Genomic DNA, 72,089 nt, shown 5'->3' on the forward strand with positions numbered 1-72,089 from the left:
CATGATAAATGTTTATTATTCATGCTAGAATTGTATTAACCGAAAACTTAGTACATGTGTGAATATATAGACAAACAAAGTGTCACTAGTATGCCTCTACTTGACTAGCTCGTTGAATCAAAGATGGTTAAGTTTCCTAGCCATAGATATGAGTTGTCATTTGATTAACGGGATCACATCATTAGAGAATGATGTGATTGACTTGACCCATTCCGTTAGCTTAGCACTTGATCATTTAGTTTATTGCTATTGCTTTCTTCATGACTTATACATGTTCCTATGACTATGAGATCATGCAACTCCCGTTTACCGGAGGAACACTTTGTGTGCTACCAAACGTCACAACGTAACTGGGTGATTATAAAGGAGCTCTATGGGTGTATCCGAAGGTACATGTTGAGTTGGCGTATTTCGAGATTAGGATTTGTCACTTCGATTGTCGGAGAGGTATCTCTGGTCCCTCTCGATAATGCACATCACTATAAGCCTTGCAAGCAATGTGACTAATGAGTTAGTTGCGAGATGATGCATTACATAACGAGTAAAGAGACTTGCTGGTAACGAGATTGAAATAGGTACTGAGATACTGACGATCGAATCTCGGGCAAGTAACATACCGATGACAAAGAGAACAACGTATGTAGTTATGCAGTTTGACCGATAAAGATCTTCGTAGAATATTGACGGGAACATAGTAATTTCAAAAAAATTCCTATGCACACGCAAGATCATGGTGATGCATAGCAACGAGAGGGGAGAGTGTTGTCCACGTACCCTTGTAGACCGAACGCAGAAGCGTTATGACAACGCGGTTGATGTAGTCGTACGTCTTCACGATCCGACCGATCCAAGTACCGAACGCACGGCACCTCCGAGTTCTGCACACGTTCAGCTTGATGACATCCCTTGAACTCCGATCCAGTCGAGCTTTGAGGGAGAGTTCCATCAACATGACGGTGTGGTGACGATGATGATGTTCTACCGACACAGGGCTTCGCCTAAGCACCGCTACGATATTATTGAGGTGGATTATCATGGAGGGGGGGGGGCACCGCACACGGCTAAGAGATCAAGAGATCAATTGTTGTGTCTAGAGGTGCCCCCCTACCCCCGTATATAAAGGATGGAGGAGGGGAGGCCGGCCAGCCCCTAGGGCGCGCCAGAAGTGTGGAGTCCTACTAGGACTCCCTAGTCCTAGTAGGATTCCTCCTCCCACATGGAATAGGAAAAAGGGAAGGGAAAAGGAGAAGGAAGGAAGGGGGTGCCCCCCACCCTAGTCCAATTCGGACCAGACCATGGGGAGGGGTGCGGCCACCTTTTGAGGCCTTTCTCTCCTTTCCCGTATGGCCCATTCAGTCCCAATATGAATTCCCGTAACTCTCCGGTACTCCGAAAAATACATGAATCACTCGGAACCCTTCCGATGTCCGAATATAGTCGTCCAATATATTGATCTTTACGTCTCGACCATTTCGAGACTCCTCGTCATGTCCCCAATCTCATCCGGGACTCCGAACTCCTTCGGTACATCAAAACACATAAACTCATAATATAACTGTCATCGAACTTTAAGCGTGCGGACCCTACGGGTTCGAGAACTATGTATACATGACCAAGATACGTCTTCGGTCAATAACCAATAGCGGAACCTGGATGCTCATATTGGCTCCCACATATTCTACGAAGATCTTTATCGGTCAAACCGCATAACAACATACGTTGTTCCCTTTGTCATCGGTATGTTACTTGCCCGAGAGTCGATCGTCGGTATCTCAATACCTAGTTCAATCTCGTTACCGGCAAGTCTCTTTACTCGTTATGTAATGCATCATCCCGTAACTAACTCATTAATCACATTGCTTGCAAGGCTTATAGTGATGTGCATTACCGAGAGGGCCCAGAGATACTTCTCCGACAATCGGAGTGACAAATCCTAATCTCGAAATACGCCAACTCAACATGTACCTTCGAAGACACCTATAGAGCTCCTTTATAATCACCCAGTTATGTTGTGACTTTTGGTAGCACACAAAGTGTTCCTCCGGTAAATGAGAGTTGCATAATCTCATAGTCATAAGAACATGTATAAGTCATGAAGAAAGCAATAGGAACGTACTAAACGATCAAGTGCTAAGCTAACGTTATGGGTCAAGTCAATCACATCATTCTCCTAATGATGTGCTCCCGTTAATCAAATGACAACTCATGTCTATGGCTAGGAAACACAACCATCTTTGATTCAACGAGCTAGTCAAGTAGAGGCATACTAGTGACACTATGTTTGTCTATGTATTCACACATGTATTATGTTTCCGGTTAATACAATTCTAGCATGAATAATAAACATTTATCATGAAATAAGGAAATAAATAATAACTTTATTATTGCCTCTAGGGCATATTTCCTCAAATATGTGGGAACCAATATGAGCATCCAGGTTCCGCTATTGGTTATTGGACAGAAACGAGTCTCGGTCATGTCTACATAGTTCTCGAACCCGTAGGGTCTGCACGCTTAAAGTTTGGTGACGATCGGTATTATGATTTTTTGTATTTTGATGTACCAAAGGTAGTTCTGAGTCCCCGATAAGATCACGTACATGACGTGGAGTCTCAAAATGGTCGAGACGTAAAGATCGATATATTGGATGACTATGTTCGGACACCGGAATGGTTTCGGAAGGTTACAGGCATATACCAAAGTAACGCGGGGTTACCGGAACCCCCCGGGGGGTTTATTGGGCCTCATGGGCCCTAGTGGAGAAGAGGAGGGGCGGCCAGGGTAGGCTGCACGCCCCCTCACCCTCTAGTCCGAATAGGACAAGGAGGGGGGCGGCGCCCCCCCTTTCCTTCCTCTCCTCTCTCCCTTCCTTTCCCCCTCCTACTCCAACTAGGAAAAGAGGGAGTCCTACTCCCGGTGGGAGTAGGACTCCTCCCTGGAACGCCTCCTCCTGGCCGGCCACCCCCTCCCCCTTGATCCTTTATATACGGGGGCAGGGGGCCACCTCTAGACACAACAATTGATCTCTTGATCTCTTAGCCGTGTGTGGTTCCCCCCTCCACCATATTCCACCTCGGTAATATTGTAGCGGTGCTTAGGCGAAGCCCTGCGTCGGTAGCATCATCAACACCATCAACACATCGCCGTGCTGACGGAACTCTCCCACAAAGCTCTATTGGATCGGAGTTCGTGGGACGTCATCGAGCTGAATGTGTGCTGAACTCGGAGGTGTCGTACGTTCGGTATTTGATCAATCGGATCGTGAAGACGTACGACTACATCAACCGCGTTGTGCTAACGCTTCCGCTTTCAGTCTACGAGGGTACGTGGACAACACTCTCCCCTCTTGTTGCTATGCATCACCATGATCTTGCGTGTGCATAGGAATTTTTTTGAAATCACTATGTTCCCCAACAGTGGCATCCGAGCCTGGTTTTACGCGTAGATGCTATATGCACGAGTAGAACACAAGTGAGTTATCAGCGATACAAGTCATAGTGCTTACTAGCGTGTCATACTTTGGTTTGATGGTATTGTTGGATGAAGCGGCCCGGACCGACATTATGCGTACGCTTACGCGAGACTGGTTCTACCGACGTGCTTTGCACATACGTGGCTGGCGGGTGTCAGTTTCTCCAACTTTAGTTGACCCGAGTGTGGCTACGCCCGGTCCTTGAGAAGGTTAAAATAGCACTAACTTGACGAACTATCGTTGTGGTTTTGATGCGTAGGTAAGAACGGTTCTTGCTCAGCCCATAGCAGCCACGTAAAACTTGCAACGACAAAGTAGAGGACGTCTAACTTGTTTTTGCAGGGCATGTTGTGATGTGATATGGTCAAGACATGATGCTAAATTTTATTGTATGAGATGATCATGTTTTGTAACAAAGTTATCGGCAACTGGCAGGAGCCATATGGTTGTCGCTTTTTTGTATGCAATGCAATCACCCTGTAATTGCTTTACTTTATCACTAAGCGGTAGCAATAGTCGTAGAAGCAATAGTTGGCGAGACGATAACGATGCTACGATGGAGATCAAGGTGTCACGCCGGTGACGATAGTGGTCATGATGGTGCTTCGGAGATGGAGATCACAAGCACAAGATGATGATGGCCATATCATATGACTTATATTGATTGTATGTGATGTTTATCCTTTATGCATCTTATTTTGCTTGATTGTTGGTAGCATTATAAGATGATCTCTCACTAAATTTCAAGGTATAAGTGTTCTCCCTGAGTATGCACCATTACAAAAGTTCTTCGTGCTGAGACACCACGTGATGATCGGGTGTGATAAGCTCTACGTTCAAATACAATGGTTGTAAGATAGTTTTACACACGCAGAATACTCAGGTTAAACTTGACGAGCCTAGCATATACAGATATGGCCTCGGAACACTAAGACCGAAAGGTCGAGCATGAATCATATAGTAGATATGATCAACATAGTGATGTTCACCATTGAAAACTACTCCATCTCACGTGATGATCGGACATGGTTTAGTTGATTTGGATCACGTGATCACTTAGATGATTAGAGGGATGACTATCTAAGTGGGAGTTCTTAAGTAATATGATTAATTGAACTTCAATTTATCATGAACTTAGTCCTGATAGTATTTTGCAAATAATGTTGTAGATCAATAGCTCGCGTTGTTGCTTCCCTATGTTTCATATGTGTTCCTAGAGAAAACTAAGTTGAAAGATGATGGTAGCAATTACACAGACTGGGTCCATAACTTGAGGTTTATCTGCACAGAAGAATTATGTCCTTGATGCACCGTTGGGTGACAGACCTGTTGCAGGAGCAGATGCAGACGTTATGAACGTTTGGCTAGCTCAATATGATGACTACTTGATAGTTTAGTGCACCATGCTTAACGGCTTAGAATCGGGACTTCAAAGATGTTTTGAACGTCATGGACCATATGAGATGTTCCAGGAATTGAAGTTAATATTTCAAGCAAATACTCGAGTTGAGAGATATGAAGTCTCCAACAAGTTCTATAGCTAAAAGATGGAGGAGAATAGCTCAAGCAGTGAGCATGTGCTCAGATTGTCTGGGTACTACAATCGCTTGAATCAAGTGGGAGTTAATCTTCCAGATAAGATAGTGATTGACAGAGTTCTCTAGTCACCATCACCAAGTTGCTAGAACTTCATGATAAACTAAGTATGCAAGGGATGACGAAAACGATTCCCGAGCTCTTCGTGATGTTGAAATCAACGAAGGTATAAATCAAGAAAGAGCATCAAGTGTTGATGATTGACAAGACCACTAGTTTCAAGAAAAGGGCAAAGGGAAAGAAAGGGAACTTCAAGTAGAATGACAAGCAAGTTGTCACTCCCGCGAGGAAGCCCAAATCTGGACCAAAGCCTGAAATTGAGTGCTTCTACTGCAAAGGAAATGGTCACTGGAAGCGGAAATACCCTGAATATTTGGTGGATAAGAAGGATGGCAAAGTGAACAAGGGTATATTTGATATACAGGTTATTTATGTGTACCTTACTTGTGTTTATAGTAGCCCCTGGGTATTTGATACTTGTTCGGTTGCTAAGATTAGTAACTCGAAACAGGAGTTACAGAATAAACAGAGACTAGTTGAGGGTGAAGTGATGATGAGTGTTGGAAGTAGTTCCAAGATTGATATGATCATCATCGCACACTCCCTATACTTTTGGGATTAGTGTTGAACCTAAATAAATGTTATTTGGCGTTTACGTTGAGCATGAATATGATTTGATCATGTTTATTGCAATACGGTTATTCATTTAAAGTCGGAGAATAATTGTTGTTCTGTTTACATGAATAAAACCTTCAATGGTCATACACCCAATGAAAATAGTTTGTTGGATCTCGATCGTAGTGATACACATATTCATAATATTGATGCCAAAAGATGCAAAGTTAATAATGATAGTGCAACTTATTTGTGGCACTGCCATTTGGGTCATATCGGTGTAAAGCGCATGAAGAAACTCCATAAAGATGGATTTTCGGAATCACTTGGTTATGAATCATTTGATGCTTGCGAACCGTGGCTTTTGGGCAAGATGACTAAAACTCCATTCTCCGGAACAATGGAATGAGCTACTGACTTGTTGGAAATAATACATACCGATGTATGCGGTCCAATGAGTGTTGATGCTCGTGGCGAGTATCGTTATTTTCTGCCCTTCACAAATGATTTGAGCAGATATGAGTATATCTACTTAATGAAGCACAAGTCTGAAACATTTGAAAAGTTCAAAGAATTTCAGAAGTGAATTGGAGAATCATCATAACAAGAAAATAAAGTTTCTACAATCTAATCGTAGAGGAGAATATTTGAGTTACGAGTTTGGCCTTCATTTAAAACAATGTGGAATAGTTTCACAGCTCACGCCACATGGAACACCACAGCGTAATGGTGTGTCCGAACGTCATAACTGCACTTTATTGGATATGGTGTGATCTATGATGTATCTTACCGATTTACCACAATCGTTTTGGAGTTATACATTAGAGACAGCTGCATTCACTTTAAATAGGGCACCACCAAAATCCGTTGAGACGACGCCTTATTAACTGTGGTTTGGCAAGAAACCAAAGTTGTCGTTTCTTAAAATTTGGGGTTGCGATGCTTATGTGAAAAAGTTTCAACCTGATAAGCTCGAACCCAAATCAGAGAAGTGCGTCTTCATAGAGTACCCAAAGGAAACTGTTGGGTACACCTTCTATCACATATCCGAAAGGCAAGATATTTGTTGCTAAAAATGGATCCTTTCTAGAGAAGGAGTTTCTCTCAAAAGAAGTGAGTGGGAGGAAAGTAGAACTTGATGAGGTAATTGTACCTTCTCCCAAATTGGAAAGTAGTTCATCACAGAAATCAGTTCCAGTGATTCCTACACCAATTAGTGAGGAAGTTAATGATGATGATCATGAAACTTCAGATCAAGTTATTACAGAAACTCGTAGGTCTTCCAGAGTACGGTTCGCACCAGAGTGGTACGGTAATCCTGTTCTGGAAGTCATGTTACTAGACCATGATAAACCTACGAACTACGAGGAAGCGATGATGAGCCCAGATTCCGCGAAATGGCTTGAAGGCCATGGAATCTGAGGTGGGGTCCATGTATGAGAACAAAGTGTGGACTTTGGTGGACTTGCCCGATGATCGGCAAGCCATAGAAAATAAATGGATCTTCAAGAGGAAGACAGACGCTGATAGTAGTGTTACTATCTACAAAGCTCGACTTGTCGCAAAAAGTTTTTTGACCAGTTCAAGGTGTTGAATACAATGAGATTTTCTCACTCGTATCGATGCTTAAGTCTGTCTGAATCATGTTAGCAATTGCCACATTTTATGAAATCTGGCAAATGGATGTCAAAACTGCATTCCTTAATGGATTTATTAAAGAAGAGTTCTATATGATGCAACCAGAAGGTTTTGTCAATCCTAAAGGTGCTAACAAAATGTGCAAGCTCCAGCGATCCACCTATGGATTGGTGCAAGCATCTCGGAGTTGGAATATACACTTTGATGAGTTGATCAAAGCATATGGTTTTATCCATACTTTTGGAGAGGCATGTATTTACAAGAAAGTGAGTGGGATCTCTGTAGCATTTCTAAAACTATATGTAGATGACATATTGTTGATTGGAAATGATATAGAAATTCTGGATAGCATAAAAGGATACTTGAATAAGAGTTTTTCAATGAATGACCTCGGTGAAGCTGCTTACACATTGAGCATCAAGATCTATAGAGATAGATCAAGACGCTTGATAAGATTTTTCAATGAGTACATACCTTGATAAGATTTTGAAGTAATTCAAAATGGAACAGTCAAAGAAGGAGTTCTTGACTGTGTAGCAAGGTGTGAAGTTGAGTAAGACTCAAAACCCGACTATGGCAAAAAATAGAAAGAGAATGAAAAGTCATTCCCTATGCCTCAGACATAGGTTCTATAAAGTATGCTATGCTGTGTACCAGACCTATTGTATACCTTGCTCTGAGTTTGGCAAGGGAGTACAATTTTGATCTAGGAGTAGATCATTGGACAGCGGTCAAGAATATCCTTAGTGAGGACTAAGGAAATGTTTCTCGATTATGGAGATGATAAAAGAGTTCGTCGTAAAGAGTTACATCGGTGCAAGCTTTTACACCAATCCAGATGACTCTAAGTCTCAATCTGGATATATATTGAAAAGTGGGAGCAATTAGCTAGAGTAGCTCCGTGTAGAGCATTGTAGACATAGAATATTTTGCAAAATACATACGGCTCTGAATGTGACAGACCCATTAACTAAACTTCTCTCACGAGCAAAACATGATCATACTTTAGTACTCTTTGGGTGTTAATCACATAGCAATGTGAACTAGATTATTGACTCTAGTAAACCCTTTGGGTGTTGATCACATGACGATGTGAACTATGGGTATTAATCACATACAAATGTGAATATTGGTGTTAAATCACATGGTGATGTGAACTAGATTATTGACTCTAGTGCAAGTAGGAGACTGAAGGAAATATGCCCTAGAGGCAATAATAAAGTTATTATTTATTTCCTTATTTCATGATAAATGTTTATTATTCATGCTAGAATTGTATTAACCGGAAACTTAGTACATGTGTGAATATATAGACAAACAAAGTGTCACTAGTATGCCTCTACTTGACTAGCTCGTTGAATCAAAGATGGTTAAGTTTCCTAGCCATAGACATGAGTTGTCATTTGATTAACAGGATCACATCAATAGAGAATGATGTGATTGACTTGACCCATTCTGTTAGCTTAGCACTTGATCGTTTAGTATGTTGCTATTGCTTTCTTCATGACTAATACATGTTCCTATGACTATGAGATTATGCAACTCCCGTTTACCGGAGGAACACTTTGTGTTCTACCAAATGTCACAACGTAACTGGGTGATTATAAAGGAGCTCTACAGGTGTATCCGAAGGTACATGTTGAGTTGGCGTATTTCGAGATTAGGATTTGTCACTCCGGTTATCGGAGAGGTATCTCTGGGCCCTCTCGGTAATGCACATCACTATAAGCCTTGGAAGCAATGTGACTAATGAGTTAATTGCGGGATGATGCATTACATAACGAGTAAAGAGACTTGCCGGTAACGAGATTGAACTAGGTATTGAGATACCGATGATTGAATCTCGGGCAAGTAACAAACCGATGACAAAGAGAACAACGTATGTAGTTATGCAGTTGGACCGATAAAGATCTTCGTAGAATATGTGGGAACCAATATGAGCATCCAGGTTCTGCTATTGGTTATTTACCAGAAACGAGTCTCGGTCATGTCTACATAGTTCTCGAACCCGTAGGGTCCGCACGCTTAAAGTTTGGTGACGATCGGTATTATGAGTTTTTGTATTTTGATGTACCGAAGGTAGTTCGGAGTCCCGGATAAGATCACGGACATGACGAGGAGTCTCGAAATGGTCGAGACGTAAAGATCGATATATTGTATGACTATGTTCGGACACCGGAATGGTTTCGGAAGGTTTCGGGCATATACCGAAGTAACGGGGGGGTTACCAGAACCCCCCGGGGGGTTTATTGGGCCTCATGGGCCCTGGTGGAGAAGAGGAGGGGCGGCCAGGGCAGGCCGCGCCCCCCTCCCCCTCTAGTCCGAATAGGACAAGGATGGGGGCGTCCTTCCTCTCCTCTCTCCCTTCCTTTCCCCCTCCTACTCCAACTAGGAAAAGAGGGAGTCCTACACCCGGTGGGAGTAGGACTCCTCCCTGGCGCGCCTCCTCCTGGCCGGCCGCCCCATCCCCCTTGATCCTTTATATACGGGGGCAGGGGGCACCTCTAGACACAACAATTGATCTCTTGATCTCTTAGCCGTGTGCGGTGCCCCCCTCCACCATATTCCACCTCGGTAATATCGTAGCGGTGCTTAGGCGAAGCCCTACGTCGGTAGCATCATAAACACCGTCAACATGCCGTCGTGCTGTCGGAACTCTCCTGCAAAGCTCTGCTGGATCGGAGTTCGTGGGACGCCATTGAGATGAACGTGTGCTGAACTCGGAGGTGTCGTACGTTCGGTACTTGATCGGTCGGATCGTGAAGACGTATGACTACATCAACCGCGTTGTGCTAACACTTCCGCTTTCGGTCTAGGAGGGTACATGGACAACACTCTCCCCTCTTGTTGCTATGCATCACCATGATCTTGCGTGTGCGTAATTTTTATTTGAAATTACTATGTTCCGCAACAGGTTCTTGCTGTGTCCATCAAAGTCTGGTTCTTCCTCTCCGCAACACCATTTTGTTGAGGGATATAGGGTGCGGCATATTGATGCTTGATCCCCTCATCAATAAGGAACTCATCCAAGGTTTAGTTCTTGAACTTGGTGCCGTTGCCACTTCTAATCATCAATATCTTTGCTTCATGTGGACGTTGAGCTTCATTAGCAAAGTCGATGACGGTTTGTTGGGTCTCACTCTTCCTCTTGAAGAAGTACACCCAAGAGTATCTTGAGTGATCATCCACAATCACCAAGCAATACTTTCTTCCCCCAAGGCTATCAAAGGATGGAGGACCAAAGAGATCCATGTGGAGGAGCTCCAAGGGCCTCTTCGAGTAGATGATAGTTGTGGGTCGGTGAGCCGTTTCATGAAGCTTTCCTTCGATACAAGCACTGCAAGCACGGTATTTAGCAAAACTCACATTTGTTAGTCCATGAACGTGGTCACCCTTGAGGAGACTTTGCAAAGATCTCATATTGACATGGGCTAGTCGGCGATGCCAAAGCCATCCCACATCAACTTTAGCCATTAGGCAAATCGCGGTCTTTGTGGGTCGCTCCGAAAAGTTCACCACATAGAGACCGTTCTCGACATGCCCAACAAAGGCTACTTTAAGAGTCTTGGTCCACAAAAGGGCCACGGTATCAAGATCAAAGAATGTTGTAAAGCCCATAAGTGCAAGTTGACGAACGAAAAGCAAATTGTATGCAACGGACTCAACAAGCATGACCTTCTCAATAGATAAATCTTGAGAGATGATCACCTTGCCAAGTCCCACTACCTTAGATGTTGAAGCATCACCGAATTGGACATGGGTGGGCATAGATGGAATTGGATGCACATCCACCACCAAGTCCTTGCTCCCGATCATATGATTTGTTGCTCCACTATCGAGTAACCATGACACCCCACCGGAAGTAAACTCCTACAAGAGATCAATGCTTGGATTTAGGTACCCATTTTTGAATGGGTACTTTGAGGTTAGAAACAAGGATCTTATGGACCCAAATAGACCATTCAATGTACTCATAAGAAGAACCAACAAATTTGGAATAAACATGCCCATCACTAGCATGACATAGAACATATGAAGGATTAAGGCCGCTAGATTGGTTAGACGGGGTGGTCTTTCCCTTCTTGGCATTACCACCCATACTCATGTTCTTCTTCTCCTCATGAGCACCCTCTCCCGCTTTTATGAAGACTTCTTTGATTGGGACATGTTGCTTCTTCTTCTTCTTTGACTTGGTTACATACCCAAGTCCTTCCTTTGCCACAACTTCCTTTTGATTTCTCAAAAGGTCCTTGAGACTCTTCTCGCCTTGTATACAAGCCACAAGGCCTTTCTCTAGTTGATCTTTCAACTTGGCATTTTCCTTCACAAGGTGCACATGCTCACAACAAGGGTTAGTAGCATTTGCATTATCAAATTAGAATGAAAGGAGGACATGTAGCAATCTCCTTGGTTAGCTTCACTTGGATTTGATCATGAGACTCTTTGAGGGAAGTGTGAACGCCCTTCAAGACTTTGTGAGCCTTGTCGAGTATATCCAACTCCTTTTCGATTTTCCCATGATCAATCCCAAGTGCACCCTTCTCAGATTTAAGCACACGAGAAAGAACATTAGCATGATCAATATCTTTTTGCAATTTAGCAAGAACAACGTTGTGTGACTCCTCAAGAGTCAAATGAAGTCCTCGCTCTTCCTAAGAGCATGGAAAGATCAGCAATCTCATCGGCATAATCACGACTATGCCCCTCCAACTTGGAGATGGTGTTCTCATGAGACTCAATGATATCATTGGCCTCACCAAGTTGTTCAAAGAGAGCAACAAAGTGCTTCTTGGTATCACCCTTGAGCTTGCTAAAGAATTTGTCAAACTCATTATCATCGAATTTCACCACCTTAGTATCATCTACACAATTTAACAAGGAGGGAGTAGTAGTGATGGTGGTTTTGATGTTGGGGGTTACCTTGTTGATACCTTTGGCCATAAGGCACTTGATGATGAGGTTCTCGTTAGGGCACCGAAGAGGGACACCTTGGTTGGGGAAGAGGTGGCAATGGCCACGGTTGCCATTGCCATTCCCTCACCACTAGTACCTTCATCATCATCATCGGAGGCATACTCTTCATGTGCCACCAAGCCCTTTTGAGGTATCTTATTGGTGAAGTTGTTCTTGCTTGGGAAGGACTTGGCTTTGTCTTTGCGAATGAGCTTGCCACCGTTGTCTTCCCTTTTTTCATAAGGACAATCCACCTTTATAGTGAGGAACAATGGAGTTTTAGAGCAACAATGAGAGATCGGGCGAAAATGAGCTTTGGAGCAACAATGGAGTTTTGGGGAAGGAAGAGGTAAGTCTTCTTGAGGAAGAAGACCCCCTTTTATAGTGAGGAACAAATCCAACCGTCATGCTCTTCTCAGCCCACACACAAGCGGTACTACCGCTCTGGGAGCGGTACTACCGCTTCCTTCGGTATGCTGAGGAGAAAGAAGAAAACAGGGGAGAACCTGGCGCCGAGCGGTAGTAGTACAGTGGTAGGGTCGGTACTGCCGCTCCTACTTCCGCTCGTCCTGCTAAGTCTAATAAGCTTGCACGGTAGAGACACAGAGGTACTACCGTAGAACCCGACACGAAAAGTCGAGACATCAGCAGTGAGCGGTAGTACAAGCGGGTCTAGCAGCGGTACTACCGTGCCGCCCGCGGTACTGCCGCTTGCTGCTCTCCACCACTTCTTCAGCAAAACAGATGGACTACTCCAAAGAAGCGGAAAGATTAGATGGGTGCAATAAGAGTGTGTACGTGATGATTCCACCCAAACCTTTTCGAAGCAAACCCCCTCTTGATAGTACGGTTTTCTCTACGACTCAAATCCACCGAAAAAGAAATGCAGGAAAGGAAATCGTCTTCACTATGGAACTCTAAGGGGCTCAAATTGTCTTGTGCCATATGTTTGATAATCTGAAATGCTCAATGCACACGATTAGTCCGCGAACACATTGTCAACAATCACCAAAATCACTTAGGGAGAAATATGCCCTAACAATGAGACAACTGGTTTAGATGGTGTGTGTTAGTGCGAGGTCGGGGCGCATCATCAATTTGTAGGTGTAACGGCATGGGTCGTCGGGAAGGCGTCATTGGGTTCCACGTATTTGTTTTTTCATACTCTGTTGGATAATAATTTAATAAAGATGATTGTGCGCACCCTTGATGTAGAGGCCGGGTGTTCAGCCTCCTTTTAGAGAGAGAGAAAAACCCTGATCATGAGTAGTTGTTTTGAGAAGCGTTATTTTTATACTAGATCATAATTAGAGATTTCAAGGGAAGAAAAACACAGTGGTTCTTCCTTTGGAATAAATGTACTTAAGCTAATCGTCTTCGTCTTCGAGCCAATCAAGTGTCGTTACCACTTGTGCATCTTGTCAATTTGTCATGAATCTAGATTAGTCAAATTAAGGTTCGGTAAAACAAAAGGTATCCATTTTGACATGGCACGGATCTCTTTTCTTGAAAGTGAAAGGAACTGAGCAAGGTAGGCGGCTTGTCGCGCAAGAGTACATCATTCAATATAATTAGTTGTCAGCACAACAATCAAGTATTCCCCTCTCAGAATTTTCGTTAGGCATAGGCGGCTTACTGTACCGCCGATGAGCTCACCTGGTCTAGGCGAACATCATGTCTTACTACCTGTCATGGTGCCATGTCTAGAATGGTTTGCATGATTGGATACTTAGGAACATTTCATACGTAGCTCGTTTGATTCACAGGATTGGAATCCATAGCGGCTATTCCTAAGGATTGCTTTGCACCCTATTTTGGAGGACAACTTTTTCTATCCAAAACTCAGTTTTTGTTTTCTCGTGACGTCAAACACTATTTGATAAAAAATTAAGTGGTTTTCTAATCAAATATACTCCCCCCGTTCCAAAACAGATGACCCAACTTTGTACTCCCTCTGTCCTAAAATAAGTGTCTCAACTTTGTACTAGCTCTAGTATAAATTTGTACTAAGCTCAAGACACTTATTTTAGGACGGAGGGACTTTAGTACAAAATTGGGTCATCTATTTTGGAACGAAGGGAGTAGGATTCAAGCGAGAAAACGTGCCGCTCAAATCATGTATTTTCTTTTAAGAATCATGCAAAACAAAGATGCTGATATGAATGAGAAGTTAGGTTTGAGAAAGCCGTTGGAAAAGCTAAGCCAGATAACAATGGAAGCTTTTACTACCCCCAACCACTACATTGCTTCATAGATGAATCCAGCCATATTTATTGCAATATGGTTGAGGAAGTCAAGATTTTATTCTCAGAAGCCTATAAGGTCAGTTAGGTTTAGTTTGATAGAAATCAATGCGGGTATAGCTTCCTTTGATCCATATCGTAATATTCAAGCTAACTTTGTCAACTTATTCCCCTTTTTTCAGGTTGAATTGACAACGCTGTACTTTCTTCAACCATAGGAATCAGAATTTCGTAGGTAGAGGGGGCCAAGGTGCCAGAAACATGGATTTCATGGAAACAAGGTAATTCGTAGTTGGTAGCAGATGTTCCGCGGGATCAGATATCCTCCGTCTTGTCTCTGCATTCGAGGAATGCTTGTAGCTGTGCTAGGCGTGAGAAGAAATCGTCTTACTAATGAGTCGTCCATGTGTTTAGCTTAATGATATACTAGTTGATACTTTAGCTAAGAAAAGTTGCGGGAATGAGCCGTGCAAAAGATGGATTGAGGTCTCTATTTTGTGTAGTAATATGAATGATTTAATCATGGATTTAGCCGAGCAGTATGAGTAATGGGATACCACTTTCAACTAAAATAATAATAATAATAATAATAATAATAATAATATCAATGCCCTTTTCTACAACACAATAGAATCGAAAGTCGCTTGTGTACACGGGTCACCCCTATGAATGCACACACGACATCCTACTGTAACAACACTTTCGAGAAACTGAGTCAGCACGTAAGTTAGATACAAAGTCGTCACAAACGCCTTCATAGTTGACGGGAATGCCTCTTCCCACTGAACGCATATCGTCGGAAGGACGGGAAAAAATACAGAAAAATGTGAGCATCAATGTCTAAACTTGAATTCTGATGGATAGGGGATACCACCATCCCCTAATCATTATTAGCTGGGTTTTTTTTAAAGAAGAATAACCGTACTTGGTAAAGGGTACACTTTATGGGACAAGGAGATCCGATTTCCCCCATGCTTTTCATCCTCTGTATGGAGCCTCTGCAAGCCTTGTTCAGCAAAGCCACGGACCAGGGCATCTTCGCCCCTCTAGCTACAAATGGTGTGCACCAGCGTTTGTCCATGTTCACCGACGATGTCATGCTGTTCTTCAAGCCCTTGGCCCAGGAAATCCGAGCTTGCAGAGTGCTCCTGGAATTGTTTGGGGCTGCCTCGGGCCTTGTGGTGAACCTTGCTAAGAGTGCGGCACTACCCATCCGATGCTCAGCGGAGGAGCTAGATGCAGTTTGCACATCCTTGGACTGCGCAAAAGCTTCCTTCCCTTGCAAGTACCTTGGCCTACCGCTCTCAATCAGGAAGGCCACTCCGGCACAATTCCAATACTTGGTCGAGAAGTTCGCTAACCGCCTGCCCAACTGGAAGGCCGCTACCCTACCAAAAAGTGGACGGCTCATTCTAATTCTCTCTGTACTATGCGCAATCCCAATTCATGCCATGCTCGCCATGAACATACCTCCGAAGACCCTCACCGCCCTGACGAAGATTTGCCGCGGTTTCCTCTGGTGTGGGAAGATGGATGCGCGCGGTGGCAATTGCGCCGTGGCGTGGGATTTGGTTTGCCGCCCTAGGTGGGCCAGAGGGCTCGGCATACCAAACTTGAGATGGTTGAACATCGCGCTGATGGCCAGATGGCCGTGGCTTCAACGTACAGATCATTCAAGACCATGGGCTGATTTCCAAATCGCAATCCCAGCAGAGTCGAGAGCACTCTTTCACGCGGCGACAACAGCTTCAGTGGGGCATGGGCATGACACACGCTTTTGGGAGGACAAGTGGATCGACGGCTACAGAGTCCAGGACCTGGCACCCATGCTTTACTCTAAGGTATCGAGGCACGCGAGATCCTCACGAACAGTAGCAGAAGCACTCATAAATCATTCATGGGCGGCGGATTATTGGCCTGAGCTTTCGGCCGGCATGCTCACGCAGTTCCTGGGACTGTGGCAGCAAGTGGAGGGTGTGGCCCTCCGTCAGGATGAGCCGGACAAGATCCTTTGGGCGTGGGAGAAGGATGGCATGTTCTCGGCACGATCGGCATACGCGGCCAAGTTTGCGGGACTTGAGATTGCACCAACGGCGGAGTTCACGTGGGTGTCACGGGCCCCCTTTACAGCATCGGTTCTTCGTTTGGCTAGCCATGAGAAATAGATGCTGGACCTCCGACCGCCTTGCTAGGAGGGGCCTCCCTCACCAAAGCTCATGTCCATTCTGTGGCCAGCATGAAGAGACCATCACACACATCATGATCGGATGTGTTTTCGCTCGAGAGGTTTGGAGCAAGGTGTGCCTGGCCTTGGGACGACCAGATAGTGCTCCAACGGCGTCGGAGTCACTACCGGAGTGGTGCATCAGGCAGGACGGAATCAGACAACACCGGAAATTGGCTAGGACAATATCTATATTGGTCCTATGGGAGCTGTGGATCCATCGGAATGCCGTGATCTTCGACGGGGAGGCGCCATCCACACAAAAGGTGCTCAAGTGCATCGATAGCAAAGCAAGGGATTGGAAGCAAGCAGGACTACTACGCGGGGAAGTTGAGGGGTTCATGTCGGGCCTGGCACTGTGGGAGAGTAGCGAGTAATCCGCTAATTAGCTAGTCGGGTGGGGTGGCCGAGGGCTACCTGTAAATAACTTTGTATCTTCATATGTGAAGGGTTTCTGCCCTTTCCTTCTATAATACTCCCTCCGTCCGAAAATACTTGTCATCAAAATTAATAAAAGAGGATGTATCTAGATGTATTTTAATTCTAGATACGTCCCTTCTATCCATTTTGATGACAAGTATTTTCAGACGGAGGAAGTATATGATACGCACACTCGTGCGTATTCAAGAAAAAAGATGAGCGTGGTAAAACGGGCGTGAGGGAAGGGGCAGAAAGAACTGCGGCGGCGCGCGCACGACCTTCGCCGCGGCTGCGGGGGCTGCGGCAGTTTGAAAGTCAGCAGCAGACTCAGCAGAGGGAGGGAGGCGACGCGGGCAGTGAAGTCACTCCTTTTCTCCAAAAATTCTCCCTCATTTTCCATCTCCTCTCCTCTCCTCTTCTCCCTCCCCAAATCAAAGTCTTCAATGCCCCCAAACCCACCGCCCATTCCCCCTCCCTCCCCCAAGAAACCCTCCTCCCGCCGCCGGAACCCCGCCCCGCTCTCCGCCAGGCCCTGAGCCCTACTCGACTCGCCGTGCATCCTCTCCGCGTGGCGCTCATCGCTGTTCCTTTTCTCGAATCTTCTAGTATTTCCCGGTCTTTCGGGGGATCCCCTTCCTTTTTGTTGCTTCATTCTGGAAAGCGCCCAGTCGTTTTCCCCGGATTCGCCGCGCTTCAATCTGGATTGTTTGATTCGTTTTGCTCGCTCGCTTGCTTCCAACTTTATGTGGTCTCAGCTCTCTCCCGCGTTTCCTGGACCCAGCAAGCGAACGCCGCCTTCTTCTGCTACTTCTCGCTGATTTGATTCGATCCCAACCGCCGCCATGATTTCGTTCTGAACTCCTTCGCAAAAAAAAAAGAGCTGAATTTCAGTCTGAATTCAAAAAAGGAGAATTAAAAAAGAGGTCGAAGCTTCTTGATTTGATTTGAACCACGCAGACCGCCCGAATTAATCTTGACAACAACAAAAACAAGAAAGAAAGAAAGAAATGAGGCTTGTGGTGCATGTGCTGGAGGCCCGCAACCTCCCGGCGGCGGAGGCGCAGGGGCTGGGCGACCCGTACGCCAAGCTGCAGCTGGGGAGGCAGCGGGCCAAGACCAAGGTGATCAGGAAGTCGACCAACCCCGTCTGGGACGAGGAGTTCGCCTTCCGGGTCGGGGACCTCAAGGAGGAGCTCCTCATACGCATCACCGACGAGGACAAGTACTTCTCCGACGACTTCCTGGGCCAGGTCAAGGTGCCCCTCTCCGCCGTGCTCGACGCCGACAACCGTTCCCTCGGGACGCGCTGGTACCCGCTGCAGCCCAAGAGCAAGAAGTCCAAGATCAGAGATTGCGGTAACCATCTTCTTTCCACACATCATTTTTTTCCACTATTCTTTTCTTAGTTAAATAATTGTTTCATGGTGATGATAATGTGGTGTTGTTTTTTCTGAATTCGTGTAGTTAGACAGTGACTGACCCAGTGTTGTGATAGATGGGGTTGTGTTAGTTTAACCCTCCTTCTTGCATCCTCTTTTCGGCAATAGCTTCTGTCCATAACCTTCCATACATCATGTTGTTCATGTTCTTTTTTTAGTTAATAATTGTGTACTCATCTGAAGGCTCGCAAGCAAGGGGTCATGAGTTCAAATCTGGCAAATTATAGGGAAAATTCATACCGATAAGCGATAACCCACCAGCCGCGGTTGCTATGAATCAATCTATAGTTGGTTCCTGAGGAGCAGGGTGCCATGCCGTTGGGCTATGAAACAGTTAGCAGTTCCTTATCACTTCTGGTAACATATTACTTCCCAGATTATCCAAAACTTATGCCATAATCAATACAGTAGTGGATGTATGCCTGTCATAGCTTTACTGCCTTTTTTATACTTATCCTTAGCTTCCAACCCACTATCAGCTGTTTATCCCTTGAATGATGTATTTAATGACTTAATCTGTTAGGAATTATAGAAAACTGGACTATGGGGACCCTTTTCCTAAGCATCAAATATTCACTATTTTGGCTTGTAATGAGGTGAATAAGAATGGTGCATATCTGACCGACGTGATTATCCTCTTTGGTTATTTGTGCATAGACTGCAGCCTATTTTTCAGAGTGGGCAACTATTTACATGCTGCTAAACATATTCTGTAGGAGAAATTCATCTTACTATATCTCTATCTCAAAGTTATCCTGAAGAGACAGCGACACTTGCACATTGGGCTTCAGACGACTTTGCATCAAGTTCAGACAAATCAAGTGAACTTAGGAAGGGATCTTCTTTGCCAAATATTCATATAGAACAATCCACATCGCCACCAGTTAGTGATGAAGCAGAAATTACCAAGCAGGATAAATCAAATGTTGGTCCATCATTTGTCAACCGGCTAAATCAATTTTTTTCAGTAAAACCAAAAGACACAGAAGCTTCTGTTCCACCTCTCTTCAAGCATGACCATGGTTTGGATACTCTTGAAGAAATGCCGTTAACAAGCTCACAACTTTCTGATGAGCAGGACTCTGAAACTAGTGCAAATATGTTGTTTGATGAACTACTGAAGGCCTTTGCATCTAAGCATGAAGGGAATGATATGCCTGGACATTTGTCAGGTGGAGTTCTTATTGATCAGGTTTATGCAGTTGCACCCAGTGACTTGAATACACGTCTTTTCTCACCAAGTTCAGACTTTCTGCAATCACTAGCGAAGATGCAAGGGACTACTGGTCTGGATATTCAACACTGGAGACTTGAAAATGATGGTGAGGTCTTGAAGAGGGTTGTAACCTACACAAAAGCTGCTACTAAACTAGTTAAAGCCGTGAAAGCAACAGAAGACGTGGCATATCTGAAGGCAGATGGAGATATGTATGCAGTTTTAGCAGATGTTAGTACTCCTGAAGTCCCTTTTGGCAATAATTTTAGGGTGGAGATTTTGACCTGTATAATGCCAGGGCCTGAACTAAGAGATGATGAAAGATCTTCACGACTTGTAATCTCTTGGCGCTTAAATTTCATGCAAAGTACCATGATGAAGGGCATGATAGAAAATGGTGCAAAACAAGGATTGAAGGACAACTTCAATCAGTTCTCTGAACTTCTGGCTCAAAATGTCAGACCAGTTGATGCAAAAGATACAACAACAAATAATGAAAGCTTGTCTTCCATGCAACCGGAAACAGAATCTGATTGGAAACTAGCATTCCGAATCTTTGGAAATTTTACTGTTGTATCCTCAATTGTTGCACTTATTTATGTTTTTGCACACATCATCCTTGCAAGTCCTAGTATAATTCAAGGTCTCGAGTTCCCTGGCCTGGACTTGCCAGATTCTGTTGGTGAAGTTGTGGTTTGTGGAGTTCTTGTTCTGCAAGGACAACGTGTCCTTAATATGATTGCACGGTTTGTCCAGGCAAGGAGGCGAAGAGGTAGCTCATATCTCCTTCCTGATTTTACTCCCGTTCTTTTTCCTAGTAGGAATAGAAGCATTATGGATGAACTCATGTGTTATTTAACAGAATCATTGCGAATAATTTCAGCAGATAAACCCAACAGTTCTTGGCACTTGACAGTGACAAGATACAAATGCTTCTTTACGAATATTCTGATGCAAAAAAGGGTTGCTGTTACTTTTTATTTTCTTCAACAGAATCTTCACTTATTATTCTGGACATATACTCTTCTTTTTTCAAAAAGGAGGGAATGCCCCCGGCCTGGACATATACTCATAATCTGCACGCATCAGCAAACTTTGCTAACATGGTCTTTTGAGATGTTTAGGCGGTGATCATGGTGTCAAAGCAAAAGGCGATGGCTGGTTGCTGACTGTTGCTTTGATAGATGGGACCAACTTAGCAGCAACAAAGTCATCTGGTTACTCTGATCCATATGTTGTATTTACTTGCAATGGACAGACAAAGACAAGTTCGATTAAGTTTCACACTCTTGAGCCTCAATGGAATGGTAAAGCTATAATTTAATTTGTTTGCAATATTTATTAGCCATCTCATAACTCGTTAGAAATGCATTTGAATCCAGCTTATAAATTTTTTTGTTTGCAATATTTACTAGCTACTCCCCCGGTCCAAAATAAGTGTCGTGTTCCACGATCCACGACACTTATTTTGGACCGGAGGGAGTATCTCATAACTCGCTAGAACACATTTGAAGCCATCTTTATTTGACCTATTTACATTTGCTAGCATTTTGCTTTAATTCACATAGTGCTAAACTTTAGAACTCCCAGTAACCAAAATGTATTAATGGGCTCAAAGGAACCTCTATTTATTTGTAAATATTTTTAGGCCTTTTAAGTGGCAAGGTTTCATTATAACCTTTTCAAAATTTGCAGAAATTTTTGAATTTGATGCCATGGAAGACCCACCCTCAGTGATGGAAATAAACGTATATGATTTTGATGGACCCTTTGATGAAGTTGCCTCCCTTGGTCACGTTGAAGTAAATTTCTTGAAATATAGTATATCTGAGCTTGCCGACATTTGGATTCCTCTCAAGGGAAAGCTGGCTCAAGCATGTCAATCAAAATTACATTTGAGAATTTTCTTGAACAATTCAAGGGGTACAGAAGTTGTGAAGGATTACCTGGACAGGATGGAGAAAGAGGTTGGCAGAAAGGTAGGTCTCTATTCCCTATCAAGTGGTAAAAGTTCATATACTCTTAGGACTATATGCACCTATCATTCAAATACTACAATTGCGTACATTCATAGAATTTATAAATGTAGAGCATATTAGAAACTTGGAAAATGTTCACTTGCTAAAAGTTCTACAAGAATATAATCACATTTGCACTGTTACCAAGAAGACCAAAGTTTGCATGCTTATTTTGTCATTAAGTATGTTTCTTTTATCACATGCAACACATGTCTACAATTTTAGTGAGAAATTTTGAAATGCACAAGTGTGCAGAACAAATACATGTGTATATGGTAACATGTAATCAGCCCATGACTTGATTGATGCCAATTTCATTATGCAGATTGCTATGCGGTCACCTCACACGAACCTAGAGTTCCAGAAGATCTTTTCTTTGCCACCAGAAGAATTCCTTATCAATGATTTTACCTGCCATTTAAAGCGCAAGATGCTCACACAGGTAAATTTATTTGATTCTACTGTGTTTCTGTTGTACTGCAAGCAAACCCTCATTCATTTTGCAATACAGCACCACGTGCTGAGAAAGTGGATTCAGTATCCTCAAATTAAAGAGTCAGTTGGGATCCTGCGTCACTATAGGCACAACTGTCATTCCAGATTACAAGAGTATGCAAATCTACAGATGGTGGTCACTATTTTCAGCCAGTATGATGTAGTACAAAGATTCCATTCAAACTTATTCAGTTTCTGAACCCAGTTAAAACAATATAATTATTCATCTTTCTGCCTTGTTTCGATTTTCCTGCTCTACCATAAAAAGGTACTATCAAATATTGTCTGTTAACCATTTAACCATACTTATGATTACCAGTAATCATTGTCATATTTCGCATGGCCATGCTACTGTTAATCTGAACTTACACCTTAATTAGACATAAACTTCTGTTTTGTGTGCCTTTGTTTGACTGCTCGTGCTCATGGCTGTCTTGCAGGGTCGCTTGTTTTTATCCCCAAGAATTATTGGGTTCTACACCAATCTTTTTGGCCACAAAACAAAATTCTTCTTTCTTTGGGAAGATATTGAAGAGATCCAACTGGTCCCTGCAACCCTATCTTTGATGGGAAGCCCATCTCTGCTGATTACCCTTCGCAAGGGCAGAGGAATGGATGCAAGGCATGGAGCAAAGCAACTGGACGATGAAGGGAGACTCAAGTTTCATCTCCAGTCCTTTGTGTCATTCAATGCGGCACATAAGTAAGTTCGTTTTCTTGGATGATTAACATTAACTCGTCATATGTGGCTGGCCATCACAATAAACTACTTGCAGGCACACCAATTTATTGTCCGGTTTAATTTTCTTTCTTCGTGAGCATGTTGTTCAAAATTGTGAGTTGCATGCTTTGCAGAACAATAATGGCACTGTGGAAGGCGAGATCTTTGACCCCTGAAGAAAAAATTCAGCTGGTAGAAGAGGAATCAGAAGCGAAAGACCTCCAAACTGAGGAAGGTGGATCTTTCTTAGGCATAGAGGATGTCAAAATGTCAGAAGTATTTTCATCTACAATACCTTTTGACGTAAGATTTCCTTATCTCGTTCTGACATTGATGTACAATCCACTATGTGATGTGCAACAAGTGAAACAGTTACAATTTTGGATTGAAAGCAACTTCCATGTTTCATCCAGGTGCCAATACTCATGGGCATATTTGAGGGTGGTCCTGTGGAGCGTCGAATTATGGAGAAAGTTGGCTGTATGGACTACTCTGTGACAGCATGGGAACCTGTCAGGGACGATGCGCACCAGAGACAAGTCCATTGCAGGCTTGACAAGAAAGTGGCACGCCGTGATGGTGAAGTAATGAGCACCCAACAGAAGTCCCCATTACCTGATAAGAATGGATGGCTCATTGAAGAAGTGATGACATTTGAAGGCATTCCAGTTGGCGAATGTTTCAATGTAAGAAACGACTTTCTGACATTAAATTTTTGTTTTTTATTAAAATCGTGGTATTAGCTATATAATTCAATTGTGCATGATATTATATCTGTGTTAATCTTGTCTTATTCTTGCCTGCTCTTCTTATGTTGCTTTTTTGGTCACACCTTCCTCTTGATGGTTGACATGACATCTTTATAGTCAAACAATTGACCTTTTGTTAGCTTTATAATCTTGAATTTGTATGTCCTCTTCTTTTGTTCTATATGTATTTCCTCATTTTGGTTAACCAAACACCAAACATATATCTTGGTTGCTTTGTTCATGACTTCCAATAAAATATTTTTTTTAATTGAAAACCTTTCAATAAGATTTCTATGGTCATTGTGGTGAAGTGGTCATCCTGAATTCAGAAAGTTGTCGGTACACAATATACAAAACAATCACATTGTTTACAGATGTATGCATTATACAACTAAACATGAGAAAAGTTGTCTCTGTTTAGTTCATTAGTTTTGTCAAAGGCAACAACTACTGTCTATTTTGTCGTCATTTTGTCATGACCGAGATTTCAGTTTTTTCGACTTCTGACATAGTTATTATTAATTTCCACAGCTCCATATTCGATACCAGTTGGAGCAGGCCTCGTCCAAGCAGAAGTCATGCAGTGTCCAAGTATTTATCGGCATGGCATGGTTAAAGAGCTGCAAGAATCGAAAGAAGATCACGCAAGAAGTGGCATCCAAGTTGTCTTCTCGCCTCAAGAAGATATTCAGCCAACTTGAGAAGGAACTCATACCAGCTAACTAGGAGCCATTTTTCGCATCTTATTTTCTCTTCTGCACATTCAGCCAACTTGAGAAGGAACTCATACCAGCTAACTAGGAGCCATTTTTCGCATCCAACTTTTGCTGGTCCACATACATATATGGATCACCAGAAAGCATCTTCAGCATTGACCTATTTTGAGTTTCGGTGAGAATTGTACATAGTGAGGATGATTCCACGGGCCAATTGGAGAACTAAAAGAAGGGCCAAGAATGTAGTTTGATTAGGCCCTGTTTGGTTCCAAATAAGTCACCAACTTATAAGTCAAAAAGTGGAAAAAGTGACTTATTTTGCCAAACAGACCCGACTTATAAGTCACCCCAACTTATAAGTCATAAGTTGGTTCACCCCAACTTAAAACTTATAAGTCACCCACTTTTACATGGATCCCACCACCTGCATGATGTGGATTGGTTGGGAAAGGTGTGTCAGCTGACTTATAAGTCAGACGACAACCAAACAGACGTGAGTCACTGATTTTAAGTCACCTGACTTATAAGTCAGGTGACTTATTGGAACCAAACAGGCCCTTAGTATTCAGATATATAGCCTTCATGTTAGATGACAAGCACCGGCAAGTGTCCATGGAGTTGTAAACTCCCTATAGATAAATCACCATTCTTTTCAACACTTATACTCAAAAGGAAAATTGATGGGGTAAACAATTGAAGGGGTAGAACCTTTATACCTGGAGGTCTGGGAAACCAGCTTCGTAGTTAAGCCAAATCGCTAGGTCTCTTCGGCCATGTGTGCTGTTATTAACTATGAAGCCTGATATCAGGCATGTACATACACATTTTCCTGAGATTTTCAGTACATCGGAACACAATAGTGACAATCATGCATCTTCTTTTTACTGATAGGATGATACATCAGTAACAACCATGCTTGATACAATTAAATTTCTACTCTTTCAGCACCTTGGCTCGGTGAAATTCTGTGTGATGATAAATGTGACATTTTTCAGAGCAACTAGAGGTGAATCAGATGATCAAAAATGACATATCTGAGCATATATATATGCTCAAGTACAAATAGTAGCATTGAGTAGGTCTGAAGGTTTCCTTATTTGGGCAGGGTGAGCACACAAAATTGGTGGCAAGTTTACATGGGCTCCATCACCACCACCAGCTTGAAACAACAAACTTTACAACCACCACCAGCTTATTTCCGACCTGGTATTTACACATGCATAATTGCACACAAAACTCCGGATTGCAGCAGAATTCATGTAAAAATATAACGCAGCAGGATACTTCACAACTACAGCTTTTGCCTAAGAGAACACAATCTGGAAGCATACCGCCGTAAACACCACAACAAGGGTAGGTGGATGCCACATAGTCAGTAGAAGGGAGAAAAACGCAGAAAGTCCATCTAGTTGCGTTGTCTTCGTTCACCAAAACTGCTCTGGAAGCAATAGAAGACGCGAGATCCATCCGCTGTACAGAAGGAACAGGAGAAACGGCGTCGAAAACTTGCACAACTTTCAATTTTTTTTGCCTCGCTGGTTGCTTTCCATTCTTTTCTTTCCAGAGATGGGTATGCCATGATTGCTTCAGCGTCTGATTTATCGATTTTTCCCAGCTGCAATAGGCACTGGTTTAAGATTGCTAATCTAAGCACAATGCTTTTCTGCATTCAGTAGCTCCTTGTGTCGAGCGGATCATAGTCATACGCTTCACCGGCCTTAACAAACCGTCCCTTGACTCTCTTCCTCACATCCGCCCTAGCCTTGCGAGATTCATACCTGATCTTGTGGTCAAACCTATAAAAAGGGCCACAACAGATGAAGAATAGTCAGCTAGCTATCAAGGAAAAATAGGAGATAGAGCTACATAGGCAGTAGCATGTCAGAAAACATACAAGCTACAGAATATTTTTGTTGTATGATTAAAAGTTACCACATGGTTACAAGTAAACATGCAACGCCTTCCAGAAATAAAAAAGGCAGAAGAAGTTTAGTAATAAAGACACTTACTTTCTTCTTTTCTTCTTCTCCTTGTACCTTGTGATAGCACTGTCTCTAATTCCGGCAAATGACCCATCAGGGCCAGGAGGAAGCCAAGGAGGCTCGCCCATAAGGAGCATTGGTGATACACCACAATCTTGGTATTCTTCAGGAATGCTCTCACCAGTAAAGCCAGAATAGGAAATAGCTTGCCTCACAGGAATACAAAGACTGGAATCATCTTCTTTTACTGCTGGATTTGACATCCCAGAGTCAGCAGATAACGCATTGCTAGCAGCAGGCTGCTTTGGCTTGGGCTGCTGAAACCAAGTAATCTTGAGGTCAGACAAAAAAAGAAAGAAAGAAAAAGCATTGCAATATGACAAAGAAAAAGATGACAGCTGATGCTTTTCCAACAATGATTGTAATTCAAAAGTGACAGCTGATGCTTTTCTCAACAATGATTGTAATTCAAAAGGGAAACCATAACAATCATTTACACATTAAGTTCTTAAACTGAATTCTTGCAAGGGAACATGAAATTGTATATCTCAAGTATGTCTGCATCGGAGGAATTCAAAATTAACATCAGAGCGAGGTGATTGTTCAAACAAAGAGAGAACTCCAGTTATGAGAACATCGCCACATGAATGTGAACACCTATAAAACATATCTTCTAACTAAATAAATGGCTAGTGGGAATAAGCTACAAACCTCATCAGAATTCACAGCAGTCGCTTCCTTAACTTCAAAGTAACTGTCAATGCCAGCATCATCAAAGAGTTCCTCAGTCTGAATATGAGAGTTACCAAATAGTTCTTCATAATTTTCGTAACTCAGATCAATATCATCCATAGAGAAATCTTCATATATGCTGTCCTTGCTGAACATATGTTTGTCTGGCGTATACTGCACAAGGAAATCATAAGCACACGTTAGTGAAAATTTAATATCTGAAGAAGCACAGGGCAGGGTAAGAACTTAGGAGAAGAAGCCTATAGATGTTGCATATGCTAGTCCACAGAGAGGAATTTTCCTGTTAAGTCTTTTATCACACATCTGCAAATTTTCCCAACTTAAGAACTCACTAAGGAGATGCTCACAGTCCGCTAACTTGCATGTAGACCATCCATTACTCATATTGAATGGTTACCTATTTACCCCATAGGTTATGGCAAGTATCTCATTCCAATTAAGCACAGCATTAGTTGTGTGATACGCACAGCTTTCCTATCATCTGGCCTGTGTTAATATTCACTTACATATGCTAATTACTTACAAAAGTGCATCCTAATTTGTTCCCCAAAATAAAGTTTTTTTGAAAAAATTGTTCTAAAAGAAACTCACCCAAATTTGTTTCTGAAAATGAATCTTACATATCACTCCACTGGTGGGATGCCATGTAACCTTGTCATGCCATCAGTAGCAAGTAGTGTTCATATTTCCAAAAATGTCCTGAATGACCCATGGCATGGCAAGAATCAAGATTCATTTGTAACCCCACCAATGCTAGCATATTGTAGGCAGCATTTTTTTTGGAAAAAATCCACTAGGGGTATATATTTTTACTAAGTTGCAATAATTTCATACAGTAAGTAACAAAAAATATTCAAGTGCAATATGTGTGCACAAAATAAAATAATATCATGACATATCTTTACTACTATATAGTGTACGAGTTCTGAATTGAATCTGAAGCATCAATCCTAGCCGTTGGTCTGCTTAATCTAACGGCTCATAGCAGCAGGATTCGTGGTGAACAGTAGACCACAACAGCCTCCACTATGTTCTGGAACCATCGCCTGTCCTTCCCAGAAAAAAAGGCCCATACGTGAGATATCTTGGGCCATGTTGCAGATTGAGTGGAAGACGTGCTGAGCCCAAGCGAGATGATCTAGGAGGACAATGGGAAGAAGAGAAAATAAAGTCGTTGAATTCTTGTCCATGTCATCAAAGTGAGGCTTCCATACTAATTGCTACCTCAGCAGTACTTATATTCGGCATATTTCTAAAAAAGAAAATCTGCATTATTACATTAACAATATTTTTTACCTTGAACCTATAAGCATGTATATGACCCTTTTCTTTATGACAAAATGACTCCATAATTCTAGGACGTGCATTGCACGTGTATAAATACTAGTAGTGCAAGTGAATGACTTGCCAACTGTAGGAAGGAAAGCTGCTAGCTATCTTAAAACGATGGCATAGCCACATAGTACCGTAGTAGTATATGCAATGCAACAGCATAAGTTTATTAATAGTTCTACATGCAGAAGGATATGTGAGAATCTTATTGCACCTTAGCTGTCGTCGAATCCACAGATACAGCTGTCTGATTATTAGCAGGTGGAAGAAGGTTCAGAGCAGCTTCAGAAGATGAGCCTATCACAGACTTTTGTTTGTCTTCTTCATCAAGTGTTGCGCAAGCCATATCTACCAAACTGTTGTCCCCTTGAGCGTTGTCTCCATTACTGACAGCACTGTCACTGATGCTCATCATGCTTATTACTTGCTCACAATTCAGCTCAGGAGCCACATTAGGAATATCCAAAATGAATGACCACATTCTTGAAAGCTCTGCAGATGATGGGCACCCTGAATAGCAGTTTATATTCTGTCTTTTGTGTCCAGCAGCAGAGGATCCAGCACTATGCCCATTCCAATCACAATTTTGGCAAAGTGAGGTGTTCTCCTCTAGGCAGCGGACCATGGCAGGCTGTGAAGCACACCGGTCACATAGAAGAGTTCTTGTATGGCGCCGAGAAAGAGCATTAGCTGAATGCACATTGCGATCGCATGACAAGCACAAAGAAGCCGCATCGGATCGGCAGTAAACCATGGACCTATGCTCCCCACAGTAATCGCAGAGAGCACCCATGATTTTTTTATGGACAACACTCTAAGCCAGCTCCAGGATCTTACTTGGCCAACAACCCTTCTTCACAAGCTTTCAAGGTCACCCAAATTTGCAAGAAACCTGTGTAGTAGTGACAAGCAATTATTAAAGAAGTGTGCTAGTAGAACTCATCAGGACGGAAAAGAATATAAAATCATAAACCAGCACACATGGATTTAATGGTGCATACATGAGACTAACATGATGCAGTTACTATATACTGACCCAAGGAACCGCCCTTTCAATTCAAACAAAGAAAAGAGTTCAAAACATGCAGCAACAATCATGCTGTGCCACATAGACATCTTGCATCAAGGTAACAATAATATAAAACCATGGATAATATATATCTACTTCCTAATTGGGACATCTTGCCGCCATCTTCATTAAGAAGATTTTAGGTTTCGATGGGCACGTACACCCGTGGACTCCGCCTCGATTTGCTGACCAGCATAAAGAAGTAGGAGTCCCACTACAAAAGTACAAACCACGAGTCTTGGGATCTTATGCTCTCGGTACTTTCTATAATTCACAATGGTAACTTGCAAGTATATATTCCCCACTGGTCAATAGGTACTGCAACCATATCGTTGTTTACATTTGAATGAACTATATTCTATCACAACTTTACCTAAGGACAATAAGCGGTTTGCAAGAAGCATCGTGAATGAGGGGAATAATATCAAACAGGAGTTACAAAAATGAAGGGAACAAAGACTTCACAATATTGATTCTATTGGGCTGGAACTACTAGGAAACATTAGGTGTTTATTTTTAATGCGAAAACTAAAAATGACCGATTTCTAGTACTATAAAATGGCATTAGATAGCCAAGAAGGAAAATGTAAATGGAAAAGAAAAAGTAAAGGAAACGAAAATGGACTATTCGTTCGTGCGAACAAAGCGGTACAAAAAGTTGTTTTATATGAAAGTTATATTTTTTCGAAAGTTAAAAAGATATTTTCAGTTCGTGCGCACCTAAGCACGCTTTAGCGGATAATAAAAGCTAAAATACATAGATTTTGACATCTCCTTTGCGAATAAATATATAATTTAATTTATTAAACTCTATTTAAATACCGAGCGTTCCTTTTTTGCCATTTAATAAGGGAAGCTCATTAATAAAAAAATCTATAATCGAAAACATGGTGACAATTAAATTAAGAAAAATATGTTATTTTCATTAAAAAACATCTGAGAAAAACGTGTATGCAGAAGGAATCATTTTACGCTTGTTGCTAAAAAACGGAGGATGGCTCGAGGAAAACCGATCCTAATAATATATAGAAGTGCAGAAATCGAAATTGAACTAGACGACAAGACTGCTGTGGAAGGGTCACGAGCCTCAGTGACATAATCGAAGCTAAATCAACCGAAAGTCGCCAGCCCAATCGTGAAAACCCGAACCAAACCAATAGAAAAGTAAAACACCCCGGATCAAAGCAAGCCGCGTGATCAGCATAATAAAACGGCGGCCGTGAAAAGAAAAGAAAAATCAAATCCAGCGACACCGCAGCTTCCCGAGCATAAAAAATGGATCCAGACCACAGGACGCTGTGCTGGGACCGACACAAATCATCAGATTCGCGCTACCGGAGTTCCCAAATCCAAAGTTCCAAACAGAGACATGAACAAGCTACGAAAGAAGGGAGAGACAGCACGCACCTTGAAGGAAGAAGGAAGCAACAGCGGCTCCTCAGATCCAGCCGGCGCCGGGAGACCCCAGGCGGTGGGGAGCGGCCAGAAAGTCGCTCCGGCGGCCCAGGCCCGGGTAGAAATTATTTTTCTCAGAGAGAGATAGGGAAAAAAAAAGAGGGGCGGGACGAAGGAGGAATTTTCTGGGAGAGATAAGAGAGAGAGATGTACAGCAGAGGAAGAGAGGAGCACAACAAAAGAGAGGAAGAGAGGGCGTGGTGCGGTACAAGTAGTAGTGGTAGAAGTGGTAGCGTAGGGGGGAGATGGGGTGGCGGGGCCCGCCCGCGCTGGACCGGGTGGGCCACGGGGAAAGCGAAAAGGGTATCTCCCCCCTCGGCCCGCGCTTTTGCGCTTTTCGGAGGGCACCCTCGTCATTCCCGCCGAGGATAGGCGCGCCACGTGTGCCCCCGGTCGCCCGGCCCCCGCCGGTGCGGTCCACACCACGCCGCCGATCCACTCCTTCCATCACTGACATGCGGGCCATGTCTCTACGGCTGGTCCACCATGTCAGCGACGTCCCTTAAGCAGGAGCGGCGTGCGTGGAGGGTGGCTTGGCGGGTATTGTTCGGGCGAAAAGTTCCACTGCTGCGCCCGCCACTAGTAGACTCTCACTCGTCCGCGCACTGGCGCAGGGCAGCGGTCCACACCGTGGGAGGAGGAGGCGGGCCCCGGCCTTGGTCACTGGCGGGCGGGCCCGGGCTCACAGCGACGGCCCGTTTTGGTTAGCAGCTGAAAGGCAAGGCTTTCCGACTTTCGGACGGGCGGCTGTATTTTATGAATTTCGCGTGCGCTTTTGTGTGGCAGTGGTACTAGGATGGACGGACGGGAGCCGGGAGGGACTTGGATATTCCGTCGCCACTCGTCGCGCCCCGGAGATATTTTCCAGATATTTCCGCTTCTCCGTGCATCGTCAACCTCGATATTTAAGTCCGTCTGTGTGTGTGCCCTACGTCCAGTTATTCTGTTGCTATGATTGTGGTGTTGTGCGCGGGGAGATATTTCCTTCCTTCCTTCCCGCCCTGTGCTGCATGCAGAGAACGTTGTCTTTTCTAACTCGTCTAGCTGTGCAACCTCAAAATATCGGCAAAAGGGACCGACAGGCTATGATGACTTGAGTTGCTATACTGTTCGAGGTGGTCAGGGCCGGTGCCCACTGCGTCCCCCACCGCAAAGGGGGCCTACGTTGGTACATATTTTGGAAAATCTATGATGCTCATGTTCTTTTTTGTTGGACCGGCTTAGAGCAACTCGAACGGGACAACTCATTTCGTCCGCCGCCGTCCGTTTGGCTCGGCGTGGACAAAAGTGAAGGCCCAACATGTCGACCCAAACCTAAAACGCGTCCGCTTCACGTACGTGCCGACGCATTTGCGACCCAAATTTGCGCCCCAAATGCGTCGGCACGGACACGGAACGGACGCCACGCGCGCCTTTTCGATGTCCACCGCGGCTCCATCTGACGGTCGCCCAACTACCCGCCCCCTCGCCGGTCAGTTTAATTTATGACCCGGGCCACGCGTCAGCGACGGCGGTCGTCCTTTTTAAGCCGACCGTGTCGCAGAGCCGTCCTCATCCGGTTCCCGTTCCCATCTAGGCCACGCTCGCTCCCCCGTCGCCGGCAAGCAAACCCTAGCCACCCCAGCCGCCCAAATGAGGCTCTTCTCCGGCAGCAGCAGCAGCAAGTCGAAGGACAAGGCCCCCGCCGTCCCCTTCCCCGCGGAGTTCACCCCGCCTCCGCCTGCGCCGGCTCGCCGGCGAAGGCAGCGGGTGAACGTGCTCGTGCACCAGGTGGAGTGGCACTGGCGCCACCGCGTGCCGCTGCCGTACCCCGACGTGACGCTGCCGCACGACTGGCATCTGGATCCGGAAAGGATCCCAGTGCCGGCGACGCCGCGGTCGACTAGGGCGCACACGAAGGAGGTGCGTCGTCGGCGGGCGCTCCTGACGCCGGAGCAGTGCCGCGACGAGGCCTACGCCTACGACTCGCCTAACTGGGCGCGTTGGTTCGCCTTCGAGCATGAGGAGGCGAGGCGGCGCGGCGTGCACGAGGTCGACCACAGCGTGCCGCCGCCGCCGCTCATCGTCAAGGAGGAAGACCAGGCGGCAGAGGACGTCTACCAAGCGGCCCTTGCGGCCGTCTACCGGGAGAGCGAGGAGGACGAACGGCACAGGGCGGAGGCGCCAGAAGAAGAAGAAGCTCGGTACAAGGCAGCCATGGCGCAGGCCATGGCCCTCTCCCGCGGTCGGCGACTGCGTGGTGCCGCCGGTGGCCCTGTCGTCCCCTCCACGCCGCCTCGCCAAAGCCGAACTGTAGCGGGAGCTCATCGAGCGCTACTCCTGGAAGGGAGTCGTGCGCGAGTGGGTGAGGGCGCCGCCGGTCTTGATGCAGGCCACGCCGGAGCAAGAGGCGGCATACCTCGAGCACTGGCGGCAGATCCGGGTGGCCGAGGAGCGCCGCGAGGGCGAGTACCTCGAGATGCTCGAGCGCGACGCCGAGGCCGAGCGGCTCGAGGCTAAGAAGGAGGCGCCGGCAGGCCGCGGCGGCCCAGGCGGCGGCACAGCCCGTGCCCGACATGGCCGCACTCTGGAACACGGTGTTCAGCTGGACCGGTCCGGCGCCAATTCTCATCGACCTCACGGACCCTGAGGACGACGACGACGCCTCATAGGGCAGTGCGTCGGCGCCTAGTTTTAAGTTTGTTTTTATTTTTCCTAAATGCTAGTGTGGACACGTGGACTCCCGCCGGCCTTCGTGGCCGGCTTTAATGTTTAATTAATTTAGTTTTTATGTTAAATATGCATGCATTCGGTTTTTTGACGCTGTCGAAATGGATCGCGTCAGCGTTGGGCGCATGCGCCGACCCAAACGTGGAAACGGACGCTCGTGTCCGCCTGACCGACCCAAACGGACAAAAAGCGAATAAAATCGCCATCCGTTTGGACCGGCCCGTTGGAGTTACTCTTAGACGTTCCTAAAGACATGGCAAATGTGAATCCTGCCAAATTCTGGCAAACAAAGGATTTACTACGAAAATTTCCGGTTGAAGGAATTGCCATCGCCATACCCTGACTATATAAATTGCCGTAAAAAACATTTGTTTTGCTACCCAGCGCACGTTCGTCGGATAGCATTATCATTTTTATTTAACTTGGTGTAAAAGAAGAGATAAAAGCCATCAATAAACTACGTGCATAACATGGACATCTATAGAAGAACCATTACAGTGATTTCTTTTCTCTCAAGGGGTAAACATCCTCAGCAAGATATAAACACCCACGGTCCATCGTCGCCATGTCCGATCATAAAACACCAACGCAAGGATAGATACACCAGCCCTAGGGTGGTTAAGCTCAAGGCTACCTCTAGACATCACATTTCTAATGTCTCTACTCCTTAAAAATCTGAGTTGGTGGTGATGGTGTGTCTGTCATTCTTGATTTTCAATCATCGGATCTGCATCTAACAGATAGGAGGCAATTTGTGGCAATTTTGCAGAAAGGCACCCGCACTGATGTAGATATTTTAAGATAACCCCATGTCTCTCCCGACTAGCCACATCTCTCTACTCCTACAAAAATCTGAGTTGGTGGTGATGATGTCTCTACCAATTTTTTTTTCGAGAGTACGTGAAAGGCGTACCATATTTTTATAGAAGAAGAAGAAAGTATAATTACAAGACGTGTGGCTCGAATGCGAACAAACGCCCCACACAATAACCCAACACCAACACCAACCAACTAAATCTAGGCTAACTCCTCACAAAGCGTTGTAACCCACCAACACCGCCTGCCGCTTGCCTCCACTCGGCTATCTCACTAAGCGTAGAGGTGACTAGCTCGAGCTGGTTTTTTTTGTTGCTCCACCCTATTGAACACTCTCGCATTCCTTTGCTTCCACAAAGCCCAGAGGACCGCCGTGACCGTGGTGTCAAAGCCTCTCCTGTCCGGCCCCTGGAAACTCTTCCGTGCGCGAAGCCACCACTCCAAGGTAGTCTCTGTTGAGGTTGAAGGAGGCGTGTTGATCTGTAGAGTGTCCCATATGTTGTACCACACCTGCCGTGTGTACGGGCACTGCAAAAGGATGTGATCCACGTTGTCCTCGTCCTGCAAGCAAGTATAGCAAGCTGCACTCGCATCCTGTAGGCCATGCCTCGCCCTCCTGTCCGACGTCCAAATCTTGTACTGCATCGCCAACCAGACAAAGAGCTTGCATTTCAGAGGTGCCCAACTCCTCCAAACACACTTCGCCAGGGGCGACTTGGGCCACCCATTGCAAAGGCTCTGATAGATAGATTTGGCAGAGTATTGTCCAGAGCTAGAGCACGTCCAGGTGAATGTATCTTGCTCGGCCTCATTCCTTTGTACCGTTGCCAACGCATGACTCAAGTGCATGCATTGCATTAGAGCCATGAAGGAGTTCTCGGGTTGGCAATCTCCCCTCCAACTATCATTGAGAAGCGCCTGTTGCACCGTTCTGTTATTGATCACCCTCATGTGGACTGTTGCAAGTAGTAACGGTGCTATGTCCGCCACTGCAAATCCGTGAATCCACCAATCTCGCCAAAAAAGCACCTTGTCACCCACGCCAACTGAGATGTGAACCAAACTGTCGAACACTTCCCTAGCCATCCTGTCCTCAATCATCGGCAGTCCCTGCCAAGGCCTGTCAGGCTCCGTACGCTTTAGCCATTCCCATCTTACCCTGAGCGCTAGCGATTGATGTTGCAAGTTTTTGATCCCAAGCCCACCACGATCCTTCGGCCGGCAAATCTTGTCTCACCGATCTTGACAGTGTCAGAACTGATCTACCGCAACGGTTTTTATCGGCGCTGTCCGGCCCACGCTCCTCTCCACCCTGTCGCCCACCAGTACCAGGACTCTCCCCTCCTTGCTGCCTCCCCCACTCCCTTCCTTCCTCTGCCCGACCACGACAAGTACGGCACCGACGTGTCAATTGGCCGACACGTCTCCTGCTTCTCCTCTGTTGCAGTAGTCCGACCACCCATCATCAACACCACACACCCTCATCCTCGCCGTCCCCTCCGCCCCCTCCCACGACTCCTCCGACGACCTACGCATCGCAACTTTGCCTCCGGCGGCGTCCGTGCCCCAACAAAGCCCCTCATGCCTCCTCCATTTCCTGTTGCAACAACCCCTACCACCACTGCCCCCGGCTACATGCTGCTCATCCTCAGCAACATTAGATCCACCTACTACTAGCATGGAGCAGATTTCTTGTGATTTGCGTTTCTCCTGAAGCATATCTTTTGCTTCAAGAGCAGGCATTTGGCCTCTGTTTTTCCAGCCGTCGTTTATTCCTGAAAGCACAAGTGCTCCCTGGGTAGTTTTGGCAATTAATGTCAACATATCTCTTGTTGGACTAACACTTTTACCTAGTATGTTTCAGATAAGTTCAACAATGGAAGTGGCATGGACTAGAGGATGTGGAACCCCTTCAAGATGCTAAGGACAAAGGATTGGCTCAAGCTCAAAGCACAAGACTCTACATTTTCTATTTTAGTGATCCAAGATCACATTGAGTCTATAGGAAAAGCCAATACTATCAAGAGGGGATGAGGTGTTGCTTAATGGCTTGCTTGCTCAAAGTGCTTAGTGATATGCTCCAAAGCCCTCAACCACTTTCTCACATCCACATATGACCTAAACCAAAAGCCAAACTCGGCCCCACCGATTCTTTCCATCCGGCACCACCGAGTTCAGATGTCATAGCCACTGCCACAAACCCTAGGCAAATCAGTATCACCGATAGGGATCTCGGTCTCACCGAGATGGGATTGTAATCTCTCTGTGTATGTCCATTACCAAAATCGGTCTCACCAAGTTTGTGTAATCGGTCCTACTAGGATTACAATGCAAACTCTCTGTTCCTCTTCGTAACATTTCGACCGAGATGAGCGAATCGGTCCCATCAAGTTTGCCCGACCAACTCTCTGGTTAGCTTATTGCCAAAATCGGTCCCATCGAGTTTGTGTAATCGGTCTCACCGAGATTACGTTATGCCCTAACCCTAATGAAATCGGTCCTACCGAGTTGCATGTCGGTCCCACCAAAAATCCTAACGGTCACATCATTTGCTGAATCGGTCCGACCGAGTTTCTCAATTCGGTCCCACCGAGATTGGTAAGTTGTGTGTAACGGTTAGATTTTGTGTGGAGGCTATATATACCCCTCCACCCACTCTTCATTTGTGGAGAAAGCCATCAGAACATGCCTACACTTCCAACCTACATTTTCTGAGAGAGAACCACTTACTCATGTGTTGAGACCAAGATATTCCATTCCTACCATATGAATCTTGATCTCTAGCCTTCCCCAAGTTGCTTTCCACTCAAACCTTCTTTCCACCAAATCCAAATCCTGTGAGAGAGAGTTGAGTGTTGGAGAGACTATCATTTGAAGCACAAGAGCATGGAGTTCATCATCAACACACCATTTGTTACTTCTTGGAGAGTGGTGTCTCCTAGATTGGCTAGGTGTCACTTGGGAGCCTTCGACAAGATTATGGAGTTGAACCAAGGAGTTTGTAAGGGCAAGGAGATCGCCTACTTCGTGAAGATCTACCCTAGTGAGGCAAGTCCTTCGTGGGCGACAGACATGGTGGGATAGACAAGGTTGCTTCTTCGTGGACCCTTCATGAGTGGAGCCCTCCGTGGACCCACGCAGCCGTTACCCTTCGTGGGTTGAAATCTCCATCAACGTGGATGTACGATAGCACCACCTATCGGAACCTCGTCTAAAAAATCTCCGTGTCTCCAAATTGTGTTTGCACACTCCAATCCCATCCCTTTACATTCTTGCAAGTTGCATGCTTTACTTTTCGCTGCTCATATACTCTTTGCATGCTTGCTTGTTATGTATTGTGATTGTTAAACTTGCGCCAAAACTCCACTTCAACTTAAAGAAATTAAAACCTGCAACTTTTCTCACTTAGTGTCGAATCACCCCCCCCCTCTAGACACCTCTTCTCGATCCTTTCAATTTGTATAAGAGCTTTGGTGTCCATTGCTTTGGTTTAAACACCATTGGAGGAAGATGGATGAGTCTACTTTAGGGAATCTTAGACATAGAGTGCATATACTTGATGGAGAATACTTTCATGAGTGAAAAAATGAAATGCTTGTGATTTTCAATGAATATCATTTGAACAAGTACATTGCTAGCCCTTGTGCACCTCATGTTGATCCTATGCATCCTACCCTTGACGAGTCAATTGATATGATTCGCAATCTTAGAACGGTTAATCTTATCACTAGAGGCTTGCCTATAAACTTGATTGGATGTTTGCCTACTCTTAAGTGTGCCTACACTATATGGAAATTTCTTGAGGAACGTTTTCCAAATTATTCCTTGAAAAATCTAGATGAAACTCTCCATGAGCCTATTGCCTTGAGTAAGATGAATTCCAATGATCCTATGTTTGGTGATTGTCTATTTGAGCTTACAAACCTTATGCATGCCAAAGGAGATGTTGGAATTATTAGTGATATTATTTCTGAAGCTATTAAAATTCATAAAGAAGATCATTGTCAAACTCACTCTAACGAATCACCCTCTCTAGGATTTGATCCACCACATGAAGATGTTGAACATGGATACTATGATGAGGATGATGATAGTGACTTTGATCTTGATGGTGCAATGAGACATTTTGGTCTTATGGCAAATCTTTGGGGATATATGGCAGGAGGAAAGGAATGGGTTCTTGATAGTGGATGTACCGATCACATGACCGGAGATAATGATATGTTTCGTGAGCTTGCTGAAAATAACGGCCCTCGAAAGTATGTCACTTTTGGTGATAACTCAAAGGGTAAGGTGGTTGGCCTCGGTAAGGTGGCCATATCACATGATAGCTCCATACAAAATGTCATGCTCATTGAATCTCTTGGCTACAATTTACTTTCAGTATCTAGACTTGCTGATTTCGGTTTCAATGTCCTATTTACTGAAGTAGATTGCCAAGTGTTGCGCAGAGATAATCATAAAATGGTCTTTACCGGTATACGTAGAGGTGATCTTTACATTGTTGATTTTACTAAAAAGTCCCAACCTAAAACTTGCTTAATTGCTAAATCCTCTAAAGGCTGGTTATGACATAGATGATTAGGTCATGTTGGCATGTGAAACCTTGATAAGCTTATTAAAGGAAATCATATCCTTGGCGTTAACGATGTCATATTTGATAAGGATAGACTTTGCAGCGCTTGTCAAGCAGGTAAACAGGTTGGAGGAAGGCATCCCGTGAAGAACATCATGACCACAAGGAGGCCGCTCGAGCTACTTCACATGGACCTTTTTGGTCCCAACGCCTACAAAAGTCTCGGTGGAAATTCTTTTGGTCTAGTTATAGTTGATGATTTTTCAAGATTTACGTGGGTGTTCTTTCTCGATGATAAATCGCAGGTCCAAAAGATCTTCAAAAACTTTGCTAGGAAGGCCCAAAATCAATTTGAAGTGAAGATCAAGAAGGCTCGTAGCGATAACGGAATGGAGTTCAAGAACGCAAATGTGGACACCTTTCTTAACGAAGAAGGGATTTCACATGAGTTCTCGGCTACACCTCAACAAAATGGAGTTGTTGAGAGGAAGAACCGGACGCTCATCGAAATGGCGAGAACGATGCGTGATGAGTACAAGACACCGAAGCACTTTTGGGCGGAAGCAATTGAGACAGCTTGTCACGTGACAAATCGCTTGTATCTTCACAAGCTACTCGGCAAGACTGCATACGAGCTCCTCACCGGTAACAAACCCCAAGTTGGATAATTTCGAGTATTCGGCTCAAAGTGCTACATTCTTGATAAACATCGTCGTTCTAAATTTGCTCCTAAGTCTCATGAAGGTTTCCTACTTGGTTATGGCTCAAACTCTCACACTTACCGTGTCTACAATAATTTCACCCAAAAGGTTGAAGAGACGGTAGATGTGAAGTTTGATGAATCTAACGGCTCGCAAGTAGAGCAATTTCCAATTGATGTAGGAGACAAAGACCCCTCGGAAGCAATCCAAGACTTGTCTATTGGCAAGATTCGTCCAACGGAGGTGAAGGAGAGTACCTCGTCCGTACAAGTGGAAGCTTCCACTTCACGACAAGGTGAACCAAGAGTTGATACGGAAGCATCCACAAGTCGGACACACCAAGATGAAGAAAACGAGGAAGTACACCAAGATGAACGTCAACAACCTCCTTCTCCACCACGACAAGGGAACGACATCATCAACAATGAAGAAGGCCAAGAAGAAGAAGAAGATGAAGAAGATGTTCCACTAAGATCCAAGCAAAAGCTTTCACGAGTTCGAGCAAGAATTGCTAAAGACCATCCCGTCGAGCAAATGTACAATGATATCCAAACCGGGAGAATCACTCACTCTAAAACTCGTTTAGCTAACTTTTGTGAACACTATTCATTCATCTCTAGCATTGAACCTATGAAGGTTGAAGAAGCGTTGGAAGATCCGGATTGGATAAACGCCATGCATGAAGAGCTACACAACTTTGAGAGAAATCAAGTTTGGACGTTGGTTGAGAAGCCCAACAACAACCACAACATCATCGGTACCAAATGGGTGTTTCGCAACAAGCAAGATGAAGATGGACAAGTAGTTCGCAACAAAGCATGTCTTGTCGCCCAAGGCTACACTCAAGTCGAAGGTATGGACTATGGTGAGACATATGCCCCCGTTGCTAGACTTGAGTCCATTCACATCTTACTTGGCTATGCTAATCACCATGATATCACCTTATACCAAATGGACATTAAAAGTGCTTTTCTAAATGGTGAAATAGAGGAGGAAGTTTATGTTAAGCAATGCTACCTCTTGAGCACTGCGTTGGATTTCCCCGAAGAGGAGAGGATGATGCAGCAAAGTAGCGTAAGTATTTGCCTCAGTTTTTGAGAACCAAGGTATCAATCCAGTAGGAGACCACACACAAGTCCCTCGTACCTACACAAAATGATAGCAACTCGCAACCAATGCTTAGGGGTTGTCAATCCCTTCACGGTCACTTACGAGAGTGAGATCTGATAGATAATATTTTTGGTATTTTTGATAGATAAATGCAAAGTAAAAAAGAAAAAGGCAAAGTAAAAACAAAGCAAGTAAATAAAGTGATAGAGATTGATATGATGAGAATAGACCCGGGGGCCATAGGTTTCACTAGTGGCTTCTCTTGAGAACATAAGTATTCTACGGTGGGTGAACAAATTACTGTTGAGCAATTGACAGAATTGAGCATAGTTATGAGTATATCTAGGCAATGATCATGTATATAGGCATCACGTCCAAAACAAGTAGATCAAAACAATTCTGCATCTACTACTATTACTCCACTCATCGACCGCTATCCAGCATGCATCTAGAGTATTAAGTAAAAACAGAGTAACGCCTTAAGCAAGATGACATGATGTAGAGGGATAAATTCATGCAATATGATAAAAAAAACCCATCTTGTTATCCTCGATGGCAACAATACATTACGTGCCTTGCAACCCTTTATGTCACTGGGTAAGGACACCGCAAGATTGAACCCAAAGCTAAGCACTTCTCCCATTGCAAGAACTACCAATCTAGTTGGCCAAACCAAAAAGGATAATTCGAAGAGACTTGCAAAGATAACTCAATCATACATAAAAGAATTCAGAGAAGAATCAAATATTTTTCATAGATAATACTGGATCATAAACCCACAATTCATCGGTCTCAACAAACACACCGCAAAAAGAAGATTACATCGAATAGATCTCCACGAGAGAGGGGGAGAAAATTGTATTGAGATTCAAAAGGAGAGAAGAAGCCATCTAGCTACTAGCTATGGACCCAAAGGTCTGAAGTAAACTACTCACACTTCATCGGAGGGGCTATGGTGATGATGTAGAAGCCCTCTGTGGTGGATGCCCCCTCCGATGGAGCTCCGGAACAGGCCCCAAGATGGGATCTCGTGGATACAGAAGGTTGCGGCGGTGGAATTAGGTTTTTGGCTCCTATTCTGATCGTTTGGGGATACGTAGGTATATATAGGAGGAAGGAGTACGTCGGTGGAGCGTTGAGGGGCCCACGAGGTAGGGGGCACGCCCAGGGGCGCCCTCCACCCTCGTGACCGCCTCTGGCACTGCTTGGAGTAGGGTCCAAGTCTTCTGGATCACGTTCGGTTGGAAAATCACGATCCCGAAGGTTTCATTCCGTTTGGACTCTGTTTGATATTCTGTTTCTTCGAAATACTAAAAAAGGCAAAAAACAACAATTCTGGGTTGGGCCTCCGATTAATAGGTCAGTCCCAAAAGTAATATAAAAGTGGAAAATAAAGCCCAATATAGTCCAAAACAGTAGATAAAGTAGCATGGAGCAATCAAAAATTATAGATACGTTGGAGACGTATCAAGCATCCCCAAGCTTAATTCCTGCTCGTCCTCGGGTAGGTAAATGATAAAAAAGAATTTTTGATGCGGAGTAATACTTTGGCATAATTTCAATGTAAAACTTCTTAATTGTGATATGAATATTCAGATCTGAAAGATTCAAGACAAAAGTTCATATTGACATACAAGTAATAATACTTCAAGCATACTAATCAAAGAAATCATGTCTTCTCAAAATAACATGGCTAAAGAAAGTTCTCCCTACAAAATCATATAGTCTGGCTGTTGCTCTATCTTCATCACACAAAGTATTTAATCATGCACAACCCCGATGACAAGCCAAGCAATTGTTTCATACTTTAATAATCTCAAACTCTTTCAACTTTCACGCAATACATGAGCATGAGCCATGGACATAGCACTATAGGTGGAATAGAATGGTGGTTGTGGAGAAGACAAAAAAGGAGAAGATAGTCTCACATCAACTAGGCGTATCAACGGGCTATGGAGATGCCCATCAATAGATATCAATGTGAGTGAGTAGGGATTGCCATGCAACGGATGCACTAGAGCTATAAGTATATGAAAGCTCAACGAAAGAAACTAAGTGAGTGTGCATCCAACTTGCTTGCTCACAAAGACCTAGGGCACTTTTGAGGAAGCCCATCATTGGAATATACAAACCAAGTCCTATAATAAAAAATTCCCACTAGTATATGAAAGTGACAACATAGGAGACTCTCTATCATGAAGATCATGGTGCTACTTTGAAGCACAAGTGTGGTAAAAGGATAGTAGCATTGTCCCTTCTCTCTCTTTTTCTATCATTTTTTTATTTGGGCCTTTTCTTTTCTTTTTTTCTTTTTTATGGCCTCTTTTTTTTATTATTTGGGCTTCTTTGGCCTCTTTTATTTTATTTCGTCCGGAGTCTCATCCCGACTTACGGGGGAATCATAGTCTCCATCATCCTTTCCTCACTTGGGACAATGCTCTAATAATGATGATCATCACACTTTTATTTTTCTTACAACTCAACAATTACAACTCGATACTTAGAACAAAGTATGACTCTATATGAATGCCTCCGGCGGTGTACCGGGATATGCAATGAATCAAGAGCGACATGTATGAAAATTATGAAGGTGGCCTTGCCACAAATACAATGTCAACTACATGTTCATGCAAAAAGCAATATAACGATGATGGAGCGTGTCATAATAAACGGAACGGTGGAAAGTTGCATGGCAATATATCTCGGAATGGCTATGGAAATGCCATGATAGGTAGGTATGGTGGCTGTTTTGAGGAAGGTATATGGTGGGTGTATGATACTGGCGAAAAGTGCGCGGTATTAGAGAGGCTAGCAAAGGTGGAAAGATGACAGTGCGTATAATCCATGGACTCAACATTAATCATAAGAACTCATGCACTTGTTGCAAAAATTTAGAAGTCATCAAAAACCAAAGCACTACGCGCATGCTCCTAGGGGGATAGATTGGTTGGAAAAGACCATCGCTCGTCCCCGACCGCCACTCATAAGGAAGACAATCAATAAATAAAATTGTGCTCCAACTTCATCACAAAGCGGTTCACCATACGTGCATGCTACGGAAATCACAAACTTCAACACAAGCATTTTTTAAATTCATAATCACCCAACTAGCATTACTTTGATATTATCACCTCCATATCTCAAAACAATTATCAAGCATCAAACTTATCTTAGTATTCAACGCACTCAAAAGAAAGTTTCACATAGCTTGAACACCAAGTATATTAACATTAAGCGAATTACCATGCTATTAACGACTCTAAAAATAATCCTAAGTGAAGCATGAGAGATCAAAAGTTTCTTTAAAACAAATCCACCACCGTGCTCTAAAGATCTAAGTGAAGTACTAGAGCAAAAATTATCACGCTCAAAAGATATAAGTGAAGCACTATGAGCAAAGCTATCAAGCTCAAAAGATATAAGTGAAGCACATAGAGTATTCTAACAAACTCCAGTTCATGTATGGCTCTCTCAAAAGGTGTGTATAGCAAGGATGATTGCGGTAAACTAACAAACAAAGACACAAATAATACAAGACGCTCCAAGCAAAACACATATCATGTGGTGAATAAAAATATAGCTCTAAGTAAATTACCGATGGAAGTGGACGAAAGAGGGGATGCTTTCCGGGGCATCCCCAAGCTTTGACTTTTTGGTGTCGTTGGATTATCTTGGGGGTGCCATGGGAATACCCAAGCTTAGGCTCTTGCCACTCCTTGTTCCATAATCTATCAAAAGAATTCACCCAAAACTTGAAAACTTCACAACACAAAACTCAACAGAAATCTCGTGAGCTCCGTTAGAGAAAGAAAACAAAAGACTACTTCAAGGTACTGTAATGAACTCATTATTTATTTATTTTTGTATTAAACCTACTGTATTCCAACTTCTCTATGGTTTATAAACTATTTTACTAGCCATAGATTCATTAAAATAAGCAAACAACACACGAAAAACAGAATCTGTCAAAAACAGAATAGTCTGTAGAAATCTGTAACTAACGCAAACTTCTGGAACTCTAAAAATTCTACCAAAATAGGAATTCCTGGACAAATTGTTTATTGAACAGTAGCAACAAGAATCAACGCAAAAGCACGTTCCTGTGATTTAACATAACTATATTCGTGCGTGCAAAGTTTCTGTTTTTCAGCAGAATCAAATCAACTATCATGGTAGGTTATCCTATAGGTTCTACTTGGCACAAACACTAATTAAAAGATAAAACCACATCCAAACAGAAGCTAGATGTATTATTTATTCCTAAACAGAAGCAAAAACAAAAAACACAAAATAAAATTGGGTGCCTCCCAACAAGCGCTATCGTTTAACGCCCCTAGCTAGGCATAAAAGCGAGGATAGATCTAGGTATTGCCATCTTTGGTAGGCAATCCATAAGTGGCTCTCTTGATAGATTCATATGGTAATTTTATTTTCTTTCTAGGGAAGTGTTCCATACCCTTATTTAAGGGAAATTGGAGTCTAATATTCCCTTCCTTCATATCAATAATTGCACCAATCGTTCTAAGGAAAGGTCTACCAAGAATAATAGGACATGAAGGATTGCAATCTATATCAAGAACGATAAAATCTACGGGCACATAATTCCTATTTGCAATAATAAGAACATCATTAATTCTTCCCGTAGGTTTTTTAATAGTGGAATTCGCAAGATGCAAATTTAGAGAGCAATCATCAAAATCACGGAAATCTAGCAAATCACAAAAAGCTTTGGGAATAGTAGAGACACTAGCACCCAAATCACACAAAGCATGAAACTCATAATCTTTAATTTTAATTTTAATAGTAGGTTCCCACTCATCATAGAGTTTTCTAGGGATAGAAACTTTCAACTCAAGTTTTTCTTCATAAGACTGCATCAAAGCATCAACAATGTGTTCGGTAAATGCCTTATTTTGACTATAAGCATGAGGAGAATCTAGCACGGATTGCAACAAGGAAATACAACCAATCAAAGAGCAATTTTCATAATTAAATTCCTTGAGATCCAAAATAGTGGGTTTAGCAACATCTAGGCTTTTATTTCTTTCAATCCCACTTTCATCAATTTCATCATCAAGATCTAGAAACTCCGAATTCTTAGAACGCCTTCTAGGTAAAGGAAGATCATATTCAGTTTCATCAAGATTCATATTGCAAAACAAAGATTTAATGGGGGATACATCAATAACTTTTAGATCTTCATCTTGATTTTCATAGGAATTGGAAGAACACGCTTTAATAAAAGCATCTTTGGAAGCACGCATCCTAGCAGTTCTTTCCTTGCACTCATCAATGGAAATTCTCATGGCTTTGAGAGACTCATTGATATCATGCTTAGGAGGAATAGATCTAAGCTTTAAAGAATCAATTTCAAGAGAAATTCTATCAATGTTCCTAGCAAATCATCAACTTTAAGCAATTTCTCTTCAAGCAAAGCATTAAAATTATTTTGTGAATTCATGAACTCTTTAACAATACTCTCAAATTCAGAGGGCATCTTATTAAAATTTCCATAAGAGTTGTTGTAGGAATTTCCATAATTATTAGAAGGATTACTAGGATAAGGCCTAGGATTAAAATTCCCTCTATAAGCATTGTTTCCAAAACTATTCCTACCAACAAAATTCACATCCATAAATTCATTATTATTCTCAAGCAAAGTAGACAAAGGCATATCATTGGGATCAAGAGGAGTATTTTTAGGAGCAAACATCTTCATAAGTTCATCCATCTTTTCACTCAAAACATTGATTTCTTCTATAGCATGCACTTTTTTACTACAAGATCTTTCGGTGTGCCATTGGGAATACTTAGCCATAATATTATCAAGCAATTTGGTAGCATCCCCTAACGTAATTTCCATAAACGTGCCTCCCGCGGCCGAATCTAAAAGATTTCTAGAAGCAAAATTCAATCCGGCATAAAAAATTTGTATGACCATCCATAAATTCAAACCATGAGTAGGGCAATTGCGAAGCATTAATTTCATTCTTTCCCAAGATTGGGCAACATGCTCATGATCAAGTTGTTTAAAATTCATGATATCGTTCCTAAGAGTGATAATCTTAGCGGGAGGAAAATACTTAGAGATAAAAGCATCTTTGCACTTGTTCCAAGAATCAATACTATTTTTAGGCAAAGACGAAAACCAAACTTGAGCACGATCTCTAAGTGAAAACGGAAATAACTTCAATTTGACAATATTGTTATTCGTATCTTTTTTCTTTTGCATATCACACAAATCAACAAAATTGTTTAGATGAGTAGCGGCATCTTCACTAGGAAGGCCGGCAAATTGATCTTTCATAACAAGATTCAACAAAGCGGTATTGATTTCACAAGACTCATCATTATTAAGAGGAGCAATCGGAGTACTAAGGAAATCATTATTATTGGTATTAGAGAAATCACACAATTTGGTATTATTTTGTGCCATGGCAACAAGTAATCCAACACACAAGCAAACAGAAAGGCAACGGGAAAAAGGCAAACGGAAAAGAGAGAAGGAGATTGGGAAAGAGAGGGCGAATAAAACGGCAAGGGTGAAGTGGGGGAGAGGAAAATGAGAGGCAAATGACAAATAATGTAATGCGAGAGATAGGGATTGCGATGGGTACTTGGTATTGTTGACTTGCTTGCGTGAGCCTCCCCGGCAATGGCGCCAGAAATTCTTCTTGCTACCTCTTGAGCACTGCGTTGGATTTCCCCGAAGAGGAGAGGTTGATGCAGCAAAGTAGCGTAAGTATTTCGCTCAGTTTTTGAGAAGCAAGGTATCAATCCAGTAGGAGACCATGCACAAGTCCCTCGTACCTACACAAAACGATAGCAACTCGCAACCAACGCTTAGGGGTTGTCAATCCCTTCACGGTCACTTACGAGAGTGAGATCTGATAGATAATATTTTTGGTATTTTTGATAGATAGATGCAAAGTAAAAAAGAAAAAGGCAAAGTAAAAACAAAGCAAGTAAATAAAGTGATAGAGATTGATATGATGAGAATAGACCCGGGGGCCATAGGTTCCACTAGTGGCTTCTCTCGAGAGCATAAGTATTCTACGGTGGGTGAACAAATTACTGTTGAGCAATTGACAGAATTGAGCATAGTTATGAGTATATCTAGGCAATGATCATGTATATAGGCATCACGTCCAAAACAAGTAGATCGAAACGATTCTGCATCTACTACTATTACTCCACTCATCGACCGCTATCCAGCATGCATCTAGAGTATTGAGTAAAAACAGAGTAACGCCTTAAGCAAGATGACATGATGTAGAGGAATAAATTCATGCAATATGATAAAACCCCCATCTTGTTATCCTCGATGGCAACAATACAATACGTGCCTTGCAACCCTTTCTATCACTGGGTAAGGACACTGCAAGATTGAACCCAAAGCTAAGCACTTCTCCCATTGCAAGAACTACCAATCTAGTTGGCCAAACCAAAAAGGATAATTTGAAGAGACTTGCAAAGATAACTCAATCATACATAAAAGAATTCAGAGAAGAATCAAATATTTTCCATAGATAATACTGGATCATAAACCCACAATTCATCGGTCTCAACAAACACACCGCAAAAAGAAGATTACATCGAATAGATCTCCACAAGAGAGGGGGAGAACATTGTATTGAGATCCAAAAAGAAGAGAAGAAGCCATCTAGCTACTAGCTATGGACCCAAAGGTCTAAAGTAAACTACTCACACTTCATCGAAGGGGCTATGGTGATGATGTAGAAGCCCTCCATGGTGGATGCCCCCTCCGCCGGAGCTCCGAAACAGGCCCCAAGATGGGATCTCGTGGATACAGAAGGTTGCGGCGGTGGAATTAGGTTTTTGGCTCCTGTTCTGATCGTTCGGGGATACGTAGGTATATATAGGAGGAAGGAGTACGTCGGTGGAGCGTCGAGGGGCCCACGAGGTAGGGGGGCGCGCCCAGGAGGGGCGCGCCCTCCACCCTCGTGACCGCCTCTGGCACTGCTTGGAGTAGGGTCCAAGTCTCCTGGATCACGTTCGGTTGGAAAATCATGATCCCGAAGGTTTCATTCCGTTTGGACTCCGTTTGATATTCTGTTTCTTCGAAATACTGAAAAAGGCAAAAAACAGCAATTCTGGGCTGGGCCTCCGGTTAATAGGTTAGTCCCAAAAGTAATATAAAATTGGAAAATAAAGCCCAATATAGTCCAAAACAGTAGATAAAGTAGCATGGAGCAATCAAAAATTATAGATACGTTGAAGACGTATCAAGCAACCTCCCGGATTTGTCAATCCTAAGAAACCTAATCATGTTTACAAACTTTACAAAGCTCTTTATGGTCTTAAACAAGCTCCTAGAGCATGGTATAAATGCTTGACCAAGTTCCTTATTGAAAAAAGCTTTGAAATTGGAAAAATTGATTCTACTCTTTTTACTAAAAGGGTTAATGGGGAGCTATTTGTGTGCCAAATCTATGTTGATGATATTATATTTGGTTCAACTAACCCTCACTTTAGTTAAAAGTTTGGAAAGCTAATGTCGGAGAAGTTTGAGATGTCGATGATGAGTGAACTCAAATTCTTTCTTGGGTTGCAAATCAAGCAAACTAAGGAAGGTACCTTTGTCTCTCAAAGGAAGTACACCAAGGACTTATTCAAGAAGTTCAATATGCAAGAATGCAAAGGTATGACTACACCCATGCCTACTAGCAGACATCTTGATTTAACCAAAGATGGTGAACCGGTTGATCAAAAGGTTTATCGCTCTATGATTGGTTCATTGTTATATCTATGTGCTTCACATCCCGATATTATGCTAAGTGTGTGCATGTGTGCACGATATCAAGCCGCTCCTAAAGAATGTCATCTTAAGGCCGTGAAAAGGATAGTGAGATACTTAATTCATACACCAATTTTTGGCATTTGGTATCCTAAGAGGGCCTCCTTTAATCTTGTTGGCTACTCCGACTCGGACTATGCCGGTGACAAGGTTGATAGAAAGTCCACTTCGGGTACTTGTCAATTTCTTGGTAGATCTCTTGTGTCTTGGTCTTCGAAGAAACAAAACTCGGTATCCTTATCCACCGCCGAAGCAGAATACATTGCCGCTGGTTCATGTTGTGCTCAATTACTTTGGATGACCCAAACTCTTAAAGATTATGGGATATATGTGAAACATGTTCCATTACTTTGTGACAATGAAAGTCCTATCAAGATTGCTCACAATCCCGTGCAACATTCTCGAACTAAGCATATTGAAGTTCGTCATCATTTCATTCGAGATCATGTTGCCAAAGGGGACATTAATCTTAAACATGTTTGCACCGATAAGCAATTAGCAGATATTTTCACTAAACCACTTGATGAGAAAATGTTTTGCAGGTTAAGAGGTGAATTGAACATCATTGATGCTTCAAACTTGGAGTAGGAACTCCATTTGATACATGCAAGACATGAGCCTATGACTAATCATTGATATTTCTCTTATAATGATAACCTTATGTCTTGGATATATTTGCACCTTGCATGTTATCTAACCCATGTAGGTACTTGGATGAATCTAAATCTATGAGATTGTAACTTACTCACATCTTGAGCAATCTCTACATCACCAAGTCTCTACACAACAGTGGTTGAAGACAAGGAAGCACGGAACCATTCAAACATATCCTTTGACAAATTTCTTATTGAGATTCATGATTGTCATTTTGGATACACAAGTGCTCTTCCTTGCAAAACTAACCCATGTTGGTAGATGAACTCAAATTCAAAAGTGGTGCTCCCAACTCTTGATGAGCTACATCAACCTTGAACATCCCACATAAGTTCAACTACATGATCACGATCAACACCACCCCCCAAGGTATGTTATTCCATCTTAGAGAAGCTTTACTCCAAGTCATGAGTCAAAGCAACTCGACAAGATGTGAATACATCAAGATGCTTAAACGAAAAATGGTAACCCCATTTTGATCTTAAACGATGAGTATGACCTATGATCAAGTGATCTCACTTGACTCCTAATTCAATATACTCTAACATAGGTGACCTTGTCGCCGACCAATTCTAGATGAAGTTTTCGTGTGTTCTTTTATTTTGTGCTCTTGCATTTGTCTCATGCATATTTGTTTCCCCTTTCAAAAAAAACTTCATCCAGATTTCTTTTCTGTTTCCTTCTATTCTGCATTCCCTGCATCCAATTCCTTGCAAATCCTTCAGTTAATTCCTTGCAAATCCTTATGAGATCTTACTTGTCTAGTGAGTTGAGGTGACAAGTGTTTTCTCTGTGATGAACTCGGTAACACCGGTCTATGATGGCCCACAAATGTACGGGATCTATCGTAGTCCTTTCGATAAGTAAGAGTGTCGAACCCAACGAGGAGCAGAAGGAAATGATAAGCGGTTTTTCGGTAAGGTTTTCTCTACAAGCACTGAAATTGTAGGTGATAGATAGTTTTGTGATAAGATAAATAGTAACAAGTAACAAGTAAATAAAGTAAATAAAGTGCAGCAAGGTGGCCCAATCCTTTATGTAGCAAAGGATAAGTCTGGACAATTTATAATAATGAGAAAGGAGCTCCGGAGGACACATGGGAATTATCGTCAAGCTAGTTTTCATCACGTTCATATGATTCGCGTTCGGTACTTTGATAATTTGATATGTGGGTGGACCGGTGCTTGGGTACTGCCCTTACTTGGACAAGCATCCCACTTATGATTAACCCCTATTGCAAGCGTCCGCAACTACAAAAGAAGTACTAAGGTAAACCTAACCACATCATTAGACATATGGATCCATATCAGCCCCTAACGAAGCAACGCATAAACTAGAGTTTAAGCTTCTGTCACTCTAGCAACCCATCATCTACTTATTACTTCCCCACGCCTTCCTCTAGGCCCAAACAATGGTGAAGTGTCATGTAGTCGACGTTCACATAACACCACTAGAGGAAAAGACAACATACATCTCATCAAAATATCGAACGAATACCAAATTCACATGACTACTAATAGCAAGACTTCACCCATGTCCTCAGGAACAAACATAACTTCTCACAAAGCATATTCACGTTCATAATCAGAGGAGTAACAATATGCATAAAGGATTTGAACATATGATCTTCCACCAAGTAAACCAATTAGCATCAACTACAAGGAGTAATCAACACTACTAGCAACCCACAGGTACCAATTTGTGGTTTTGATACAAGATTGGATACAAGAGATGAACTAGGGTTTTGAGAGGGGATGGTGCTGGTGAAGATGTTGATGGAGATTGACCCCCTCCCGATGAGAGGATCATTGGTGATGATGTTGGTGATGATTTCCCCCTCCCGGAGGGAAGTGTCCCCGGTAGAACAGCTCCGCCGGAGCCCTAGATTGATTCCGCCAAGGTTCCGCCTCGTGGCGACGGAGTTTCGTCCCGTAAGCTTGCCCACGATTTTTTTCCAGGGTAAAAGCTTTGATATAGCAGATGATGGACACCGGAGGCCCACCAGGGGGCCCAGGAGATAGGGGGCACGCCCAATAGGGGGGGGCGCCCTTCACTCTCCTGGACAGGGTGTGGGAGAAGGAAATATGCCCTAGAGGCAATAATAAAGTTATTATTTATTTCCTTATATCATGATAAATTTTTATTATTCATGCTAGAATTGTATTAACCGAAAACATAATACATGTGTGAATACATAGACAAACATAGTGTCACTAGTATGCCTCTACTTGACTAGCTCGTTTATCAAAGATGGTTATGTTTCCTAACCATAGACAAAAGAGTTGTCATTTGATTAACGGGATCACATCATTAGGAGAATGATGTGATTGACTTGACCCATTCAGTTAGCTTAGCACTTGATCGTTTAGTATATTGCTATTGCTTTCTTCATGACTTATACATGTTCCTGTAACTATGAGATTATGCAACTCCCGTTTACCGGAGGAACACTTTGGGTGCTACCAAACGTCACAACGTAAATGGGTGATTATAAAGGAGTACTACAGGTGTCTCCAAAGGTACATGTTGGGTTGGCGTATTTCGAGATTAGGTTTTGTCACTCCGATTGTCGGAGAGGTATCTCTGGGCCTTCTCGGTAATGCACATCACTATAAGCCTTGCAAGCAATGTAACTAATGAGTTAGTTATGGAATGATGCATTGCATAACGAGTAAAGAGACTTGCCAGTAACGAGATTGAACTAGGTATTGGATACCGACGATCGAATCTCGGGCAAGTAACATACCGATGACAAAGAGAACAACGTATGTTGTTATGCGGTTTGACCGATAAAGATCTTCGTAGAATATGTGGGAGCCAATATGAGCATCCAGGTTCCGCTATTGTTTATTGACCGAGAATAGTTCTAGGTCATGTCTACATTGTTCTCGAACCCGTAGGGTCCGCACGCTTAAGGTTTCGATGACAGTTATATTATGAGTTTATGAGTTTTGATGTACCGAAGGAGTTCGGAGTCCCGGATGAGATCGTGGACATGACGAGGAGTCTCGAAATGGTCGAGACGTAAAGATCGATATATTGGACGACTATATTCAGAGTTCGGAAAGGTTCCGAGTGATTCGGGTATTTTTCGGAGTACCGGAGAGTTACGGGAATTTGCCGGGGAGTATATGGGCCTTATTGGGCCATACGGGAATAGAGGAGAGAGGCCAAAAGGAAGGAGGCGCGCAGCCCCCCTCTGGTCCGAATTGGACAAGGGGTGCGGCCCCTTTTTCCTTCCTCCTCTCCCCCTCTTTCCCCCTTCTCCTACTCCAACAAGGAAGGAGGGAGTCCTACTCCTGGTGGGAGTAGGACTCCCCTTAGCGCGCCCCTACTAGGCCGGCCGCCCCCTCCCCCCTTGCTCCTTTATATACGGGGGCAGGGGGGCACCTCTAGGCACAACACAAGTTGATCTACGGATCGTTCCTTAGCCGTGTGCGGTGTCCCCCTCCACCATATTCCACCTCGGTCATATCATCGCGGAGTTTAGGCGAAGCCCTGCGCCGGTAGAGCATCATCATCGTCACCACACCGTCGTGCTGATGGAACTCATCCCCGAAGCTTTGCTGGATTGGAGCCCGGGGATCGTCATCGAGCTGAACGTGTGCCGAACTCGGAGGTGCCGTACGTTCGGTGCTTGGATCGGTCGGATCGTAAAGACGTACGACTACATCAACCGCGTTGTGCTAACGCTTCCGCTTACGGTCTACGAGGGTACATGGACAACACTCTCCCCTCTCGTTGCTATGCCATCACCATGATCTTGCGTGTACGTAGGAATTTTTTTGAAATTACTACGTTCCCCAACAGTGGCATCCGAGCCTAGGTTTTATGCGTTGATGTTATATGCATGAGTAGAACACAAGTGAGTTATGGGCGATACAAGTCATACTGCTTACCAGCATGTCATACTTTGGTTCGGTGGTATTGTTGGATGAAGCGGCCCAAACCGACATTACGCGTACGCTTACGCGAGACTGGTTTTACCGCCGTGCTTTGCACACAGGTGACTAGCGGGTGTCTGTTTCTCCAACTTTAGTTGAACCGAGTGTGGCTACGCCCGGTCCTTAAGAAGGTTAAAACAGCACTAACTTGACGAACTATCGTTGTGGTTTTGATGCGTAGGTAAGAACGGTTCTTGCTAAGCCCGTAGTAGCCACATAAAATTTGCAACAACAATGTAGAGGACGTCTAACTTGTTTTTGCAGGGCATGTTGTGATGTGATATGTTCAAGACGTGATGCTATATTTTATTGTATGAGATGATCATGTTTTGTAACCGAAGTTATCGGCAACCGGAAGGAGCCATATGGTTGTCGCTTTATTATATGAAATGCAAACGCCATGTAATTGCTTTACTTTATCACTAAGCGGTAGCGATAGTCGTAGAAGCAATAGATGGCGTAACGACAATGATGCTACGATGGAGATCAAGGTGTCGCGCCGGTGACGATGGTGATCACGATGGTGCTTTGAAGATGAAGATCACAAGCACAAGATGATGATGGCCATATCATATCACTTATATTGATTGCATGTGATGTTTATCCTTTATGCATCTTATCTTGCTTTGATTGACGGTAGCATTTTAAGATGATATCTCACTAATTATCAAGAAGTGTTCTCCCTAAGTATGCACCATTGCGAAAGTTCTTCGTGCTGACTGCTGAGACACCACGTGATGATCGGGTGTGATAGGCTCTACGTTCAAATACAACGGGTGCAAAATAGTTGCACACGCGGAATACTCAGGTTAAACTTGACGAGCCTAGCATATACAGATATGACCTCGGAACACGGAGACCGAAAGGTCGAGCGTGAATCATATAGTAGATATGATCAACATATTGATGTTCACCGTTGAAACTACTCCATCTCACGTGACGATCGGACATGGTGTAGTTGATATGGATCACGTAATCACTTAGAGGATTAGAGGGATGTCTATCTAAGTGGGAGTTCTTAAGTAATATGATTAATTGAACTTAAATTTATCATGAACTTAGTCCTGGTAGTATTTTGCAAATTATGTTGTAGATCAATAGCTTGCGTTGTTGCTTTCATATGTTTATTTTGATATGTTCCTAGAGAAAATTGTGTTGAAAGATGTTAGTAGCAATGATGCGGATTGGATCCATGATCTGAGGTTTATCCTCATTGCTGCACAGAAGAATTATGTCCTTAATGCACCGCTAGGTGACAGACCTATTGCAGGAGCAAACGCATACGTTATGAACGTTTGGCTAGCTCAATATGATGACTATTTGATAGTTTAGTGCACCATGCTTAACGGCTTAGAATCGGGACTTCAAAGATGTTTTGAACGTCATGTACCATATGAGATGTTCCAGGAATTGAAGTTAATATTTCAAGCAAATACCCGAGTTGAGAGATATGAAGTCTCCAACAAGTTCTATAGCTAAAAGATGGAGGAGAATCGCTCAACTAGTGAGCATGTGCTCAGATTGTCTGGGTACTACAATCGCTTGAATCAATTGGGAGTTAATCTTCCAGATAAGATAGTGATTGACAGAATTCTATAGTCACCACCACCAAGTTAGTAGAACTTCGTGATGAACTATAATGCAAGGGATGACGAAAACGATTCCCGATCTCTTCGTGATGCTGAAATCGACGAAGGTAGAAATCAAGAAAGAGCATCAAGTGTTGATGATTGACAAGACCACTAGTTTCAAGAAAAGGGTAAAGGGAAAGAAAGGGAACTTCAAGCAGAATGGCAAGCAAGTTGTCACTCCCGTGAAGAAGACCAAAGCTGGACCAAAGCCTGAAACTGAGTGCTTACACTGCAAAGGAAATGGTCACTGGAAGCGGAAATGCCCTGAATATTTGGTGGATAAGAAGGATGGCAAAGTGAACAAGAGTATATTTGATATACAGGTTATTGATGTGTGCCTTACTAGTGTTTATAGTAGCCCCTGAGTATTTGATACTTGTTCGGTTACTAAGATTAGTAACTCGAAACAGGAGTTACAGAATAAACAGAGACTAGTTGAGGGGAAGTGACGATGAGTGTTGGAAATAGTTCCAAGATTGATATGATCATCATCACACACTCCCTATACTTTCGAGATTAGTGTTAAACCTAAATAAATGTTATTTAGCGTTTGCGTTGAGCATGAATATGATTTGATCATGTTTATTGCGATACAGTTATTCATTTGAAGTTAAAAATAATTGTTATTCTGTTTACATGAATAAGACCTTCAATGGTTATACACCCAATGAAAATAGTTTGTTGGATCTTGATCGTAGTGATACACATATTCATAATATTGATGCCAAAAGATGCAAAGTTAATAATGATAGTGCAACCTATTTGTGGCACTGCCGTTTGGGTCATATCGGTGTAAAGCGCATGAAGAAACTCCATAAAGATGGATTTTCGGAATCACTTGGTTATGAATCATTTGATGCTTGCGAACCGTGCCTTTTGGGCAAGATGACTAAAACTCCATTCTCTGGAACAATGGAACAAGCTACTGACTTATTGGAAATAATACATACCGATGTATGCGATCCAATGAGTGTTGATGCTCGTGGCAAGTATCGTTATTTTCTGACCTTCACAAGATGATTTGAGAAGATATGGGTATATCTACTTGATGAAACATAAGTCTGAAATAGTTGAAAGGTTCAAAGAATTTCAGAGTGAAGTGGAAAAATCATCGTAACAAGAAAATAAAGTTTCTGCGATCTGATCGCGGAGACAAATATTTGAGTTACGAGTTTGGTCTTCAATTAAAACAATGTGGAATAGTTTCACAGCTCACGCCACCTGGAACACCACAACGTTATGGTGTGTCCGAACGTCATAACCGCACTTTATTGGATATGGTGCGATCTATGATGTCTCTTACTGATTTACCACTATTGTTTTGGAGTTATGCATTAGAGACAGCTGCATTCACGTTAAAAGGGCACCATCTAAATCCGTTGAGACAACACCGTATGAATTATGGTTTAGCAGTAAACCTAAGCTGTCGTTTCTTAAAGTTTGGAGTTGCGATGCTTGTATGAAAAAGGTTTTCAACCTAATAAGCTCGAACCCAAATCGGAGAAGTGCGTCTTCATAGAATACCCAAAGGAAACTGTTGGGTACTCCTTCTATCACAGATCGAAAGGCAAAACATTTGTTGCTAAGAATGGATCCTTTCTAGAGAAGGAGTTTCTCTCGAAAGAAGTGAGTGGGAGGAAAGTAGAACTTGATGAGGTAACTATATCTACTCCCTTGTTGGAAAGTAGTTTATCACAGAAATCAGTTCCAGTGATTCCTACACCAATTAGTGAGGAAGTTAATGATGATGATCATGAAACTTTAGATCAAGTTACTACCAAACCTCGTAGGTCTTCCAGAGTAAGATCCGCACCAGAGTGGTGCAGTAATCATGTTCTGGAAGTCATGTTACTAGACCATGATGAACCTGCGAACTATGGGGAAGCGATGATGAGCCCAAATTCCACGAAATGGCTTGAGGCCATAAAATCTGAGATATGATCCATGTATGAGAACAAAGTATGGACTTTGATTGACTTGCTCGATGATCAGTAAGCCATGTTAAATAAATGGATCTTCAAGAGGAAGACGGACACTGATAGTAGTGTTACTATCTACTAAGCTCGACTTGTTGCGAAAGGTTTTCAACAAGTTCAAGGTGTTGAATACGATGAGATTTTTTCACTTGTATTGATGCTTAAGTCTGTCTGAATCATGTTAGCAATTGCCACATTTTATGAAATCTGGCAAATGGATGTCAAAACTGCATTCCTTAATGGTTTTCTGAAACGAGAGTTGTATATGATACAACCAGAAGTTTTTGTCTATCTGAAAGGTGCTAACAAAATGTGCAAGCTCCAGTGATCCATCAATGGACTGGTGCAAGCATCTCAGAGTTGGAATATACGCTTTGATAAGTTGATCAAAGCATATAGTTTTGTAAAGACTTACGGTGAAGCCTGTATTTACAAGAAAGTGAGTGGGAGCACTACAGCATTTCTGATAAGTATATGTGAATGACATATTGTTGATCAGAAATAATGTAGAATTATTCTGCAAAGCATAAAGGAGTGTTTGAAAGGAGATTTTTCAAAGAAAGACCTCGGCAAAGCTACTTACAAATTGAGCATCAAGGTCTATTGAGATAGATCAAGACACTTGATAAGATTTTCAATGAGTACATACCTTGACAAGATTTTGAAGTAGTTCAAAATGGAACAGTCAAAGAGAGAGTTCTTGCCTGTGTTGCAAAGGTATAAAATTGAGTAAGACTCAAATCCCGACCACAGCAGAAAATAGAAAGAGAATGAAAGTCATTCCCTATGCCTCAGCATAGGTTCTATAAAGTATGTTATGCTATGTACCAGACCTATTGTATACCTTGCTCTGAATTTGGCAAGGGAGTACAATAGTGATCTAGGAGTAGATCACTGGACATTGGTCAAGAATATCCTTAGTGAGGACTAAGGAAATATTTCTCGATTATGGAGGTGATAAAAGAGCCCGTAGTAAAGAGTTACATCGGTGCAAGCTTTTACACTGATCCAGATGACTCTAAGTCGCAATCTGGATACATATTGAAAGTGGGAGCAATTATCTAGAGTAGCTCCGTGCAGAGCATTGTAGACATACAATATTTGCAAAATACATACGGCTCTCTATATGATAGACCCGTTGACTAAACTTCTCTCACGAGCAAAACATGATCATAACTTAGTACTCTTTGGGTGTTAATCACATAGCAATGTGAACTAGATTGTTGACCCTAGTAAACCCTTTGGGTGTTGGTCACATGACGATGTGAACTCTAGGTGTTAATCATATACAGATATGAATATTGGTGTTAAATCACATGATGATGTGAACTAGACTATTGACTCTAGTGCAAGTGGGAGACTAAAGGAAATATGCCCTAGAGGCAATAACAAAGTTATTATTTATTTCCTTATATCATGATAAATGTTTATTTCATGCTAGAATTGTATTAACCGGAAACATAATACATGTGTGAATACATAGACAAACATAGTGTCACTAGTATGCCTCTACTTGACTAGCTCGTTTATCAAAGATGGTTATGTTTCCTAACCATAGACAAAAGAGTTGTCATTTGATTAACGGGATCACATCATTAGGAGAATGATGTGATTGACTTGACCCATTCAGTTAGCTTAGCACTTGATCGTTTAGTATATTGCTATTGCTTTCTTCATGACTTATACATGTTCCTGTAACTATGAGATTATGCAACTCCCGTTTACCGGAGGAACACTTTGGGTGCTACCAAACGTCACAACGTAAATGGGTGATTATAAAGGAGTACTACAGGTGTCTCCAAAGGTACATGTTGGGTTGGCGTATTTTGAGATTAGGTTTTGTCACTCCGATTATCGGAGAGGTATCTCTGGGCATTCTCGGTAATGCACATCACTATAAGCCTTGCAAGCAATGTAACTAATGAGTTAGTTATGGAATGATGCATTGCATAACGAGTAAAGAGACTTGCCAGTAACGAGATTGAACTAGGTATTGGATACCGACGATCGAATCTCGGGCAAGTAACATACCGATGACAAAGAGAACAACGTATGTTGTTATGCGGTTTGACCGATAAAGATCTTCGTAGAATATGTGGGAGCCAATATGAGCATCCAGGTTCCGCTATTGTTTATTGACCGAGAATAGTTCTAGGTCATGTCTACATTGTTCTCGAACCCGTAGGGTCCGCACGCTTAAGGTTTCGATGACAGTTATATTATGAGTTTATGAGTTTTGATGTACCGAAGGAGTTCAGAGTCCCGGATGAGATCGTGGACATGACGAGGAGTCTCGAAATGGTCGAGACGTAAAGATCGATATATTGGACGACTATATTCAGAGTTCGGAAAGGTTTCGAGTGATTCGGGTATTTTTCGGAGTACCGGAGAGTTACGGGAATTTGCCGGGGAGTATATGGGCCTTATTGGGCCATACGGGAATAGAGGAGAGAGGCCAAAAGGAAGGAGGCGCGCAGCCCCCCTCTGGCCCGAATTGGACAAGGGGTGCGGCCCCTTTTTCCTTCCTCCTCTCCCCCTCTTTCCCCCTTCTCCTACTCCAACAAGGAAGGAGGGAGTCCTACTCCCGGTGGGAGTAGGACTCCCCTTGGCGCGCCCCTACTAGGCCGGCCGCCCCCTCCCCCCTTGCTCCTTTATATACGGGGGCAGGGGGGCACCTCTAGGCACAACACAAGTTGATCTACGGATCGTTCCTTAGCCGTGTGCGGTGCCCCCCTCCACCATATTCCACCTCGGTCATATCGTCGCGGAGTTTAGGCGAAGCTCTGCGCCGGTAGAGCATCATCATCGTCACCACACCGTCGTGCTGACGGAACTCATCCCCGAAGCTTTGCTGGATCGGAGCCCGGGGATCGTCATCGAGCTGAACGTGTGCTGAACTCGGAGGTGCCGTACGTTCGGTGCTTGGATCGGTCGGATCGTGAAGACGTACGACTACATCAACCGCGTTGTGCTAACGCTTCCGCTTACGATCTACGAGGGTACGTGGACAACACTCTCCCTTCTCGTTGCTATGCCATCACCATGATCTTGCGTGTACGTAGGAATTTTTTTGAAATTACTACGTTCCCCAACAATGGGCCCCCTGGTGTATTTATTTCGCTCAATAATTCTTATAAATTCCAAAAACATGTTTCGTGGAGTTTCAGGATTTTTGGAGCAATGCAGAATAGGTTTCCAATGTTTGCTCCTTTTCCAGCCAGAATTCCAGCTGCCGGTATTCCCCCTCTTCATGGTAAACCTTGTAAAATAAGAGGGGATAGCCATCAGTATTGAGATATAATGTGTAATAACATCCCATAATGCAATAAATGATGATATAAAAGGATGATGCAAAATGGACGTATCAACTCCCCCAAGTTTAGACCTCGCTTGTCCTCAAGCGGAAGCCGAAATCGAAAAATATGCCCACATGTTTAGAGATAGAGGTATCGATAAAAATAAAATACGGACATGAGGGCATCATGATCATTCTTATAACAGCAACGTATATAGATTTTATCATATGATTTCTTATGCTCAAGTAACAATCGATTCACAATGTCAAGTATGGTTCAAAATCTTCATTGGGAGCTAATAAACTATAATCTCAGTCGTTGAAGCAATTGCAATTTGTCATAACATCATAAAGGGTCAACAATAGAGCTTTTCAGCAAGTTCACATACTCAACTATCATGTAGTCTTCTATAATTGCTAACACTCGCACACTACTCGTGTTTACGGAGTTTCAGCCGAACACTGAGAAAGACATGGGCTTATTGTGTTGCCTCCCAACGTATTCACCTTTAGGTGATGTCAACAATAATAGCCCATGCTAACTTACATCCAATTGGATATATATATCATGATCTTTCAAACACGAGGAGCTTGCCAAAGGATAAAATGAAAAGGGGAAATGTGAGAATCACCTTGACTCAAGCATAAAGTAAAAACATAAAGTAAAAGATAGGCCCTTCGCAGAGAGAAGCAGAGGTTGTCATGTGCGTTTAGAGTTTATGCACAAAATCTTAATGCAAAAGAACGTCACTTTATATTGCCCCTTGTATGTGGACCTTTATTATGCAGTCCGTCGCTTTTATTACTTCCACAACAAGATTGTACAAAGCTTATTTTCTCTGCACTAATAAGTCATACATATTTAGATAGCAATTTTTATTGCTTGCAACATGACAACTTACTTGAAGGTAGATATGGTGGACTCTCATGGCAAAACTGGGTTTAAGGATATTTGGAAGCACAAGTAGTATCTCTACTTGATGCAAGGAATTTGGCTAGCATGAGGGGGAAAGGCAAGCTCAACATGTTTGGAAGGTCAATGACAATATACTTTAACTGAGAGTCGGAAAACATAAACCATTACGTTGTCTTCCTTGTCCAACGTCGACTCTTTTAGCATGTCATACTTAATGAGTGCTCCCAATTATAAAAGGTGTCCAAGATAATATATTTATATGTGAACCTCTCTTTCCTTATCACTTCCTATTAATTGCAACGATGACCAAGGCTACGTTTATCAACTCTCAACAACTTTTATGCCCCATACTTTCTATGTGTGAAGTCATCACTATTCATAAGATCAATATGAACCCTTTTATTCTTTCTACTTTCTCAAGATCATAGCAACATAGCAAAGCCCTTGACTCAACACTAATCTTTATTATAGATAGCTCACGGTCTCGATTACAAAAAGAGATCACAAAGCAAAACTCAAAACTACTTAATAACAAAACTTCAATCTACTAGATCAAGATACTACTAAAAGGACCGAACTAAATAAAATGGTAAAGATAGGAGTGTGATGGTGATACGATACCGGGGCACCTCCCCCAAGCTTGGTAGTTGCCAAGGGGAGTGCCCATACCCATGTGATTATGTCCTCGGAGGTGATGGAGGTGGTGATGATGATGGTGGATAATCGCACATTGAGCGTAAAAGTTCCTCCAACTTGCGGATAATGCCCTTGAGTCCGGCGATATGATCCTTCAACAGAATATTCTCCTGTGTGAGATACTTGTTCTGTATGCGAGCTAACTCAATCATCTTGAAAGCTTCAATCTCTGTTGGAGTGAAAAGGTTAGGTAAAGGTTGAGGGATGTCTTCTTCTTTCACCGCCGGAGCTTGAACCTCCATGGCCTTCTTGATCCCTTCATCCTTGTTGATCTCTTCTGGTTCTTCTCTTTTCAACTCTATCTTCAATAGCCAAGCATCCTTGTCTTTGTTGTTGGAGGAGGGCGACGTCATGGTGCTCTTAATCTGCAACAGAAACAACTCGAAACAAAAATAGAGGATATTTGCGTGATACGGTGGTCAAAACCTTCAGGAGTATATAATGTGAATTTTTACCGACCAAAATATGTAACGTGCAAGAAAACAGAGTCCGGGAGGCACACGAGGTGCCCACGAGATAGGGGGTGCGCCTAGTAAGGGTGGGCGCGCCCTCCACTCTCGTGGGGGCCTCGTGTCCCTTTTGGACTACATCTTTCTTCCTAAAATTCTTAAATATTCCAAAACTAATAAAAATTGCCATTGGAGTTGTTTTGGAGTCGGTTTATTTACCGTACCACATACCTATTCCTTTTCGGAGTCTGGAACGTTCTGGAAAGTGTCCCTTATGTATTCCTCCGGGGTTACGGTTTCAATAATATTAGTTTCAACATTGATAGGATTACCTGAAATATAATTTTTAATTCTTTGACCTTTTACCACCCTCGGACTTGTGCCTTCGAAGTTGTTGATTTTTATGGCACCAGAACGATAGACCTCCTCGATAACGTAAGGACCTTCCCATTTTGAGAGAAGTTTTCCTGCAAAAAATCTTAAACGAGAGTTGAATAATAACACATAATCTCCTACGTTAAACTCACGCTTTTGTATCCTTTTGTCATGCCAGCGTTTGACTTTTTCTTTGAATAGCTTGGCATTCTCATAGGCTTGCGTTCTCCATTCTCAAGTGAGCTAATATCAAATAACCTCTTCTCACCGGCAAGTTTGAAGTCATAGTTGAGCTCTTTAATAGCCCAATATGCCTTGTTCAAGTTCAAGAGGTAAATGACACGCTTTTCCATAAACCATCTTATATGGAGACATACCCATAGGATTTTTGTATGCAGTTCTATAGGCCCATAATGCACCATCAAGTTTTTTGGACCAATTCTTTGTAGATCTATTCACAGTCTTTTGCAAAATTAATTTGAGCTCTCTATTGCTCAACTCTACTTGACCACTAGACTGCGGATGATAAGGAGATGCGATTCTATGATTAGCATCATACTTAGCAAGCATCTTACGGAAAGCACCATGAATAAAATGTGAACCACCATCAGTCATAAGATATCTAGGGACTCCAAACCTCGGAAAAAGAACTTCTTTAAGCATTTTAATAGAAGTGTTATGATCAGCACTACTAGTTGGAATAGCTTCTACCCACTTAGTAACGTAATAAACAACAACTAAAATATGTGTATAACCATTAGAGGCAGGAAAAGGTCCCATATAATCAAAGCCCCAAACATCAAATGGTTCAATAACAAGAGAATAATTCATAGGCATTTCTCGACATCTACTAATGTTACCTATTCTTTGACATTCATCACAAGATAAGACAAACTTACGAGCATCTTTGAAGAGAGTAGGCCAATAAAAACCAGATTGTAGTAACTTGTGTGCAGTTCTATCTCCAGCATGGTGTCCTCCATAGGATTCAGAGTGACACTTGCATAGGATTTGTTCCTGTTCATGCTCGGGCACACAACGTCTAATAACACCATCTAGTACTTCTTTATAAAGGTGTGGGTCACCCCAGAAGTAATGTCTTAAATCATAAAAGAACTTTTTCTTTTGCTGGTATGTGAAGCTAGGCGGTATAAATTTAGCAACAATGTAATTAGCATAATCAGCATACCAAGGAGCAGCACAAGAAGCATTAGCGACCGCTAATTGTTCATCAGGAAAGCTATCATCAATAGGCAGTGGGTCATCAAGAACATTCTCTAACCTAGACCAGTTGTCTACAACGGGGTTCTCAGCTCCCTTTCTATCAATAATATGCAAGTCAAATTCTTGGAGCAAGAGAACCCATCTAATGAGTCTAGGCTTAACATCTTTCTTTTCCATAAGATATTTAATAGCAGCATGATCAGTGTGAATAGTAACTTTGGAATCAACAATATAAGGTCTAAACTTATCACATGCAAACACAATTGCTAAGAACTCTTTTTCAGTAGTAGCATAATTTCTCTGGGCAGTATCAAGAGTCTTACTAGCATACTAGATAACATTCAATTTTTTATCGACTCTTTGCCCTAGAACAACACCTACAGCATAATCGCTAGCATCGCACATAATTTCAAAAGGTAAATTCCAATCAGGTGGTTGAACAATAGGTGCAGTGAACAAAACTTTCTTAAGTATTTCAAATGCTTCTACACAATCATCATCAAAGACAAAAGGAATATCTTTTTACAATAAATTAGTCAGAGGCCTAGAGATTTTAGAAAAGTCCTTAATGAACCTCCTATAAAAACCGGCATGACCAAGGAAACTTCTTATACCTTTTATGTTGGGACACGACATCTTTTCAATAGCATCAACTTTGGCTTTGTCAACTTCTATACCTCTCTCGGAAATCTTATGCCCCAAGACAATGCCTTCATTAACCATAAAGTGACACTTTTCCCAATTCAGGATGAGACTAGTGTCTTCGCATCTCTGCAAAACTCGATCAAGGTTGCTCAAACAATCATCAAAAGAGGATCCATAAATAGAAAAGTCATCCATGAATACCTCACAAATCTTTTCACAAAAATCAGAGAATATAGCCATCATGCACTTTGAAAGGTAGCAGGTGCATTACATAAACCAAAAGGCATATGTCTATAAGCAAAAGTACCAAAAGGGCAGGTAAAAGTAGTTTTAGATTGATCCTTCGCTGACACAGGTATCTGAGAGAAACCAGAATAACCATCAAGAAAGAAGAAATGTGTGTGTTTGGATAGTCTTCCTAGCATTTGATCTATAAAAGGTAAAGGGTAATGATCTTTCTTAGTAGCTTTATTTAACGTATAGAAATAAATTACCATCCTATAACCTGTAATAATTCTTTGCGGGATCAATTCATCTTTATCAATAGGAACAACGGTAATACATCCCTTTTTAGGAACACAATGGACAGGACTTATCCATTCACTATCAGCAACGGGATAAGTAATACCTGCCTCAAGGAGCTTTAGTATCTCCTTTTTTACATCTTTATCAATAGGAACAATGGTAATACATCCCTTTTTAGGAACACAATGGACAGGACTTATCCATTCACTATCAGCAACGGGATAAGTAATACCTGCCTCAAGGAGCTTTAGTATCTCCTTTTTTACCACTTCTTTCATCTTGGGATTTAGTCGTCTTTGAGGATCTCTAACTGGTTTGGCATCTTTTTCCACTATAATTTTGTGTTGGCATAATGTGGGACTAATGCCCTTGAGATCATCCAGAGTATATCCAATAGCTGCTTGGTGCTTCTTCAGAGTTTTCAATAATCTTTCTTCTTCTTGCTCTGAAAGGTTAGCACTAATAATAACAGGATATATTTCCTTTTCATCAAGATAAGCATACTTAAGATTATCAGGTAATGGTTTGAGTTCAAACATGGGATCACCCTTGGGTGGAGGAGGATCCCCAAGAATTTCAACGGGAAGGTTATGTTTCAACATAGGTTCCTATTTAAGGAACACTTCATCTATTTCCCTTTTTCCTTCATAAACATATCGTTTTCATGGTCTAGCAAATATTGTTCTAACGGATCAGTAGGAGGAACAACAATGGAAGAAAGACTAATAATATCATCCTTACTAGGTGGTTCCCTATCACGAGGTTGTCTATGAAACTTAACAAAATTAAACTCATGAGACATACCATCTATGCCAACTGTGACAGTATCTTTTTCACAATCAATCTTAGCACTAGCTGTATTCAAGAAGGGTCTACCGAAAATAATGGGACAAAAATCATCTTGTGGGGAACCAAGAACAAGAAAATCAGCAGGGTATTTAACCTTCCCACACAAAACTTCAACATCTCTAACAATCCCAAAGGGTTTAATGGTATCCCTATTAGCAAGCTTAATAGTAACATCAATGTCTTCTAATTCAATGGGTGCAATGTCATGCATAATTTCTTGATATAAGGTATAAGGTATTGCACTAGCACTAGCACCCATATCACATAATCCATGATAACAATGATCTCCTATTTTAACAGAAATAATAGGCATGCCTACAACAGGTCTATGTATCTTAGTATCTGGTCTAGCAATATTAGCAGTCTCACCACAGAAATAAATAACATGCCCATCTAAATCATCATCCAAGAGAAATTTAACCATAGCAACACTAGGTTCAACATTGATTTGCTCAGGAGGTGTATAAGTCCTAGTAGTACTCTTACAAACAACAGTCGAAGCTTTAGCATGATCTTTTATCCTAACAGGAAAAGGAGGTTTCTCAACATAAGTAGTAGGAACAATTGGATCACTATAGGTGATAGTCTTTTCTTCAACTATAATAGGTGCAACTACTTTCACTTCAACAGGAGGATTATATTTAAACCGCTTCTCTTTAGGGAGATCAACGTGAGTAGCAAAAGATTCACAGAAAGAAGCTACTATCTCAGAGTCAAGTCCATACTTAGCGCTAAATCCACGAAAAGCATCGGTATCCATAAAAGATTTAGCACAATCGAACTTAGGTGTCATACCTAACTCCTTACCATCGTCGGAACCCCAATCTTCAGAGTTGCATTAATTCTTTCCAATAAGTCCCATTCGAAATCAATAGTTTTCGGCATATAAGAACCAGCACAGGAAGTATCGAGCAGGTTGCGATTATCAAGAGAAAGCCGAGCATAAAAGTTCTGAATAATCATTTTCCGAGAGAGATCATGATTGGGGCATGAATATAACATTGACTTAAGCCTCCCCCAAGCTTGAGCGATGCTTTCTCCTTCGCGAGGCCAGAAATTATATATGTAATTACGATCACGATGAAGAAGATGCATAGGATAGAACTTCTGGTGAAATTCCAACTTCAATCGCTTATAATTCCAAGATCTCGTATCATCACATAGCCTATACCATGTCAATGCATCTCCCTTCAAAGATAAAGGGAAGACCTTCCTTTTGACAACATCATCGGGAATACCTGCAAGCTTAAATAATCCACAAACTTCATCCACAAAGATAAGGTGTAAATCGGGATGCAATGTTCCATCTCCTGCAAATGGATTAGCTAGCAGTTTCTCTATCATACCCGAAGGAACCTCAAAGTAAATATTTTCGTAAAGTTCAGTAGGTTGAGGATCAACTCTTTACTCTTCTGGTCGGGGTGAAGATACCCCGAACAAGCCCCTCAAAGGATTAGTTTCCATAGTGACAAGTAACAGAAAATTTCAGCACACTATATAAATATTTCCTTACCAAGTTCCACTCACCAAAAGCGCTACACTCCCCGGCAACGCCGCCAGAAAAGAGTCTTGATGACCCACGATTGTAGGGGATCTATCGTAGTCCTTTTGATAAGTAAGAGTGTCGAACCCAACGAGGAGCAGAAGGAAATGATAAGCGGTTTTTCGGTAAGGTTTTCTCTGCAAGCACTGAAATTGTAGGTGATAGATAGTTTTGTGATAAGATAAATAGTAACGAGTAACAAGTAAATAAAGTAAATAAAGTGCATAAAGGTGGACCAATCCTTTATGTAGCAAAGGATAAGCCTGGACAATTTCTAATAATGAGAAAGGAGCTCCCGAGGACACATGGGAATTATCGTCAAGCTAGTTTTCATCACGTTCATATGATTCGCGTTTGGTACTTTGATAATTTGATATGTGGGTGGACCGGTGCTTGGGTACTGCCCTTACTTGGACAAGCATCCCCCTGATGATTAACCCCTATTGCAAGCGTCCACAACTACAAAAGAAGTATTAAGGTAAACCTAACCACAACATTAGACATATGGATCCATATCAGCCCCTAACGAAGCAACACATAAACTAGGGTTTAAGGTTCTGTCACTCTAGCAACCCATCATCTACTTATTACTTCCCCATGTCTTCCTCTAGGCCCAAATAATGGTGAAGTGTCATGTAGTCGACGTTCACATAACACCACTAGAGGAAAAGACAACATACATCTCATCAAAATATCGAACGAATACCAAATTCACATGACTACTAATAGCAAGACTTCACCCATGTCCTCAGGAACAAACGTAACTACTCACAAAGCATATTCATGTTCATAATCAGAGGAGTAATAATATGCATAAAGGATCTGAACATATGATCTTCCACCAAGTAAACCAATTAGCATCAACTACAAGGAGTAATCAACACTACTAGCAACCCACAGGTACCAATTTATGGTTTTGATACAAGATTGGATACAAGAGATGAACTAGGGTTTTGAGAGGGGATGGTGCTGGTGAAGATGTTGATGGAGATTGACCCCCTCCCGATGAGAGGATTGTTGGTGGTGACGTTGGTGATGATTCCCCCCTCCCGGAGGGAAGTGTCCCCGGCAGAACAGCTCCGCCGGAGCCCTAGATTGATTCCACCAAGGTTCCGCCTCGTGGCGGCGGAGTTTCGTCCTGTAAGCTTGCCCACGATTTTTTTCCAGGGTAAAAGCTCTGATATAGCAGAAGATGGACACCGGAGGCCCACCAAGGGGCCCAGGATATAGGGGGCGCGCCCAGTAGGGGGGGCGCGCCCTCCACTCTCCTGGACAGGGTGTGGGCCCCCTCGTGTATTTCTTTCGCTCAATAATTCTTATAAATTCTAAAAACATGTTTCGTGGAGTTTCAGGATTTTTGGAGCAATGCAAAATAGGTTTCCAATGTTTGCTCCTTTTCCAGCCAGAATTCCAGCTGCCGGTATTCCCCCTCTTCATGGTAAACCTTGTAAAATAAGAGGGAATAGCCATAAGTATTGAGATATAATGTGTAATAACAGCCCATAATGCAATAAATGATGATATAAAAGCATGACGCAAAATGGACGTATCAGTCTGCTGTTTTCGGTCTAACCGAATCCTTTCGGCGCAACCGAAGCATAAAACTCGGAGCCACTGATTTCACTACAGGAAAGACACCTTGCCACTTGTTTCTGCATTCCTTTTGATCCAGCTCCACTCAATGAATCTTGTCCTCTATCAGCATCACATACAACTTGCTGCTTCGTTCTGTGACTCAAGGACCAAATCCATCGTGACAAAATCCAGAAGAACCCTTCTTGGAAATTGATGTCAAAGGGGGAGAGAGAGATCAGATAAAAGCTTAATCATATCTATAAGGGGAGAGAATACTCAAGGGGAGAAAGAGTAATCATCAAGGACCCCATATGCTTGGTGTCCAAGAGGAGAGAAGTCACATGTCTTCAAGAGGGGAAAGACATGTTCATATGTGCTTGTTTGCATTAGCTCTGTTTATTTTCTTTGAGCTCTGATATTGCTCTGATTTTCAGTTCCCTATCCTCTCCCAGTATCCCATGCTTGATTTAGGGGGAGCAAGATATATAAGGGAAGGAAATCCTTAAAATTCAGTGCACATCTTTACCTTTGGAGACATGTCTATATTCAATGTGGTACTTAGTACTCAATCTACATGTCATCCCAGTCTTGGTTCTCTTGTGGTTTCTTCTGTTTGCTCTGGCTAGTAGGTGTATCTGTGTTATCTAACCTTGTTTACGCAGGTTCATTCCATCCTAAGCCAACACAAGACCACAAGGTAAGTATATGCATCACAGTCATGTGTATGAGGAATTCTTGCTGATGTACATACTATTTGCAAGAAGGACTCATGGGCATGAAGGTACATTTCCCATATTCACATCATTTGCTCTGATGCATATAGCCAAGATACATGTAACACATTGCTTACTCTGTCATGCTTATGCATTCACTTGCTCCTATATTTCATACTTACATGATTGCATACATGTAGGGGAGCCTATGCATGTTACATGTCTTTCCAAAGCTTTACTTGTTATTCTCTATATCTTTATCTCAAGCTTTGATGTATGTTGTCATCAATTACCAAAAAGGGGGATATTGAAAGCACAAGTGCTCCCTGGGTAGTTTTGGTAATTAATGTCAACATATCTCTTGTTGGACTAACACTTTTACCTAGCATGTTTCAGATAAGTTCAACAATGGAGTGGCATAGACTAGAGGATGTGGAACTCCTTCAAGATGCTAAGGACAAAGGATTGGCTCAAGCTCAAAGCACAAGACTCTACATTTTCTATTTTAGTGATCCAAGATCACATTGAGTCCATAGGAAAAGCCAATACTATCAAGAGGGGATGAGGTGTTGCTTAATGGCTTGCTTGATCAAAGTGCTTAGTGATATGCTCCAAAGCCCTCAACCACTTTCTCACATCCACATATGACCTAAACCAAAAGTCAAACTCGGCCCCACCGATTCTTTCCATCCGGCGCCATCGAGTTCAGATGTCATAGCCACTGCCACAAACCCTACGCAAATTGGTATCACCGGTAGGGATCTCGGTCTCACCGAGATGGGATTGTAATCTCTTTGTGTATGTCCATTACCAAAATCGGTCTTACGAGTTTGTGTAATTGGTCCTACCGGGATTACAATGCAAATTCTCTGTTCCTCTTCGTAACATTTCGGTCCAACCGAGATGAGTGAATCGGCCCCACCGAGTTTGCCTGACCAACTCTCTGGTTAGCTTATTGCCAAAATCGGTCCCACCGAGTTTGTGTAATCGGTCCCACCGAGATTATGTTATGCCCTAACCCTAATAAAATTGGTCCTACCGAGTTGCATGCCGGTCCCACCGAAAATCCTAACGGTCACATCATTTGCTGAATCTGTCTGACCGAGTTTCTCAATTTGGTCCCACCGAGATTGGTAAGTTGTGTGTAACGGTTAGATTTGTGTGGAGGCTATATATACCCCTCCACCCACTCTTCATTTGTGGAGAAAGCCATCAGAATGTGCCTACACTTCCAGCCTACATT

The 72,089-nt window shown here is 42.7% G+C and overlaps 2 protein-coding genes across 3 annotated transcripts; one reads left to right on the top strand and one right to left on the bottom strand.

Annotated features, from left to right (window-relative positions):
• The first annotated feature begins 17,447 nt into the window (after window positions 1-17,447).
• On the top strand, window positions 17,448-24,841 carry LOC119337726 (C2 and GRAM domain-containing protein At1g03370-like). The gene is made up of 9 exons (XM_037609886.1): window positions 17,448-18,517; window positions 19,317-20,588; window positions 20,941-21,123; window positions 21,512-21,795; window positions 22,160-22,276; window positions 22,770-23,032; window positions 23,185-23,353; window positions 23,464-23,736; window positions 24,331-24,841. The coding sequence occupies exons 1-9, from the start codon at window positions 18,169-18,171 to the stop codon at window positions 24,523-24,525; spliced, it is 3,105 nt and encodes a 1,034-aa protein (XP_037465783.1). The 5' UTR covers window positions 17,448-18,168; the 3' UTR covers window positions 24,526-24,841.
• Window positions 24,842-25,516: 675 nt separating this feature from the next.
• LOC119337727 (zinc finger protein CONSTANS-LIKE 9-like) lies at window positions 25,517-31,286 on the bottom strand. 2 transcript variants are annotated; one of them, XM_037609888.1, is made up of 5 exons: window positions 31,059-31,286; window positions 28,797-29,474; window positions 27,209-27,403; window positions 26,525-26,811; window positions 25,517-26,311 (listed from the first exon to the last, which is right to left on the bottom strand). In XM_037609888.1, exons 2-5 carry the CDS (start codon window positions 29,373-29,375, stop codon window positions 26,185-26,187), a joined length of 1,188 nt encoding a protein of 395 aa, XP_037465785.1. In that variant the 5' UTR covers window positions 29,376-29,474; window positions 31,059-31,286; the 3' UTR covers window positions 25,517-26,184. The 2 variants fall into 2 exon arrangements, with proteins under 2 accessions (XP_037465785.1, XP_037465784.1); XM_037609887.1 differs by having other exon boundaries at window positions 26,525-26,814; window positions 31,059-31,285.
• Window positions 31,287-72,089: the final 40,803 nt, after the last annotated feature.

This window comes from Triticum dicoccoides, chromosome 7B, assembly GCF_002162155.2.
Source record: "Triticum dicoccoides isolate Atlit2015 ecotype Zavitan chromosome 7B, WEW_v2.0, whole genome shotgun sequence".
NCBI classification, from domain to species: Eukaryota; Viridiplantae; Streptophyta; class Magnoliopsida; order Poales; family Poaceae; genus Triticum; species Triticum dicoccoides.

What these genes read in the sequence shown, in the direction of transcription:
- LOC119337726 (XM_037609886.1), top strand. Translation starts at nt 18,169, where the DNA reads ATGAGGCTTGTGGTGCATGTGCTGGAGGCCCGCAACCTCCCGGCGGCG. An exon ending in AGAAAGAGGTTGGCAGAAAG is followed by an intron (nt 21,796 to 22,159) that starts GTAGGTCTCTAT and finishes TTCATTATGCAG; the next exon opens with ATTGCTATGCGGTCACCTCA. An exon ending in TCATTCAATGCGGCACATAA is followed by an intron (nt 23,033 to 23,184) that starts GTAAGTTCGTTT and finishes CATGCTTTGCAG; the next exon opens with AACAATAATGGCACTGTGGA.
- LOC119337727 (XM_037609887.1), bottom strand. Translation starts at nt 29,375, where the DNA reads ATGGGTGCTCTCTGCGATTACTGTGGGGAGCATAGGTCCATGGTTTAC. An exon ending in TGGATTCGACGACAGCTAAG is followed by an intron (nt 27,404 to 28,796) that starts GTGCAATAAGAT and finishes TTCCTTGTGCAG; the next exon opens with TATACGCCAGACAAACATAT. An exon ending in GAGAAGAAGAAAAGAAGAAA is followed by an intron (nt 26,312 to 26,524) that starts GTAAGTGTCTTT and finishes CCCTTTTTATAG; the next exon opens with GTTTGACCACAAGATCAGGT.